Here is a 72,089-nt window from a genome sequence, read left to right as displayed (position 1 = left end):
CCAAAGTAATGGCGCCCCCGGCCCCGTGTGCAAAAGTAATGGCGCCCCCGGCCCCGTGTGCAAAAGTAATGGCGCCCCCGGCCCCGTGTGCAAAAGTAATGGCGCCCCCGGCCCCGTGTGCAAAAGTAATGGCGCCCCCGGCCCCGTGTGCAAAAGTAAGCGCGCCCTTGGCCCCGTGTGCAAAAGTAAGCGCGCCCCCGGCCCCGTGTGCAAAAGTAAGCGCGCCCTCGGCCCCGTGTGCAAAAGTGCGCGCCCCCGGCCCCGTGTGCAAAAGTAAGCGCGCCCTCGGCCCCGTGTGCAAAAGTAATGGCGCCCTTGGCCCCGTGTGCAAAAGTAAGCGCGCCCCCGGCCCCGTGTGCAAAAGTAAGCGCGCCCCCGGTCCCGTGTGCAAAAGTAAGTGCGCCCCGGTCCCGGGTGTGCAAAAGTAAGTGCTCCCCTGGTGTGTGAAGTGCTGCTGTAAAGCTTGCAGCGCTGTTCAAGCACCATGTATTTCCTTCAGGAAATGCCCATCTAGTTATGGTGCTTGAACCTCCTAGGTTCAAGCAACATATTGTAATCCGATTTCTTATATTTTATTATTATTATTCTTCTTCTTCTCCGCGTTTTCCGCAATTAATGCGGCCCGAACCGCTCGGCGCAGAGACCCCGTTCAGGCGGCGTTTCGAAGGCCTCGGTGGGGACAGGTGTGCTATGACTTTTATAGTCGATCCGATATGTAGATTTTATTTAAATCGCATTTAAAAAAAAAAATTTCCCATAGGAAATAATGGCGAACTTTCCATTACCCCGAACTTGACCTTCCAAAGATGGCAGCTATGCAAATGTACGGTGTCCATTTTAGGACATGATCATTTATCAAAGTCAAACATCAGAATAAAGTGACTATGACACCCTCTCGTCCCGTGTGTGAAAAGTAAGTGCCCCCCCGGCCCCGTGTGTGAAAAGTAAGTGCCCCCCGGCCCCGTGTGTGAAAAGTAAGTGCCCCCCCAGCCCCGTGTGTGAAAAGTAAGTGCCCCCCCGGACCCGTGTGTGAAAAGTAAGTGCCCCCCGGCCCCGTGTGTGAAAAGTAAGTGCCCCCCAGGCCCCGTGTGTCAAAAGTAAGTGCCCCCCCGGCCCCGTGTGTCAAAAGTAAGTGCCCCCCCGGCCCCGTGTGTCAAAAGTAAGTGCCCCCCCGGCCCCGTGTGCAAAAGTAAGTGCGCCCCCGGCCCCGTGTGCAAAAGTAAGTGCGCCCCCGTGTGCAAAAGTAAGTGCGCCCCGTGTGCAAAAGTAAGTGCGCCCCCGTGTGCAAAAGTAAGTGCGCCCCCGTGTGCAAAAGTAAGTGCGCCCCCGTGTGCAAAAGTAAGTGCGCCCCCGTGTGCAAAAGTAAGTGCGCCCCCGTGTGCAAAAGTAAGTGCGCCCCCGGCCCCGTATGCAAAAGTAAGTGTGCCCCCGGCCCCGTGTGCAAAAGTAAGTGCGCCCCCGGCCCCGTGTGCAAAAGTAAGTGCGCCCCCGGCCCCGTGTGCAAAAGTAAGTGCGCCCCCGGCCCCGTGTGCAAAAGTAAGTGCGCCCCCGGCCCCGTGTGCAAAAGTAAGAGCGCCCCCGGCCCCGTGTGCAAAAGTAAGTGCGCCCCCGGCCCCGTGTGCAAAAGTAAGTGCGCCCCCGACCCCGTGTGCAAAAGTAAGTGCGCCCCCGGCCCCGTGTGCAAAAGTAAGTGCGCCCCCGGCCCCGTGTGCAAAAGTAAGTGCGCCCCCGGCCCCGTGTGCAAAAGTAAGTGCGCCCCCGGCCCCGTGTGCAAAAGTAAGTGCGCCCCCGGCCCCGTGTGCAAAAGTAAGTGCGCCCCCGGCCCCGTGTGCAAAAGTAAGTGCGCCCCCGGCCCCGTGTGCAAAAGTAAATGCGCCCCCGGCCCCGTGTGCAAAAGTAAATGCGCCCCCGGCCCCGTGTGCAAAAGTAAGTGCGCCCCGGTCCCGGGTGTGCAAAAGTAAGTGCGCCCCTGTCCCGGGTGTGGAAAAGTAAGTGCTCCCCTGGTCCCGTGTGTGAATAGTGCTGCTGTAAAGCTGGTAGCGCTGTTCAAGCACCATGTATTTCCTTCAGGAAATGCCCATCTAGTTATTATTATTCTTCTTCTTCTCCGCGTTTTCCGCAATTAATGCGGCCCGAACCGCTCGGCGCAGAGACCCCGTTCAGGCGGCGTTTCGAAGCCCTCGGTGGGGACAGGTGTGCTATGACTTTTATAGTCGATCCGATATGTAGATTTTATTTAAATCGCATTTTAAAAAAAAAATTTCCCATAGGAAATAATGGCGAACTTTCCATTACCCCAAACTTGACCTTCCAAAGATGGCAGCTATGCAAATGTACGGTATCCATTTTAGGACATGATCATTTATCACACGGCCCCGTGTGCAAAAGTAAGTGCGCCCCCGGCCCCGTGTGCAAAAGTAAGTGCGCCCCCGGCCCCGTGTGCAAAAGTAAGTGCGCCCCCGGCCCCGTGTGCAAAAGTAAGTGCACCCCCGGCCCCGTGTGCAAAAGTAAGTGCGCCCCCGGCCCCGTGTGCAAAAGCAAGTGCGCCCCCGGCCCCGTGTGCAAAAGTAAGTGTGCCCCCGGCCCCGTGTGCAAAAGTTAGTGCGCCCCCGGCCCCGTGTACAAAAGTAAGTGCGCCCCCGGCCCCGTGTGCAAAAGTAAGTGCGCCCCCGGCCCCGTGTGCAAAAGTAAGTGCGCCCCCGGCCCCGTGTGCAAAAGTAAGTGCGCCCCCGGCCTCGTGTGCAAAAGTAAGTGCGCCCCCGGCCCCGTGTGCAAAAGTAAGTGCGCCCCCGGCCCCGTGTGCAAAAGTAAGTGCGCCCCGGCCACCTGTGCAAAAGTAAGTGCGCCCCCGGACCCGTGTGCAAAAGTAAGTGCGCCCCCGGCCCCGTGTGCAAAAGTAAGTGCGCCCTCGGCCCCGTGTGCAAAAGTAAGTGCGCCCCCGGCCCCATGTGCAAAAGTAAGTGCGCCCCCGGCCCCGTGTGCAAAAATAAGTGCGCCCCCGGCCCCGTGTGTGAAAAGTAAGTGCCCCCTTGGCCCCGTGTGTGAAAAGTAAGTGCCCCCCGGCCCTGTGTGTGAAAAGTAAGTGCCCCCCGGCCCCGTGTGTGAAAAGTAAGTGACCTACAACTCTGACCTGTATATAGGAGTCTGTATATAGGGGGATGTCTGTATATAGGAGTGGTGTCTGTATTTAGAGGGATGTCTGTATATAGGAGTGGTGTCTGTATATAGAGGGATGTCTGTATATAGGAGTGGTGTCTGTATACAGGTGGGATGTCTGTATATAGGAGTGGTGTCTGTATATAGAGGGATGTCTGTATATAGGAGTGGTGTCTGTATATAGAGGGATGTCTGTATGTAGGAGTGGTGTCTGTATACAGAGGGATGTCTGTATATAGGAGTGGTGTCTGTATACAGAGGGATGTCTGTATATAGGAGTGGTGTCTGTATATAGAGGGATGTCTGCATATAGGAGTGGTGTCTGTATATAGGGGGATGTCTGTATATAGGAGTGGTGTCTGTATATAGAGGGATGTCTGTATATAGGAGTGGTGTCTGTATACAGGGGGATGTCTGTATATAGGAGTGGTGTCTGTATATAGAGGGATGTCTGTATATAGGAGTGGTGTCTGTATATAGAGGGATGTCTGTATGTAGGAGTGGTGTCTGTATACAGAGGGATGTCTGTATATAGGAGTGGTGTCTGTATATAGGGGGATGTCTGTATATAGGAGTGGTGTCTGTATATAGAGGGATGTCTGTATATAGGAGTGGTGTCTGTATATAGCGGGATGTCTGTATGTAGGAGTGGTGTCTGTATACAGAGGGATGTCTGTATATAGGAGTGGTGTCTGTATATAGGGGGATGTCTGTATATAGGAGTGGTGTCTGTATATAGGGGGATATCTGTATATAGGAGTGGTGTCTGTATATAGAGGGATGTCTGTATATAGGAGTGGTGTCTGTATATAGAGGGATGTCTGTATATAGGAGTGGTGTCTGTATATAGAGGGATGTCTGTATATAGGAGTGGTGTCTGTATATAGAGGGATGTCTGTATACAGGAGTTGTGTCTGTATACAGAGGGATGTCTGTATATAGGAGTGGTGTCTGTATATAGAGGGATGTCTGTATATAGGAGTGGTGTCTGTATATAGAGGGATGTTTGTATATAGGAGTGGTGTCTGTATATAGAGGGATGTCTGTATGTAGGAGTGGTGTCTGTATACAGAGGGATGTCTGTATATAGGAGTGGTGTCTGTATATAGGGGGATGTCTGTATATAGGAGTGGTGTCTGTATATAGAGGGATGTCTGTATATAGGAGTGGTGTCTGTATATAGAGGGATGTCTGTATGTAGGAGTGGTGTCTGTATACAGAGGGATGTCTGTATATAGGAGTGGTGTCTGTATATAGGGGGATATCTGTATATAGGAGTGGTGTCTGTATATAGAGGGATGTCTGTATATAGGAGTGGTGTCTGTATATAGAGTGATGTCTGTATATAGGAGTGGTGTCTGTATATAGAGTGATGTCTGTATATAGGAGTGGTGTCTGTATATAGAGGGATGTCTGTATATAGGAGTGGTGTCTGTATATAGAGGGATGTGTGTATATAGAAGTGGTGTCTGTATATAGAGGGATGTCTGTATATAGGAGTGGTGTCTGTATATAGGGGAATGTCTGTATATAGGAGAGATGTCTGTATATAGAGGGATGTCTGTATATAGGAGTGGTGTCTGTATATAGAGGGATGTCTGTATATAGGAGTGGTGTCTGTATATAGGGGATGTCTGTATATAGGAGAGATGTCTGTATATAGAGGGATGTCTGTATATAGGAGTGGTGTCTGTATATAGAGGGATGTCTGTATATAGGAGTGGTGTCTGTATATAGGGGGATGTCTGTATATAGGAGTGGTGTCTGTATATAGAGGGATGTCTGTATATAGGAGTGGTGTCTGTATATAGGGGGATGTCTGTATATAGGAGTGGTGTCTGTATATAGAGGGATGTCTGTATATAGGAGAGATGTCTGTATATAGAGGGATGTCTGTATATAGGAGTGGTGTCTGTATATAGAGGGATGTCTGTATATAGGAGAGATGTCTGTATATAGGAGTGGTGTCTGTATATAGAGGGATGTCTGTATATAGGAGTGGTGTCTGTATATAGGGGGATGTCTGTATATAGGAGTGGTGTCTGTATATAGAGGGATGTCTTTATATAGAAGTGGTGTCTGTATATAGGGGGATGTCTGTATATTGTAGTGCTGTGTGTATATAGGGGTATGTCTGTATAAAGGAGTGGTATCTGTATATAGAGGGATCTCTGTATATGGTAGTGGTGTCTGTATATAGAGGGATGTCTGTATGTAGGAGTTGTGTCTGTATATAAGAGGATGTGGCCAAAGTGGCTACCAAGGATTCCTGCATGCCAAAATGGCTACCAAGGGGCCAATGTTGCTAACAAGGGCCCCCGCACATCAAAGTGGCTACCAAGGGGCCAAATTGGATACCCAGGGGCAGGGTCCTGCATGCCAGACTTGCTCCTGAGGTTCATTGGCAGCTGGCAGCGCTGTTCAAGCACCATGTATTTCCTTCAGGAAATGCCCATCTAGTTATTATGGTGCTTGAACCTCCTAGGTTCAAGCAACATATTGTAATCCGATTTCTTATATTTTATTATTCTTCTTCTTCTCCGCGTTTTCTGCAATTAATGCGGCCCGAACCGCTCGGCGCAGAGACCCCGTTCAGGCGGCGTTTCGAAGGCCTCGGTGGGGACAGGTGTGCTATGACTTTTATAGTCGATCCGATATGTAGATTTTATTTAAATCGCATTTTAAAAAAAAAATTTCCCATAGGAAATAATGGTGAACTTTCCATTACCCCGAACTTGACCTTCCAAAGATGGCAGCTATGCAAATGTACGGTGTCCATTTTAGGACATGATCATTTATCAAAGTCAAACATCAGAATAAAGTGACTATGACACCCTCCCGTCCCGTGTGTGAAAAGTAAGTGCCCCCCGGCCCCGTGTGTGAAAAGTAAGTGCCCCCCGGCCCCGTGTGTGAAAAGTAAGTGCCCCCCCGGCCCCGTGTGTGAAAAGTAAGTGCCCCCCTGGCCCCGTGTGTGAAAAGTAAGTGCCCCCCCGGCCCCGTGTGTGAAAAGTAAGTGCCCCCCGGCCCCGTGTGTGAAAAGTAAGTGCCCCCCGGCCCCGTGTGTGAAAAGTAAGTGCCCCCCGGCCCCGTGTGTGAAAAGTAAGTGCCCCCCCCGGCCCCGTGTGTGAAAAGTAAGTGCCCACCCGGCCCCGTGTGTGAAAAGTAAGTGCCCTCCCGGCCCCGTGTGCAAAAGTAAGTGCGCCCCCGGCCCCGTGTGCAAAAGTAAGTGCGCCCCTGGCCCCGTGTGCAAAAGTAAGTGCGCCCCCGGCCCCGTGTGCAAAAGTAAGTGCGCCCCCGGCCCCGTGTGCAAAAGTAAGTGCGCCCCCGGCCCTGTGTGCAAAAGTAAGTGCGCCCCCGGCCCCGTGTGCAAAAGTAAGTGCGCCCCCGGCCCCGTGTGCAAAAGTAAGTGCGCCCCCGGCCCCGTGTGTGAAAAGTAAGTGCGCCCCCGGCCCCGTGTGTGAAAAGTAAGTGCCCCCCCGGCCCCGTGTGTGAAAAGTAAGTGCCCCCCGGCCCCGTGTGTGAAAAGTAAATGCCCCCGGCCCTGTGTGTGAAAAGTAAGTGCCCCCCGGCCCCGTGTGTGAAAAGTAAGTGCCCCCCGGCCCCGTGTGTGAAAAGTAAGTGCCCCCCGGCCCCGTGTGTGAAAAGTAAGTGCCCCCCGGCCCCGTGTGTGAAAAGTAAGCGACCCACAATTCTGACCTGTATATAGGAGTCTGTATATAGGGGAATGTCTGTATATAAGAGTGGTGTCTGTATATAGGGGGATGTCTGTATATAGGAGTGGTGTCTGTATATAGGGGATCGTCTGTATATAGGAGTGGTGTCTGTATAAAGAGGGATGTCTGTATATAGGAGTGGTGTCTGTATATAGAGGGATGTCTGTATATAGGAGTGATGTCTGTATATAGGGGGATGAATGTATATAGGAGTGGTGTCTGTATATAGAGGGATGTCTGTATATAAGAGTGGTGTCTATATATAGAGGGATGTCTGTATATAGGAGTGGTGTCTGTATATAGAGGGATGTCTGTATATAGGAGTGGTGTCTGTATATAGAGGGATGTCTGTATATAAGAGTGGTGTCTGTATATAGGGGGATGTCTGTATATAGGAGTGGTGTCTGTACATAGAGGGATATCTGTATAAAGGAGAGATGTCTGTATGTAGAGGGATGTCTGTATATAGGAGTGGTGTCTGTATATAGAGGGATGTCTGTATATAGGAGAGATGTCTGTATATAGAGGGATGTCTGTATATAGGAGTGGTGTCTGTACATAGAGGGATGTCTGTATATAGGAGTGGTGTCTGTATATAGAGGGATGTCTGCATATAGTAGTGGTGTCTGTATACAGAGGGATGTCTGTATATAGGAGTGGTGTCTGTATATAGAGGGATGTCTGTATATAAGAGTGGTATCTGTATATAGGGGGATGTCTGTATATAGGAGTGGTGTCTGTATATAGAGGGATGTCTGTATATAGGAGTGGTGTCTGTATATAGAGGGATGTCTGTATATAGGAGTGGTGTCTGTATACAGAGGGATGTCTGTATATAGTAATGGTGTCTGTATATAGGCAGATGTCTGTATATAGGAGTGGTGTCTGTATATAGAGGGATGTCTGTATATAGGATTGGTGTCTGTATATAGAGGGATGTCTGTATATAGGAGTGGTGTCTGTATATAGGGGGATGTCTGTATATAGGAGTGGTGTCTGTATATAGAGGGATGTCTGTATATAGGAGTGGTGTCTGTATACAGAGGGATGTCTGTATATAGGAGTGGTGTCTGTATACAGAGGGATGTCTGAATATAGGAGTGGTGTCTGTATATAGGGGGATGTCTGTATATAGGAGTTTTGTCTGTATATAGGGGGATGTCTGTATATAGGATTGGTGTCTGTATATAGAGGGATGTCTGTATATAGGAGAGATTTCTGTATATACAGGGATGTCTGTATATAGGAGTGGTGTCTGTATATAGAGGGATGTCTGTATATAGGAGTGGTGTCTGTATATAGAGAGATGTCTGTATATAGGAGTGGTGTCTGTATATAGAGAGATGTCTGTATATAGCAGTGGTGTCTGTATACAGAGGGATGTCTGTATAGAGGAGTGGTGTCTGTATACAGAGGGATGTCTGTATATAGGAGTGGTGTCTGTATATAGGGGGATGTCTGTATATAGGAGTGGTGTCTGTATATAGGGGGATGTCTGTATATAGGAGTGGTGTCTGTATATAGGGGGATGTCTGTATATAGGAGTGTTGTCTGTATATAGAGGGATGTCTGTATATAGGAGAGGTGTCTGTATATAGAGGGATGTCTGTATATAGGAGTGGTGTCTGTATATAGGGGGATGTCTGTATATAGGAGTGGTGTCTGTATATAGAGGGATGTCTGTATATAGGAGTGGTGTCTGTATATAGAGGGATGTCTGTATATAGAAGTGGTGTCTGTATACAGAGGGATGTCTGTATATAGGAGTGGTGTCTGTATATAGAGGGATGTCTGTATATAGGAGTGGTGTCTGTATATAGAGGGATGTCTGTATATAGGAGTGGTGTCTGTATAAAGAGGGTTGTCTGTATATAGGAGTGGTGTCTGTACATAGAGGGATGTCTGTGTATAGGATTGGTGTCTGTATACAGAGGGATGTCTGTATATAGGAGTGGTGTCTGTACATAGAGGGATGTCTGTGTATAGGAGTGGTGTCTGTATATAGGGGGATGTCTGTATATAGGAGTGGTGTCTGTATACAGAGGGATGTCTGTATATAGGAGTGGTGTCTGTACATAGAGGGATGTCTGTGTATAGGATTGGTGTCTGTATACAGAGGGATGTCTGTATATAGGAGTGGTGCCTGTACATAGAGGGATGTCTGTATAGGAGTGGTGTCTGTATATAGGGGGATGTCTGTATATAGGAGTGGTGTCTGTATACAGAGGGATGTCTGTATATAGGAGTGGTGTCTGTATATAGGGGGATGTCTGTATATAAGAGTGGTGTCTGTATATAGTGGGATGTCTGTATATAGCAGTGGTGTCTGTATACAGAGGGATGTCTGTATATAGGAGTGGTGTCTGTATATAGAGGGATGTCTGTATATAGGAGAGATGTCTGTATATAGAGGGATGTCTGTATATAGGAGTGGTGTCTGTATATAGAGGGATGTCTGTATATAGTAGTGGTGTCTGTATACAGAGGGATGACTGTATATAGGAGTGGTGTCTGTATACAGAGGGATGTCTATATATAGGAGAGGTGTCTGTATATAGGGGGATGTCTGTATATAGGAGTGTTGTCTGTATATAGGGGGATGTCTGTATATAGGAGTGGTGTCTGTATATAGAGGGATGTCTGTATATAGGAGAGATGTCTGTATATACAGGGATGTCTGTATATAGGAGTGGTGTCTGTTTATAGAGGGATGTCTGTATATAGGAGTGTTGTCTGTATATAGAGGGATGTCTGTATATAGGAGTGGTGTCTGTATACAGAGGGATGTCTGTATATAGGAGTGGTGTCTGTATATAGAGGGATGTCTGTTTATAGGAGTGGTGTCTGTATATAGAGGGATGTCTGTATATAGGAGTGGTGTCTGTATACAGAGGGATGTCTGTATATAGGAGTGGTGTCTGTATATAGAGGGATGTCTGTATATAGGAGTGGTGTCTGTATATAGGGGGATGTCTGTATATAGGAGTGGTGTCTGTATATAGAGAAATGTCTGTATATAGGAGTGGTGTCTGTATATAGAGGGATGTCTGTATATAGGAGTGGTGTCTGTATACAGAGGGATGTCTGTATATAGGAGTGGTGTATGTATATAGGGGATGTCTGTATATAGGGGGATGTCTGTATATAGGAGTGGTGTCTGTATATAGGGGGATGTCTGTATATAGGAGTGGTGTCTGTATATAGAGGGATGTCTCTATATAGGAGAGATGTCTGTATATACAGGGATGTCTGTATATAGGAGTGGTGTCTGTATATAGAGGGATGTCTGTATATAGGAGTGGTGTCTGTATATAGAGGATGTCTGTATATAGGAGTGGTGTCTGTATATAGAGGGATGTCTGTATATAGGAGTGGTGTCTGTATACAGAGGGATGTCTGTATATAGGAGTGGTGTCTGTATACAGAGGGATGTCTGTATATAGGAGTGGTGTCTGTATATAGAGGAATGTCCGTATATAGGAGAGATGTCTGTATATAGGGGGATGTCTGTATATAGGAGTGGTGTCTGTATATAGGAGAGGTGCCTGCATATACGAGTGGTGTCTGTATATAGGAGTGGTGTCTGTATATAGAGGGATGTCTGTATACAGAAGTGGTGTCGGTATATAGGGGGATGTCTGTATATAGGAGGGGTGTCTGTATATAGGGGGATGTCTGTATATAGGAGAGATGTCTGTATAAGGGAGAGATGTCTGTATATAGAGGGATGTCTGTATATAGGAGAGATGTCTGTATATAGGAGTGGTGTCTGTATATAGGGGATGTCTGTATATAGTGGGATGTCTGTATATAGGAGTGGTGTCTGTATATAGAAGGATGTCTGTATATTGTAGTGGTGTCTGTATATAGGGGTATGTCTGTATATAGGAGTGGTGTCTGTATATAGAGGGATGTCTGTATATAGGAGTGGTGTCTGTATATAGAGGGATGTCTGTATATGGTAGTGGTGTCTGTATATAGAGGGATGTCAGTATGTAGGAGTTGTGTCTGTATATAGGCGTGTTGTCTGTATATAGGAGTGATGTCTGTATATAAGAGGATGTGGCCAAAGTGGCTACCGAGAGGCTGTGTGCTCCAAAGTGGCTACCTAGGATTCCTGCATGCCAAAATGGCTACCAAGGGGCCAAAGCTGCTAACAAGGGGCCCAGCACATCAAAGTGGCTACCAAGGGGCCAAAGTGGATACCCAGGGGCAGAGCCCTGCATGCCAGAATGCTCCTGAGGTTCATTGGCAGCTGGCAGCGCTTTTCAAGCACCATGTATTTCCTTCAGGAAATGCCCATCTAGTTATTATTCTTCTTCTTCTCCGCGTTTTCCGCAATTAATGCGGCCCGAACCGCTCGGCGCAGAGACCCCGTTCAGGCGGCGTTTCGAAGCCCTCGGTGGGGACAGGTGTGCTATGACTTTTATAGTCGATCCGATATGTAGATTTTATTTAAATCGCATTTTAAAAAAAAAATTTCCCATAGGAAATAATGGCGAACTTTCCATTACCCCAAACTTGACCTTCCAAAGATGGCAGCTATGCAAATGTACGGTATCCATTTTAGGGCATGATCATTTATCACACGGCCCCGTGTGCAAAAGTAAGTGCGCCCCCGGCCCCGTGTGCAAAAGTAAGTGCGCCCCCGGCCCCGTGTGCAAAAGTAAGTGCGCCCCGGGTGCAAAAGTAAGTGCGTCCCCGGCCCCGTGTGCAAAAGTAAGTGCGCCCCCGGCCCCGTGTGCAAAAGTAAGTGCGCCCCCGGCCCCGTGTGCAAAAGTAAGTGCGCCCCCGTCCCCGTGTGCAAAAGTAAGTGCGCCCCCGGCCCCGTGTGCAAAAGTAAGTGCGCCCCCGGCCCCGTGTGCAAAAGTAAGTGCGCCCCCGGCCCCGTGTGCAAAAGTAAGTGCGCCCCCGGCCCCGTGTGCAAAAGTAAGTGCGCCCCCGGCCCCGTGTGCAAAAGTAAGTGCGCCCCCGGCCCCGTGTGCAAAAGTAAGTGCGCCCCCGGCCTCGTGTGCAAAAGTAAGTGCGCCCCCGGCCCCGTGTGCAAAAGTAAGTGCGCCCCCGGCCCCGTGTGCAAAAGTAAGTGCGCCCCCGGCCCCGTGTGCAAAAGTAAGTGCGCCCCCGGCCACCTGTGCAAAAGTAAGTGCGCCCCCGGACCCGTGTGCAAAATTAAGTGCGCCCCCGGCCCCGTGTGCAAAAGTAAGTGCGCCCCCGGCCCCGTGTGCAAAAGTAAATGCGCCCCCGGCCCCGTGTGCAAAAGTAAGTGCGCCCCCGGCCCCGTGTGCAAAAGTAAGTGCGCCCCCGACCCCGTGTGTGAAAAGTAAGTGCCCCCTTGGCCCCGTGTGTGAAAAGTAAGTGCCCCCCGGCCCTGTGTGTGAAAAGTAAGTGCCCCCCGACCCCGTGTGTGAAAAATAAGTGCCCCCCCGGCCCCGTGTGTGAAAAGTAAGTGACCTACAACTCTGACCTGTATATAGGAGTCTGTATATAGGGGGATGTCTGTATATAGGAGTGGTGTCTGTATTTAGAGGGATGTCTGTATATAGGAGTGGTGTCTGTATATAGGGGGATGTCTGTATATAGGAGTGGTGTCTGTATATAGGGGACTGTCTGTATATAGGAGTGGTGTCTGTATATAGAGGGATGTCTGTATATAGGAGTGGTGTCTGTATATAGAGGGATGTCTGTATATAGGAGTGATGTCTGTATATAGGGGGATGTCTGTATATAGGAGTGGTGTCTGTATATAGAGGGATGTCTGTATATAAGAGTGGTGTCTGTATATAGAGGGATGTCTGTATATAGGAGTGGTGTCTGTATATAGAGGGATGTCTGTATATAGGAGTGGTGTCTGTATATAGAGGGATGTCTGTATATAAGAGTGGTGTCTGTATATAGGGGGATGTCTGCATATAGGAGTGGTGTCTGTATATAGAGGGATATCTGTATAAAGGAGAGATGTCTGTATATAGAGGGATGTCTGTATATAGGAGTGGTGTCTGTATATAGAGGGATGTCTGTATATAGGAGTGGTGTCTGTATACAGAGGGATGTCTGTATATAGGAGTGGTGTCTGTATACAGAGGGATGTCTGTATATAGGAGTGGTGTCTGTATATAGAGGGATGTCTGCATATAGGAGTGGTGTCTGTATATAGGGGGATGTCTGTATATAGGAGTGGTGTCTGTATATAGGGGGATGTCTGTATATAGGAGTGGTGTCTGTATATAGGGGGATGTCTGTATATAGGAGTAGTGTCTGTATATAGGGGGATGTCTGTATATAGGAGTGGTGTCTGTATATAGGGGGATATCTGTATATAGGAGTGGTGTCTGTATATAGAGGGATGTCTCTATATAGGAGAGATGTCTGTATATACAGGGATGTCTGTATATAGGAGTGGTGTCTGTATATAGAGGGATGTCTGTATATTGGAGTGGTGTCTGTATATAGAGGGATGTCTCTATATAGGAGTGGTGTCTGTATACAGAGGGATGTCTGTATATAGGAGTGGTGTCTGTATATAGAGGGATGTCTGTATATAGGAGTGGTGTCTGTATATAGGGGGATGTCTGTATATAGGAGTGGTGTCTGTATATAGGGGGATATCTGTATATAGGAGTGGTGTCTGTATATAGAGGGATGTCTGTATATAGGAGTGGTGTCTGTATATAGAGGGATGTCTGTATATAGGAGTGGTGTCTGTATATAGAGGGATGTCTGTATATAGGAGTGGTGTCTGTATACAGGTGGGGTGTCTGTATATAGGAGTGGTGTCTGTATATAGAGGGATGTCTGTATATAGGAGTGGTGTCTGTATATAGAGGGATGTCTGTATGTAGGAGTGGTGTCTGTATACAGAGGGATGTCTGTATATAGGAGTGGTGTCTGTATACAGAGGGATGTCTGTATATAGGAGTGGTGTCTGTATATAGAGGGATGTCTGCATATAGGAGTGGTGAATGTATATAGGGGGATGTCTGTATATAGGAGTGGTGTCTGTATATAGGGGGATGTCTGTATATAGGAGTGGTGTCTGTATATAGGGGGATGTCTGTATATAGGAGTAGTGTCTGTATATAGGGGGATGTCTGTATATAGGAGTGGTGTCTGTATATAGAGGGATGTCTCTATATAGGAGAGATGTCTTTATATACAGGGATGTCTGTATATAGGAGTGGTGTCTGTATATAGAGGGATATCTGTATATTGGAGTGGTGTCTGTATATAGAGGGATGTCTGTATATAGGAGTGGTGTCTGTATATAGGGGGATGTCTGTATATAGGAGTGGTGTCTGTATATAGGGGGATATCTGTATATAGGAGTGGTGTCTGTATATAGAGGGATGTCTGTATATAGGAGTGGTGTCTGTATATAGAGGGATGTCTGTATATAGGAGTGGTGTCTGTATATAGAGGGATGTCTGTATATAGGAGTGGTGTCTGTATACAGGGGGATGTCTGTATATAGGAGTGGTGTCTGTATATAGAGGGATGTCTGTATATAGGAGTGGTGTCTGTATATAGAGGGATGTCTGTATGTAGGAGTGGTGTCTGTATACAGAGGGATGTCTGTATATAGGAGTGGTGTCTGTATATAGGGGGATGTCTGTATATAGGAGTGGTGTCTGTATATAGAGGGATGTCTGTATGTAGGAGTGGTGTCTGTATATAGAGGGATGTCTGTATGTAGTTGTGGTGTCTGTATACAGAGGGATGTCTGTATATAGGAGTGGTGTCTGTATATAGGGGGATGTCTGTATATAGGAGTGGTGTCTGTATATAGGGGGATATCTGTATATAGGAGTGGTGTCTGTATATAGAGGGATGTCTGTATATAGGAGTGGTGTCTGTATATAGAGGGATGTCTGTATATAGGAGTGGTGTCTGTATATAGAGGGATGTCTGTATATAGGAGTGGTGTCTGTATATAGAGGGATGTCTGTATATAGGAGTGGTGTCTGTATATAGAGGGATGTCTGTATATAGGAGTGGTGTCTGTATATAGGGGGATGTCTGTATATAGGAGTGGTGTCTGTATATAGAGGGATGTCTGTATATAGGAGAGATGTCTGTATATAGAGGGATGTCTGTATATAGGAGTGGTGTCTGTATATAGAGGGATGTCTGTATATAGGAGTGGTGTCTGTATATAGAGGGATGTATGTATATAGGAGTGGTGTCTCTATATAGGGGGATGTCTGAATATAGGAGATATGTCTGTATATAGAGTGATGTCTGTATATAGGAGTGGTGTCTGTATATAGAGGGATGTCTGTATATAGGAGTGGTGTCTGTATATAGAGGGATGTCTGTATATAGAAGTGGTGTCTGTATACAGAGGAATGTCTGTATATAGGAGTGGTGTCTGTATATAGGGGGATGTCTGTATATAGGAGTGGTGTCTGTATATAGAGGGATGTCTGTATATAGGAGTGGTGTCTGTATATAGAGGGATGTCTGTATGTAGGAGTGGTGTCTGTATACAGAGGGATGTCTGTATATAGGAGTGGTGTCTGTATATAGGGGGATGTCTGTATATAGGAGTGGTGTCTGTATATAGGGGGATATCTGTATATAGGAGTGGTGTCTGTATATAGAGGGATGTCTGTATATAGGAGTGGTGTCTGTATATAGAGGGATGTCTGTATATAGGAGTGGTGTCTGTATATAGAGGGATGTCTGTATATAGGAGTGGTGTCTGTATATAGAGGGATGTCTGTATATAGGAGTGGTGTCTGTATATAGGGGAATGTCTGTATATAGGAGAGATGTCTGTATATAGAGGGATGTCTGTATATAGGAGTGGTGTCTGTATATAGAGGGATGTCTTTATATAGGAGTGGTGTCTGTATATAGGGGGATGTCTGTATATAGGAGAGATGTCTGTATATAGAGGGATGTCTGTATATAGGAGTGGTGTCTGTATATAGAGGGATGTCTGTATATAGGAGTGGTGTCTGTATATAGGGGGATGTCTGTATATAGGAGTGGTGTCTGTATATAGAGGGATGTCTGTATATAGGAGTGGTGTCTGTATATAGGGGGATGTCTGTATATAGGAGTGGTGTCTGTATATAGAGGGATGTCTGTATATAGGAGAGATGTCTGTATATAGAGGGATGTCTGTATATAGGAGTGGTGTCTGTATATAGAGGGATGTCTGTATATAGGAGAGATGTCTGTATATAGAGGGATGTCTGTATATAGGAGTGGTGTCTGTATATAGGGGGATGTCTGTATATAGGAGTGGTGTCTGTATATAGAGGGATGTCTGTATATAGAAGAGGTGCCTGCATATAGGAGTGGTGTCTGTATATAGGAGTGGTGTCTGTATACAGAGGGATGTCTTTATATAGAAGTGGTGTCTGTATATAGGGGGATGTCTGTATATTGTAGTGCTGTGTGTATATAGGGGTATGTCTGTATAAAGGAGTGGTATCTGTATATAGAGGGATCTCTGTATATGGTAGTGGTGTCTGTATATAGAGGGATGTCTGTATGTAGGAGTTGTGTCTGTATATAAGAGGATGTGGCCAAAGTGGCTACCAAGGATTCCTGCATGCCAAAATGGCTACCAAGGGGCCAATGTTGCTAACAAGGGCCCCCGCACATCAAAGTGGCTACCAAGGGGCCAAATTGGATACCCAGGGGCAGGGTCCTGCATGCCAGACTTGCTCCTGAGGTTCATTGGCAGCTGGCAGCGCTGTTCAAGCACCATGTATTTCCTTCAGGAAATGCCCATCTAGTTATTATTATTATTATTCTCCGCGTTTTCCGCAATTAATGCGGCCCGAACCGCTCGGCGCAGAGACCCCGTTCAGGCGGCGTTTCGAAGGCCTCGGTGGGGACAGGTGTGCTATGACTTTTATAGTCGATCCGATATGTAGATTTTATTTAAATCGCATTTTAAAAAAAAATATTCCCATAGGAAATAATGGTGAACTTTCCATTACCCCCAACTTGACCTTCCAAAGATGGCAGCTATGCAAATGTACGGTGTCCATTTTAGGACATGATCATTTATCAAAGTCAAACATCAGAATAAAGTGACTATGACACCCTCTCGTCCCGTGTGCAAAAGTAAGTGCGCCCCCGGCCCCGTGTGTGAAAAGTAAGTGCCCCCCCGGCCCCGTGTGTGAAAAGTAAGTGCGCCCCCGGCCCCGTGTGTGAAAAGTAAGTGCGCCCCCGTCCCCGTGTGCAAAAGTAAGTGCGCCCCCGTCCCCGTGTGCAAAAGTAAGTGCGCCCCCGTCCCCGTGTGCAAAAGTAAGTGCGCCCCCGGCCCCGTGTGCAAAAGTAAGTGCGCCCCCGGCCCCGTGTGCAAAAGTAAGTGCGCCCCCGGCCCCGTGTGCAAAAGTAAGTGCGCCCCCGGCCCCGTGTGCAAAAGTAAGTGCGCCCCCGGCCCCGTGTGCAAAAGTAAGTGCGCCCCCGGCCCCGTGTGCAAAAGTAAGTGCGCCCCCGGCCCCGTGTGCAACAGTAAGTGCGCCCCCGGCCCCGTGTGCAAAAGTAAGTGCGCCCCCGGCCCCGTGTGCAAAAGTAAGTGCGCCCCCGGCCCCGTGTGCAAAAGTAAGTGCGCCCCCGGCCCCGTGTGCAAAAGTAAGTGCGCCCCCGGCCCCGTGTGCAAAAGTAAGTGCGCCCCCGGCCCCGTGTGCAACAGTAAGTGCGCCCCCGGCCCCGTGTGCAAAAGTAAGTGCGCCCCCGGCCCCGTGTGCAAAAGTAAGTGCGCCCCCGGCCCCGTGTGCAAAAGTAAGTGCGCCCCCGGCCCCGTGTGCAAAAGTAAGTGCGCCCCCGGCCCCGTGTGCAAAAGTAAGTGCGCCCCCGGCCCCGTGTGCAAAAGTAAGTGCGCCCCCGGCCCCGTGTGCAAAAGTAAGTGCGCCCCCGGCCCCGTGTGCAAAAGTAAGTGCGCCCCCGGCCCCGTGTGCAAAAGTAAGTGCGCCCCCGGCCCCGTGTGCAAAAGTAAGTGCGCCCCGGCCCCGTGTGCAAAAGTAAGTGCGCGCCGGCCCCGTGTGCAAAAGTAAGTGCGCCCCCGGCCCCGTGTGCAAAAGTAAGTGCGCCCTCGGCCCCGTGTGCAAAAGTAAGTGCGCCCCCGGCCCCGTGTGCAAAAGTAAGTGCGCCCCCGGCCCCGTGTGCAAAAGTAAGTTCGCCCCCGACCCCGTGTGCAAAAGTAAGTGCGCCCCCGGCCCCGTGTGCAAAAGTAAGTGCGCCCCCGGCCCCGTGTGCAAAAGTAAGTGCGCCCCCGGCCCCGTGTGCAAAAGTAAGTGCGCCCCCGGCCCCGTGTGCAAAAGTAAGTGCGCCCCCGGCCCCGTGTGCAAAAGTAAGTGCGCCCCCGGCCCCGTGTGCAAAAGTAAGTGCGCCCCCGGCCCCGTGTGCAAAAGTAAGTGCGCCCCCGGCCCCGTGTGCAAAAGTAAGTGCGCCCCCGGCCCCGTGTGCAAAAGTAAGTGCCCCCCCGGCCCCGTGTGCAAAAGTAAGTGCGCCCCCGGCCCCGTGTGCAAAAGTAAGTGCGCCCCCGGCCCCGTGTGCAAAAGTAAGTGCGCCCTCGGCCCCGTGTGCAAAAGTAAGTGCTCCCCTGGTCCCTTGTGTGAAAAGTGCTGCTGTAAAGCTGGCAGCGCTGTTCAAGCACCATGTATTTCCTTCAGGAAATGCCCATCGAGTTTATTATGGTGCTTGAACCTCCTAGGTTCAAGCAACATATTGTAATCCGATTTCTTATATTTTTATAGTGCTTTGGAACAAAGCACTATACTGTTATTCCATCGTGGTAAACTTCTTCTTATTATTATTATAGTGCTTTGGAACAAAGCACTATACTGTTATTCCACCGTGGATAACTTCTTCTTATTCTTATTATTCAGTCCGCACGTAATGCGGCCCGAACCGCTAAACTCACAGACTCCAGTGAGGTGTCATTTCGAAGCCAGCGTCCCCAAGAGGTGTGCTAAGTATTTTTCGTGCCGATCGGATTTGTAGTTTTTGCGCAATTTGTGTTTGAAAAAAGTCTTTCAATGCGTTTCAATAGAGAAATTTCCCCATACGTTTATAATGGGCTGGTTTCTGAGGCAATTTCTAAAAATAACTGCCACCTGGCTGATTAGCTCATTGATATGCGCAGTCAGACACAGTTACTATGCCAACGCCTATGAACTCTACATCAGCCCACCAGGTCACAAGTTTTGTCAGATAATATCAGCTCTTAAAGTGACAGTACAGCACAATTCCAAACCACTATCTGTAGTCTTATGATTATTAGACTGTGGCCCGATTCTAACTCATCGGGTATTCTAGAATATGCATGTCCACAAAGTATATTGCACAGCCACGCAGTATACAGTGCCGAGCCGCGCAGTATACAGCGCAGAGCCGCGCAGTACACAGCGCAGAGCCGCACAGTACACAGCGCAGAGCCGTGCAGTACACAGCACAGAGCCGCGCAGTATAAAGCGCAGAGCCGTGCAGTACACAGCGCAGAGCCGCGCAGTACACAGCGCAGAGCCGTGCAGTACACAGCGCAGAGCCGCGCAGTATAAAGCGCAGAGCCGTGCAGTACACAGCGCAGAGCCGCGCAGTACACAGCGCAGAGCCGCGCAGTACACAGCGCAGAGCCGCGCAGTACACAGCGCAGAGCCGCGCAGTACAAAGCGCAGAGCCGCGCAGTATAAAGCGCAGAGCCGCGCAGTACACAGCGCAGAGCCGCGCAGTACACAGCGCAGAGCCTGCAGTACACAGCGCAGAGCCGCGCAGTACACAGCGCAGAGCCGCGCAGTATAAAGCGCAGAGCCGTGCAGTACACAGCGCAGAGCCGCGCAGTACACAGCGCAGAGCCGCGCAGTATAAAGCGCAGAGCCGCGCAGTACACAGCGCAGAGCCGTGCAGTACACAGCGCAGAGCCGCGCAGTATAAAGCGCAGAGCCGCGCAGTACACAGCGCAGAGCCGCGCAGTACACAACGCAGAGCCGCGCAGTACACAGCGCAGAGCCACGCAGTACACAGCGCAGAGCCGCGCAGTATACAGCGCAGAGCCATGCAGTACACAGCGCAAAGCCGCGCAGTATAAAGCGCAGAGCCGCGCAGTACACAGCGCAGAGCCGCGCAGTACACAGTGCAGAGCCGCGCAGTACACAGCGCAGAGCCGCGCAGTATACAGCGCAGAGCCGCGCAGTACACAGCGCAGAGCCGCGCAGTACAAAGCGCAGAGCCGCGCAGTAGAAAGCGCAGAGCCGCGCAGTACACAGCGCAGAGCCGCGCAGTACACAGCGCAGAGCCGTGCAGTACACAGCGCAGAGCCGCGCAGTACACAGCGCAGAGCCGCGCAGTACACAGCGCAGAGCCGTGCAGTACACAGCGCAGAGCCGCGCAGTACACAGCGCAGAGCCGCGCAGTATAAAGCGCTGAGCCGTGCAGTACACAGCGCAGAGCCGCGCAGTACACAGCGCAGAGCCGCGCAGTATAAAGCGCAGAGCCGTGCAGTACACAGCGCAGAGCCATGCAGTACACAGCGCAAAGCCACGCAGTACACAGCGCAGAGCCGCGCAGTATAAAGCGCAGAGCCGCACAGTACACAGCGCAGAGCCGCGCAGTACACAGCGCAGAGCCACGCAGTACACAGCACAGAGCCGCGCAGTACACAGCGCAGAGCTGCGCAGTATAAAGCGGAAAGCCGCGCAGTACACAGCGCAGAGCCGCGCAGTACAGAGCGCAGAGCCGCACAGTGTAAAGCGCAGAGCCGCGCAGTACACAGCGCAGAGCCGCGCAGTACACAGCGCAGAGCCGCACAGTACACAGTGCAGAGCCGCGCAGTACACAGCGCAGAGCCGCACAGTACACAGTGCAGAGCCGCGCAGTACACAGCACAGAGCCGCGCAGTACACAGCGCAGAGCCACGCAGTACACAGCGCAGAGCCGCGCAGTATAAAGCGCAGAGCCGCGCAGTACACAGTGCAGAGCCGCACAGTACACAGTGCAGAGCCGCGCAGTACACAGCACAGAGCCGCGCAGTACACAGCACAGAGCCATGCAGTACACAGCGCAAATCCACGCAGTACACAGCGCAGAGCCGCGCAGTATAAAGCGCAGAGCCGCGCAGTACACAGCGCAGAGCCACGCAGTACACAGCGCAGAGCCACGCAGTACACAGCGCAGAGCCGCGCAGTACACAGCGCAGAGCCATGCAGTACACAGCGCAAAGCCGCGCAGTATAAAGCGCAGAGCCGCGCAGTACACAGCGCAGAGCCGCGCAGTACACAGCGCAGAGCCGCGCAGTACACAGCGCAGAGCCGCGCAGTACACAGCGCAGAGCCGCGCAGTATAAAGCGGAAAGCCGCGCAGTACACAGCGCAGAGCCGCGCAGTACAGAGCGCAGAGCCGCACAGTATAAAGCGCAGAGCCGCGCAGTACACAGCGCAGAGCCACGCAGTACACAGCGCAGAGCCGCACAGTACACAGTGCAGAGCCGCGCAGTACACAGCACAGAGCCGCGCAGTACACAGCGCAGAGCCACCCAGTATACAGCGCAGAGCCGCGCAGTATACAGCGCAGAGCCGCGCAGTACACAGCGTAGAGCCACGCAGTATGCAGCGCAGAGCCGCGCAGTATACAGCGCAGAGCCCCGCAGTATACAGTGCAGAGCCCCGCAGTATACAGCGCAGAGCCGTGCAGTACACAGTGCAGAGCCGCGCAGTACACAGCGCAGAGCCGCGCAGTATACAGCGCAGACACGCGCAGTACACAGCACGGACACGCGCAGTACACAGCGCAGAGCCGCGCAGTACACAGCGCAGAGCCGCGTAGTATACAGCGAAGAGCCACGCAGTATATAGCGCAGAGCCGCGCAGTACAAAGCGCAGAGCCGCGCAGTATACAGCGCAGAGCCGCGCAGTATACAGCGCAGAACGCGCAGTACACAGTGCAGAGCCGCGCAGTACACAGTGCAGAGCCGCGCAGTACACAGCGCAGAGCCGCGCAGTACACAGCGCAGAGCCGCGCAGTACACAGCGCAGAGCCACGCAGTATACAGCGCAGAGCCGCGTAGTATACAGCGCAGAGCCGCGTAGTATACAGCGCAGAGCCGCGTAGTATACAGCGCAGAGCCACGCAGTATACAGCGCAGAGCCACGCAGTAAACAGCGCAGAGCCACGTAGTTATACTGCCCAGTCACGTAGTATATTGTCCAGTCACATAGTATACTGCATATCCCTGTTAAAAAAAAAAAGAATTAAAATAAAAAAGTTACATACTCACCTCCTGGAGCGGCCGGTATCTGATGGTTGTTGCACCTCCTAGAGCGGCCGGTACACGATGCTTGTTGCACCTGGAGTGGCCGGTACCCGATGCTTGTTGCGCGCTCCGGTCCCAAGAGTGCATTGCGGTCTCACGAGATGATGACGTAGCGGTGTTGTGAGACAGAAAGACGGAAGTGCCCTTAGACAATTATATAGTAGATTACCCCGCTCACCAATTCGGAACCCGAGAGGCCCGGCCCACCAAATCGGACCCCGAGGGGCCCGGCCCACCAAATCGGACCCAGAGTGACCCCGCCCCCTAAATCGGACCCAGAGTGACCCCGCCCACCAAATCGGACCCAGAGTGGCTCCGCCCACCAAATCGGACCCAGAGTGACCCCTTCCACCAAATCAGACCCAGAGTGACCCCTTCCACCAAATCGGACCCAGAGTGACCCCTTCCACCAAATCGGGCCCAGAGTGACCCCGCCCACCAAATCGGACCCAGAGTGACCCCACCCACCAAATCGGACCCTGAGGTGCCCAGCCCACCAAATCAGACCCTGAGGTGCCCAGCCCACCAAATCGGACTGAGTGACCCCACCCACCAAATTGGTCCCTAAGGTGCCCCGCCCACCAAATCGGACCCAGAGTGGCTCCGCCCACCTAATCGGACCCAGAGTGGCCGCGCCCACAGAATCGGACCAAAAGTGACCCCGCCCACCGAATCGGACCTAGATTTACCCCGCCCACAAAATCAGACCCAGATTGACCCAACCCACCAAATCGGACCGCCTGAGGGACACCCAAGTGTCAAAGTCTTGCAGGGGCAGCCCGGGCACCATTCCAAAGCACTATCTGTAGTTCCTTCAGGAAATACCCATCTAGTTATAGTGCTTTGGAACAAAGCACTATACTGTTATTCCACCGTGGTAAACTTCTTCTTATTCTTATTATTCAGTCCGCACGTAATGCGGCCCAAACCGCTAAACTCACAGACTCCAGTGAGGTGTCATTTCGAAGCCAGCGTCCCCAAGAGGTGTGCTAAGTATTTTTCGTGCCGATCGGATTTGTAGTTTTTGCGCAATTTGTGTTTGAAAAAAGTCTTTCAATGCGTTTCAATGGAGAAATTTTCCTATACGTTTATAATGGGCTGGTTTCTGAGGCAATTTCTAAAAATAACTGCCACCTGGCTGATTAGCTCATTGATATGCGCAGTCAGACACAGTTACTATGCCAACGCCTATGAAATCTACATCAGCTCACCAGGTCACAAGTTTTGTCAGATAATATCAGCTCTTAAAGTGACAGTACAGCACAATTCCAAACCACTATCTGTAGTCTTATAATTATTAGATGGTGGCCCGATTCTAACTCATCGGGTATTCTAGAATATGCATGTCCACGTAGTATATTGCACAGCCACGCAGTATACAGTGCAGAGCCGCGCAGTATAAAGCGCAGAGCCGCGCAGTACACAGCGCAGAGCCGCGCAGTACACAGCGCAGAGCCGCGCAGTACACAGCGCAGAGCCGCGCAGTACACAGCGCAGAGCCGTGCAGTACACAGCGCAGAGCCGCGCAGTATAAAGCGCAGAGCCGCGCAGTACAAAGCGCAGAGTCGCGCAGTATAAAGCGCAGAGCCGCGCGTACACAGCGCAGAGCCGCGCAGTACACAGCGCAGAGCCGCTCAGTACACAGCGCAGAGCCGCGCAGTACACAGCGCAGAGCCGTGCAGTACACAGCGCAGAGCCGTGCAGTACACAGCGCAGAGCCGCGCAGTATAAAGCGCAGAGCCGTGCAGTACACAGCGCAGAGCCGCGCAGTACACAGCGCAGAGCCGTGCAGTACACAGCGCAGAGCCGCGCACTATAAAGCGCAGAGCCGTGCAGTACACAGCGCAGAGCCGCGCAGTACACAGCGCAGAGCCGCGCAGTACACAGCGCAGAGCCGCGCAGTACACAGCGCAGAGCCGCGCAGTATAAAGCTCAGAGCCGCGCAGTACACAGCGCAGAGCCGCGCAGTACACAGCGCAGAGCCGTGCAGTACACAGCGCACAGCCGCGCAGTATAAAGCGCAGAGCCGTGCAGTACACAGCGCAGAGCCGCGCAGTACACAGCGCAGAGCCGCGCAGTACACAGCGCAGAGCCGCGCAGTACAGAGCGCAGAGCCGCACAGTATAAAGCGCAGAGCCGCGCAGTACACAGCGCAGAGCCGCGCAGTACACAGCGCAGAGCCGCGCAGTACACAGCGCAGAGCCGCGCAGTACACAGAGCAGAGCCGCGCAGTACACAGCGCAGAGCCGTGCAGTACATAGCGCAGAGCCGTGCAGTATACAGCGCAGAGCGGTGCAGTACACAGCGCAGAGCCGCGCAGTACACAGCGCAGAGCCGCGCAGTACACAGCGCAGAGCCGCACAGTATAAAGAGCAGAGCCGCGCAGTACACAGCGCAGAGCCGCGCAGTACACAGCGCAGAGCGGCGCAGTACACAGCGCAGAGCCATGCAGTACACAGCGCAAAGCCGCGCAGTATAAAGCGCAGAGCCGCGCAGTACACAGCGCAGTGCCGCGCAGTACACAGCGCAGAGCCGTGCAGTACACAGCGCAGAGCCGCGCAGTACACAGCGCAGAGCCGAGCAGTACACAGCGCAGAGCCGCGCAGTAGACAGCGCAGAGCCGTGCAGTACAGAGCGCAGAGCCGCACAGTATAAAGCGCAGAGCCGCGCAGTATACCGCGCAGAGCCGCGCAGTACACAGCGCAGAGCCGTGCAGTACACAGCGCAGAGCCGCGCAGTATAAAGCGCAGAGCCGTGCAGTACACAGCGCAGAGCCACGCAGTACACAGCGCAGAGCCGCGCAGTACACAGCGCAAAGCCACGCAGTATAAAGCGCAGAGCCGCGCAGTACACAGCGCAGAGCCGCGCAGTACACAGCGCAGAGCCGCGCTGTACACAGCGCAGAGCCGCGCAGTACACAGCGCAGAGCCGCGCAGTACACAGCGCAGAGCCGAGCAGTACACAGCGCAGAGCCGCGCAGTACACAGCGCAGAGCCGCGCAGTACACAGCGCAGAGCCGCGCAGTACACAGCGCAGAGCCGCGCAGTATACAGCGCAGAGCCGCGCAGTACACAGCGCAGAGCCGCGCAGTACAGAGCGCAGAGCCGCACAGTATAAAGCGCAGAGCCGCGCAGTACACAGCGCAGAGCCGCGCAGTACACAGCGCAGAGCCGCGCAGTACACAGTGCAGAGCCGCACAGTACACAGCACAGAGCCGCGCAGTACACAGCGCAGAGCCACCCAGTATATAGCGCAGAGCCGCGCAGTACGCAGCGTAGAGCCAAGCAGTATGCAGCGCAGAGCCGCGCAGTATACAGCGCTGAGCCGCGTAGTATAAAGCGCAGAGCCCCGCAGTATACAGTGCAGAGCCCCGCAGTATACAGTGCAGAGCCGTGCAGTACACAGTGCAGAGCCGCGCAGTACACAGCGCAGAGCCGCGCAGTATACAGCGCAGACACGCGCAGTACACAGCACGGACACGCGCAGTACACAGCGCAGAGCCACGCAGTACACAGCGCAGAGCCGCGTAGTATACAGCGAAGAGCCACGCAGTATATAGCGCAGAGCCGCGCAGTACAAAGCGCAGAGCTGCACAGTATACAGCGCAGAGCCGCGCAGTATACAGCGCAGAGCCGCGCAGTATACAGCGCAGAACGCGCAGTACACAGTGCAGAGCCGCGCAGTACACAGCGCAGAGCCGTGCAGTACACAGCGCAGAGCCGCGCAGTACACAGCGCAGAGCCGCGCAGTACACAGCGCAGAGCCACGCAGTACACAGCGCAGAGCCACGCAGTATACAGCGCAGAGCCGCGTAGTATACAGCGCAGAGCCGCGTAGTATACAGCGCAGAGCCACGCAGTATACAGCGCAGAGCCACGCAGTATACAGCGCAGAGCCACGTAGTTATACTGCCCAGTCACGTAGTATATTGTCCAGTCACATAGTATACTGCATATCCCTGTTAAAAAAAAAAAAGAATTAAAATAAAAAAGTTACATACTCACCTCCTGGAGCGGCCGGTATCTGATGGTTGTTGCACCTCCTAGAGCGGCCGGTACACGATGCTTGTTGCACATGGAGTGGCCGGTACCCGATGCTTGTTGCGCGCTCCAGTCCCAAGAGTGCATTGCGGTCTCACGAGATGATGACGTAGCGGTGTTGTGAGACAGAAAGACGGAAGTGCCCTTAGACAATTAGATAGTAGATTACCCCGCTCACCAATTCGGAACCCGAGAGGCCCGGCCCACCAAATCGGACCCCGAGGGGCCCGGCCCACCAAATCGGACCCAGAGTGACCCCGCCCCCTAAATCAGACCCAGAGTGACCCCGCCCACCAAATCGGACCCAGAGTGGCTCCGCCCACCAAATCGGACCCAGAGTGACCCCTTCCACCAAATCAGACCCAGAGTGACCCCTTCCACCAAATCGGACCCAGAGTGGCCCCTTCCACCAAATCGGGCCCAGAGTGACCCCGCCCACCAAATCGGACCCAGAGTGACCCCACCCACCAAATCGGACCCTGAGGTGCCCAGCCCACCAAATCAGACCCTGAGGTGCCCAGCCCACCAAATCGGACCGAGTGACCCCACCCACCAAATTGGTCCCTAAGGTGCCCCGCCCACCAAATCGGACCCAGAGTGGCTCCGCCCAGCGAATCGGACCCAGAGTGGCCGCGCCCACAGAATCGGACCAAAAGTGACCCCGCCCACCGAATCGGACCTAGATTTACCCCGCCCACAATATCAGACCCAGATTGACCCAACCCACCAAATCGGACCGCCTGAGGGGCACCCAAGTGTCAAAGTCTTGCAGGGGCAGCCCGGGCACCATTCCAAAGCACTATCTGTAGTTCCTTCAGGAAATACCCATCTAGTTATTATTATTATTCAGTCCGTGCGTAATGCGGCCCGAACCGCTTCACTCACAGACTCCAGTGAGGTGTCATTTCGAAGCCAGCGTCCCCAAGAGGTGTGCTAAGTATTTTTCGTGTCGATCGGATTTGTAGTTTTGGCGCAATTTGCGTTTGAAAATGTTTTTTCCCCTCATTGTAATGCATTTCAATAGGGAAATTCTCCCATAGGTTATAATGGCCGGGTTTCTGAGGCAATTTGAAATGTACCTGCCACCTGGCTGATTAGCTCATTGATATGTGCAGTCAGGCCCAGTTACTATGCCAACGCCTGCGAACTGTATATGACCCCAGCACAGTTTTGCCAGATAATATCAGCTCTTAAAGTGATAGCACAGCACAATTTCAAAGCACTATCTGTAGTCTTATTATAATTATTGCCCCACTCACCAAATCGGACCCAGAGTGGCGCCGCCCGCCAAATCGGACCCAGAGTGGCGCCGCCCGCCAAATCGGACCCAGGGTGGCGCCGCCCGCCAAATCGGACCCAGGGTGGCGCCGACCGCCAACTCGGACCCAGGGTGGCGCCGCCCGCCAACTCGGACCCAGGGTGGCGCCGCCCGCCAACTCGGACCCAGGGTGGCGCCGCCCGCCAACTCGGACCCAGGGTGGCGCCGCCCGCCAACTCGGACCCAGGGTGGCGCCGCCCGCCAACTCGGACCCAGAGTGGCGCCGCCCGCCAAATCTGACCCAGAGTGGCGCCGCCCGCCAAATCTGACCCAGAGTGGCGCCGCCCGCCAAATCGGACCCGGAGTGGCGCCGCCCGCCAAATCGGACCCGGAGTGGCGCCGCCCGCCAAATCGGACCCGGAGTGGCGCCGCCCGCCAAATCGGACCCTGAGTGGCGCCGCCCGCCAAATCGGACCCAGAGTGGCGCCGCCCGCCAAATCGGACCCAGAGTGGCGCCGCCCGCCAAATCGGACCCAGAGTGGCGCCGCCCGCCAAATCGGACCCAGAGTGGCGCCGCCCGCCAAATCGGACCCAGAGTGGCGCCGCCCGTCAAATCGGACCCAGAGTGGCGCCGCCCGCCAAATCGGACCCAGAGTGGCGCCGCCCGCCAAACCGGACCCAGAGTGGCGCCGCCCGCCAAACCGGACCCAGAGTGGCGCCGCCCGCCAAATCGGACCCAGAGTGACCCGGGCCACCAAATCGGACCCAGAGTGACCCGGCCCACCAAATCGGACCCAGAGTGACCCGGCCCACCAAATCGGACCCAGAGTGACCCGGGCCACCAAATCGGACCCAGAATGACCCGGCCCACCAAATCGGACCCAGAGTGACCCGGGCCACCAAATCGGACCCAGAGTGACCCGGGCCACCAAATCAAACCCAGAGTGACCCGGGCCACCAAATCGGACCCAGAGTGACCCGGGCCACCAAATCGGACCCAGAGTGACCCGGCCCACCAAATCTGACCCAGAGTGACCCGGCCCACCAAATCGGACCCAGAGTGACCCGGGCCACCAAATCGGACCCAGAGTGACCCGGGCCACCAAATCGGACCCAGAGTGACCCGGCCCACCAAATCGGACCCAGAGTGACCCGGGCCACCAAATCGGACCCAGAGTGACCCGGGCCACCAAATCGGACCCAGAGTGACCCGGGCCACCAAATCGGACCCAGAGTGACCCGGGCCACCAAATCGGACCCAGAGTGACCCGGCCCACCAAATCGGACCCAGAGTGACCCGGGCCACCAAATCGGACCCAGAGTGACCCGGGCCACCAAATCGGACCCAGAGTGACCCGGGCCACCAAATCGGACCCAGAGTGACCCGGCCCACCAAATCGGACCCAGAGTGACCCGGCCCACCAAATCGGACCCAGAGTGACCTGGCCCACCAAATCGGACCCAGAGTGACCCGGCCCACCAAATCGGACCCAGAGTGGCCTCAACCCTGAGGGGCTACAACTACCAAACCAGCGCCTGAGGGGCACCCAAGTGTGAAAGTCTTGCAGGGGCAGCCCGGGCACCATTCCAAAGCACTATCTGTAGTTCCTTCAGGAAATACCCATCTAGTCTTATTATTATTATTATTCTCCGCGTTTTCCGCAATTAATGCGGCCCGAACCGCTCGGCGCAGAGACCCCGTTCAGGCGGCGTTTCGAAGGCCTCGGTGGGGAAAGGTGTGCTATGACTTTTATAGTCGATCCGATATGTAGATTTTATTTAAATCGCATTTTTTTAAAAAAATTTCCCATAGGAAATAATGGCGAACTTTCCATTACCCCCAACTTGACCTTCCAAAGATGGCAGCTATGCAAATGTACGGTGTCCATTTTAGGACATGATCATTTATCAAAGTCAAACATCAGAATAAAGTGACTATGACACCTTCTCGTCCCGTGTGTGAAAAGTAAGTGCCCCCCCGGCCCCGTGTGTGAAAAGTAAGTGCCCCCCCGGCCCCGTGTGTGAAAAGTAAGTGCCCCACGGCCCCGTGTGTGAAAAGTAAGTGCCCCTCCGGCCCCGTGTGTGAAAAGTAAGTGCCCCCTGGCCCCGTGTGTGAAAAGTAAGTGCGCCCCCGGCCCCGTGTGCAAAAGTAAGTGCGCACCCGGCCCCGTGTGCAAAAGTAATTGCGCCCCCGACCCCGTGTGCAAAAGTAAGTGCGCCCCCGGTCCCGTGTGCAAAAGTAAGTGCGCCCCCGGCCCCGTGTGCAAAAGTAAGTGCGCCCCCGGCCCCGTGTGCAAAAGTAAGTGCGCCCCCGACCCCGTGTGCAAAAGTAAGTGCGCCCCCGGCCCCGTGTGCAAAAGTAAGTGCGCCCCAGGCCCCGTGTGCAAAAGTAAGTGTGACCCCGGCCCCGTGTGCAAAAGTAAGTGGGCCTCCGGCCCCGTGTGCAAAAGTAAGTGCGCCCCCGGCCCCGTGTGCAACAGTAAGTGCGCCCCCGGCCCCGTGTGCAAAAGTAAGTGCGCCCCCGGCCCCGTGTGCAAAAGTAAGTGCGCCCCCGGCCCCGTGTGCAAAAGTAAGTGCGCCCCCGGCCCCGTGTGCAAAAGTAAGTGCGCCCCCGGCCCCGTGTGCAAAAGTAAGTGTGCCCCCGGCCCCGTGTGCAAAAGTAAGTGCGCCCCCGGCCCCGTGTGCAAAAGTAGGTGCGCCCCCGGCCCCGTGTGCAAAAGTAAGTGCACCCCCATGGCCCCGTGTGTGAAAAGTAAGTGCCCCCCGGCCCCGTGTGTGAAAAGTAAGTGCCCCCAGGCCCCGTGTGTGAAAAGTAAGTGCCCCCCGGCCCCGTGTGTGAAAGGTAAGTGCGCCCCCGGCCCCGTGTGCAAAAGTAAGTGCGCCCCCGGCCCCATGTGCAAAAGTAAGTGTGCCCCCACGGCCCCGTGTGCAAAAGTAAGTGCGCCCCCACGGCCCCGTGTGCAAAAGTAAGTGCACCCCCGGCCCCGTGTGTGAAAAGTAAGTGCCCCCCGGCCCCATGTGTGAAAAGTAAGTGCCCCCCGGCCCCGTGTGTGAAAAGTAAGTGCCCTCCCGGCCCCGTGTGTGAAAAGTAAGTTCCCCCCGGCCCCGTGTGTGAAAAGTAAGTGCCCCCCGGCCCCGTGTGTGAAAAGTAAGTGCCCCCCGGCCCCGTTTGTGAAAAGTAAGTGCCAACCCGGCCCCATGTGTGAAAAGTAAGTGCCCCCCGGCCCCGTGTGTGAAAAGTAAGTGACCCAGAACTCTGACCTGTATATAGGAGTGGTGTCTGTATTTAGAGGGATGTCTGTATATAGGAGTGGTGTCTGTATATAGGGGATGTCTGTATATAGGAGTGGTGTCTGTATATAGAGGGATGTCTGTATATAGGAGTGGTGTTTGTATATAGAGGGATGTCTGTACATAGGAGAGATGTCTGCATATAGGGGGATGTCTGTATATAGGAGTGGTGTATGTATATAGGGAGATGTCTGTATATAGGAGTGGTGTCTCTATATAGGGGGATGTCTGAATATAGGAGAGATGTCTGTATATAGAGGGATGTCTGTATATAGAAGTGGTGTCTGTATATAGGGGGATGTCTGTATATAGGAGTGGTGTCTGTATATAGAGGGATTTCTGTATATAGGAGTGGTGTCTGTATATAGGGGATGTCTGTATATAGGAGTGGTGTCTCAATATAGGGGGATGTCTGAATATAGGAGAGATGTCTGTATATAGAGGGATATCTGTATATAGGAGTGGTGTCTGTATATAGGGGGATGTCTGAATATAGGAGAGATGTCTGTATATAGAGGGATGTCTGTATATAGGAGTGGTGTCTGTATATAGTGGGATGTCTGTATATAGGAGTGGTGTCTGTATATAGGGGGATGTCTGTATATAGGAGTGGTGTCTGTATATAGGGGGATGTCTGAATATAGGAGATATGTCTGTATATAGCGGGATGTCTGTATATAGGAGTGGTGTCTGTATATAGGGGGATGTCTGAATATAGGAGTGGTGTCTGTATATAGGGGGATGTCTGTATATAGGGGGATGTCTGTATATAGGAGTGGTGTCTGTATATAGAGGGATGTCTGTATATAGGAGTGGTGTCTGTATATAGAGGGATGTCTGTATATAAGAGTGGTGTCTGTATATAGAGGGATGTCTGTATATAGGAGTGGTGTCTGTATATAGAAGGATGTCTGTATATAGGAGTGGTGTCTGTATATAGGGGGATGTCTGTATATAGGAGTGGTGTCTGTATATAGAGGGATGTCTGTATATAGGAGTGGTGTCTGTATATAGAGGGATGTCTGTATATAGGAGTGGTGTCTGTATATAGAGGGATGTCTGTATATAGGAGTGGTGTCTGTATATAGAGGGATGTCTGTATATAGGAGTGGTGTCTGTATATAGGAGTGGTGTCTGTATATAGAGGGATGTCTGTATATAGGAGTGGTGTTTGTATATAGAGGGATGTCTGTACATAGGAGTGGTGTCTGTATATAGATGGATGTCTGTAAATAGGAGTGGTGTCTGTATACAGAGGGATGTATGTATATAGGAGTGGTGTCTGTATATAGGGGGATGTCTGTATATAGGAGTGGTGTCTGTATATAGGGGATGTCTGTATATAGGAGTGGTGTCTGTATATAGGGGGATGTCTGTATATAGGAGTGATGTCTGTATATGGGGGATGTCTGTATATAGGAGTGGTGTCTCTATATAGGGGGATGTCTGTATATAGGAGTGGTGTCTGTATATAGTGGGATGTCTGTATATTGGAGTGGTGTCTTTATATAGAGGGATGTCTGTATATAGGAGTGGTGTCTGTATATAGTGGGATGTCTGTATATAGGAGTGGTGTCTGTATATAGGGGGATGTCTGTATATAGGAGTGGTGTCTGTATATAGGGGATGTCTGTATATAGGAGTGGTTTCTGTATATAGAGGGATGTCTGTATATAGGAGTGGTGTCTGTATATAGAGGGATGTCTGTATATAGGAGTGGTGTCTGTATATAGAGGGATGTCTGTATATAGGAGTGGTGTCTGTATATAGAGGGATGTCTGTATATAGGAGTGGTGTCTGTATATAGAGGTATGTCTGTATATAGGAGTGGTGTCTGTATATAGAGGGATGTCTGTATATAGGAGAGATGTCTGTATATAGCGGGATGTCTTTATATAGGAGAGATGTCTGTATATAGGAGTGGTGTCTGTATATAGAGGGATGTCTGTATATAGGAGTGGTGTCTGTATATAGAGGGATGTCTGTATATAGGAGTGGTGTCTGTATATAGAAGTGGTGTCTGTATATAGGAGTGGTGTCTGTATATAGAGGGATGTCTGCATATAGGAGTGGTGTCTGTATATAGGGGGATTTCTGCATATAGGATTGGTGTCTGTATATAGAGGGATGTCTGTATATAGGAGTGGTGTCTGTATATAGGGGGATGTCAGTATATAGGCGTGGTGTCTGTATATAGGTGTGGTGTCTGTATATAGAGGGATGTCTGTATATAGGAGTGGTGTCTGTATATAGAGGGATGTCTGTATATAGGAGTGGTGTCTGTATATAGGGGGATGTCTGTATGTAGGGTGATGTCAGTATATAGGAGTGGTGTCTGTATATAGGGGGATGTCTGCATATAGGAGTGGTGTCTGTATATAGAGGGATGTCTGTATATAGAGGGATGTCTGTATATAGGAGTGGTGTCTGTATATAGGGGGATGTCAGTATATAGGAGTGGTGTCTGTATATAGGGGATGTCTGTATATAGGAGTGGTGTCTGTATATAGGGGGGATGTCTGTATATAGGGTGATGTCAGTATATAGGAGTGGTGTCTGTATATAGGGGGATGTTTGTATATAGGAGTGGTGTCTGTATATAGGGGGATGTCTGCATATAGGAGTGGTGTCTGTATATAGAGGGATGTCTGTATATAGGAGTGGTGTCTGTATATAGAGGGATGTCTGTATATAGGAGTGGTGTCTGTATATAGAGGGATGTCTGTATATAGGAGTGGTGTCTGTATATAGGGGGATGTCTGTATATAGGAGAGATGTCTGTATATAGTGGGATGTCTGTATATCGATGTGGTGTCTGTATATAGAGGGATTTCTGTATATAGGAGTGGTGTCTGTATATAGAGGGATGTCTGTATATAGGAGTGGTGTCTGTATATAGAGAGATGTCTGTACATAGGCGTGGTGTCTGTATATAGAGGGATGTCTGTATATAGGAGTGGTATCTGTATATAGAGGGATGTCTGTATATAGAAGTGGTGTCTGTATATAGGGGTATGTCTGTATATAGGAGTGGTGTCTGTATATAGGGGGATGTCAGTATATAGGAGTGGTGTCTGTATATAGGGGGATGTCAGTATATAGGAGTGGTGTCTGTATATAGGGGGATGTCTGTATATAGGAGTGGTGTCTGTATATAGGGGGATGTCTGTATATAGGAGTGGTGTCTCTATATAGGGGGATGTCTGTATATAGGAGTAATGTCTGTATATAGAGGGATGTCTGTATATAGGAGAGATGTCTGTATATAGGGGTATGTCTGTATATAGGGGGATGTCACTATATAGGAGTGGTGTCTGTATATAGGGGGATGTCTGCATATAGGAGAGATGTCTGTATATAGGAGTGGTGTCTGTATATAGAGGGATGTCTGTATATAGGAGTGGTGTCTGTATATAGAGGGATGTCTGTATATAGGAGTGGTGTCTGTATATAGAGGGATGTCAGTATATAGGAGTGATTTCTGTATATAGGGGGATGTCTGTATATAGGAGAGATGTCTGTATACAGGGGGATGTCTTTATATAGGAGTGGTGTCTGTATATAGAGGGATGTCTGTATATAGGAGTGGTGTCTGTATATAGAGGGATGTCTGTATATAGAGGGATGTCTGTATATAGGAGTGGTGTCTGTATACAGAGGAATGTCTGTATATAGGAGTGGTGTTTGTATATAGGGGGATGTGGCCAAAGTGGCTACCGATAAGCTGTGTGTACCAAGGATTCCTGCATGCCAAAATGGTTACCAAGGGGTCAAAGTTGCTAACAAGGGATTTACTAGTCCACTAATTGTACAATTTTATTGAGTAAATAGGGACCACTGCACTGCTATAAGAAATGTATGTGACAAGGTTCCCTGATTTATATAACAAATGTTAGTGGCCTGAATAATGAAAATTGCCTCAGAGTAAAACCATTTTGGTTGTCCATAGCAACCAGAAGTCAGCTTTCATATTTGAAACTGCTGAGGTAAAATGAAAGCTAACCTCTGATTGGTTGTCGGGGCAACTAAAGCTGTCTGTCAGGCAGTTTCACTGTGTGAGGCCTGTTCTTCCTAATCTGCTAGTCACCTCCTAATTTCTGTGTTTGGTGAACAACATAAAGCAGAATTTCTGAAGGAATTTCCACTGAGGTAAATCTGCCCCATAATCTGCCCCTAAGGGTTTATTCACACGTGAGAGAGGAGCAGTTAACAAATCGCTGCCATTTTTTTCTCACAGCATATTTTGCCATACAGTATTATGTAAGGGCTGGGAGCCAAAAAATAGGGCATGTCATTGTTTCTTTCCCGCAGCCCTCAAATACAGTATTTCACCTATGTTATTAATTTCCATGGGGGGGACTATGCCTTGCTTATTCCAGCAGATTTGCTACAGGTTTTGTGGCAATGAGTTCTTTTAACATAGGAGATTCCTTGGCGCGAATATTGCTGGACATTTTAGCTCTACAAATCACAACCTATTATTTTCAATGGCCGTATTCACATGGCCACATGACATCACATGGCCACATGTGAATATGTCCATTGATAACAGTGGGTCATGATTTTTAGCGAGAAAATTGTCCGTAATTCTCATGCCAAAAAAAAAAAATCGCCCCTGTGAAACGGCCCTAATGCTGTGGATTTGCTGCATGTCGGCAACAATTTTGCAGTCTGCAGTAAATTTGGGAAAACATCCATAGGTCTCAGGCATGCAGCAGAGTTTGATCATTGATTTTTCAACGATGTTTGGAGGTGAAAACCAGGAGTGAAACTCAAAGACAAAATTTATACTGGAAAGATTTGTACCAATTTTGTATTTTGCACCTAATCCTGATGCTTTTCTAGGGCTTTTCATGGCCCCTTTATAAACGTCTATGTTAAAACCACCTGCAAAAATGCCCAGCCAGATGTTTTTGCAAGCGATTTTCAAGGCTCCCATTGGTTATAATGGGCAATTTCCCAGCACTAACGCGCTTAAACTGGCTTAAGCACATTAGTGACTGTGATACTCAGTCGACTTTTTGCTTGCAACCTTCATTTGACTTTTTTTTAAACCTACAACATATGGAAGCATATACCAAGTAGTAAAAAGTCTCTACTTTTATTAACAAAAAATAAACATACAAGTTTTATAAAAACTCTTGAAACAAGTATAGTCTTAGCGGGTAGATACAAAAATGGACCTGAAAATACAGGATTATCATAAGAAAATGAGCCGAATTTCAAAATAAGGATGATGATAACATGTAGCGATATTTACAGTATGTATACCAGAATTATATTACAGTTTATATTTAAATATAGTATATACTTTCTTTGCAAGAAAAAAACCAGGAGTGGGTGATAAATGCAGAAGTGGTGCATATGTTTCTGTTATACTTTTCCTCTAATTGTTCCACTCCTGGTTTTGGCTTAAGGTACCGTCACACTAGGCGATATCGCCAGCGATCCGTGACGTTGCAGCGTCCTAGATAGCGATATCGCTGTATTTGACACGCAGCAGCGATCTGGATCCCGCTGTGAAATTGCTGGTCGCTGCTGGAAGGTCTGCACTTTATTTGGTCGCTAGGTCGCCATGTATCGCCGTGTTTGACAGCAAAAGCGACGATACCAGCGATATTTTACACTGGTAACCAGGGTAAACATCGGGTAACTAAGCGCAGGGCCGCGCTTAGTAACCCGATGTTTACCCTGGTTACCAGCGTAAAATGTAAAAAAAACAAACAGTACATACTCACATGTGTCCCCCAGCGTCTGCTTCCTGACACTCTGAGCGCCGGTCCCAAAAGTGAAAGTGAAAGCACAGCGGTGACGTCACCGCTCTGCTGTTAGGGCCGGAGCTCAGTCAGTGTCAGGAAGCAGACGCTGGGGGACGCGCAGGTGAGTATGTACTGTTTGTTTTTTTTACTTTTACGCTGGTAACCAGGGTAAACATCGGGTTACTAAGCGCGGCCCTGCGCTTAGCAACCCGATGTTTACCCTGGTTACCCGGGGACCTCGGCATCGCTGGTCGCTGGAGAGCGGTCTGTGTGACAGCTCTCCAGCGACCACACAGCGACGCTGCAGCGATCAGCATCGCTGTCGCTATCGCTGCAGCGTCGCTTAGTGTGACGGTACCCTTACAAATACTGATGAAAAATCCTGACCAAATCCTGATGCAATCCTGAACGTGGACACATACCCTAAGGGTGGTGTAATCCTTAGGTGATGTGTGCAGAGTGGAACTGAATTACCATGAGGTCGCACCCATGTTGGCTGAAAAAAATTTTTGGGAAAGTTTTTTCTAGAAATTAGACAATAATTAGATTATAATATTTAAGCGCATCTAACCTAATTCCTGGGTGAATATAAAAAGAAAGAATGTAACTAAATCCCTACCAATTAGCTAATATAAAAGGGATAAAAAAAGAAAAAAAGTGAAAAGGGGAGACAAAATAAAACACGTGCACAGGGATAAAATTATTAGGAATTACAAGTGATATGTGACAACATCATCTGTTAACCTCATTGGAGATTTATTATTAACAGGAAAATGAAATCTCTGTGCAGTGAAAAAAACTAATGCATACACATCATACATACAAATGTGCATATATGCACTTACATACATACCCATAATATACAAGTGATAGAAGTGCATTGTCTAAAGTGCATTAGCACCCTATTATACCTTAGAATAAGAATAAGATATGTTAAAATAAGTGCAATTTTTTATCTAAGATGTAAATGTCGAGTATACATTTTATGTAAAACGAAACATCCCCTCAGAGCGGAGTATTGGAATCACTATTTCTTCTTCCAGTTTCCTGACGTTCGAGTTCTGTCCTCCCATATTAGTCATCATGTCCTCACCATCCCACTGCTGAATCACAACCACTGCCACACTAAGTAAGAATACTGAATACTTGTATCTATGAATATAAGGAAAAACAAGGTTGCTTGCAACCTTCATTTGACTTTGTAACTTTTGACACCAGTCACATGATTTGACAGGTGTCGCACTGCCCATTGAAATCAATGGAGAAAGGGGAAAAAAATTGCCAGTGGACGCACAACCCCTGGCATGTTTTTGGCATTTTTTTTTCTTTCCCATTCACTTTAATGGGTAGTGTGAACGCGACTCTTGCACCAAGATAAGACATGACCACAATTTATTTCTCTCGCTGCTTTCGTGCTGAGAAAGTTTGTCAGTGTGCATGGGCACATTGAAATCAAGGGGATGCACCTGCAGCACGATTTTGTCATGCGATAGTTGCATAAAAAAGAGCCAGTGTAAAAAGGCCCTAACGCTGATGGATAAGTATGCAATTACGGTAACATGCTCTTTTCTATCCCATAGACTTTTATGAGGCTATGATTGTGTTTTTTGAGTGCTTTTTAATCACTACATGCAAGTAAAAAATAAGTGAGTTTATCGTTGGAAAAAAGTGCTTGTCTAAATAACCCCTAAGGTCTTATTCAGACAAGCACTTTCCAGGTGATATTGCCCTGTGCGTAAAAAAAAGTACCAACATCTGCGCTTTTTTAAGTACCAGTCAAAGTCACCCAGAAAAGCACTTTTCCTGGGCACTTTCTAGAGAGCTATTATCGACCGGCTGTCACTGCAGGGTGACAGTCAACCCCTAAGGCTATGTGCACACGATGCGGATTTTGCTGCGGGTCCGCAGCAGTTTCCCATGAGTTTACAGTACAATGTAAACTTAGGGGAAACCGAAAACGCTGTGCACATGCTGCGGAAAAAAACGTGCGGAAACGCCGCGGTTTACATTTCGCAGCATGTCACTTCTTCGTGTGGATTCCGCAGCGGTTTTACACCTGCCCCACTATAGAAAGCCGCAGGTGTAAAACTGCAGTAGAATCCACACAAAAACCGCGGTAAATCAGCGATAAATCCGCAGGAAAAAAAGCAGTGCTTTTGCCCTGCAGATTTATCAAATCCGCTGTGGAAAAATCCGCAGTGGACCATTCTACGTGTGCACATAGCCTAACAGTTAATTGCGGAATATCTCAATGTCACCACCTGTCACATACCGGATAGAAAATTGTTAATACTCACCCACCCTGTCCTTACTGCTGGCCACGGCAGCTTCCTTTTGGTGCAAAAGGACTTGCGTGACGTCAGTGTTCCATGTGACCAGTGGATCGTCCCATGAACTAGTCACATGGGTTGCTGATGTCAGGCAGGTACTTTTGCACTACAAAGAAAACACCATGGCCAGCAGCAGCAGGACAGGTGAATATTAACCCTTTACTGTCTGGTGTGTCACAAACTGGACCATGCTGTGAAAATCGCCTGCAAAAAAAAACCTAGGCAGGTGTTTTTGTAGGCAATTTTGCACTCTGCAAAGGAGATAATGGGTGATTTGTCAACGCTAAATGCTGGATAATAGCTCATGTTGCTATAATTTAAGCACTTTAAAAAAAACGAACCTTTAATGCATGCTTTTCTGGCACATAGAGTTCTATGTAGCAATGCTAATGTTTTTCAAGCACATTTTCAGCACTATATGTGATTAAAAAAGGTGCGAGTTTAAAAAATTTCACGTTTAGTGCCGGAAAAATGCTCCTGTGAATAAGGCCTAAGTCTATTATTTGACAGTATTTATGGTTGTGTTATCCTGTATTTGAATACATCTTTATAAAGAAATGTATTATTACTGTTGCAGAATGCCACGTAAAGGGAAACGGTCTGAAGCTCAAAAAAAACGTTGGAAAGGGATACATTTATCTGAATATAAAATATGTCAACTGCCATTAGTTCACAGCTCATTCGAGAAGAAGCAAATAGAAGATGTGTATGTATCTGCTAGTTTACCAAAAGAAGATATCAACAATTTTACTTGTGTACAAGCTTCTCACAGTCAGGCCGATGAGAGATATCCTGAAACTTCTAGGAACAAACAATGTACTTTGAATGCATTGACATTTCTCATTGTTCTTCATGAGTAGTGTTGAGCATTCCGATGCTGCAAGTATCGGGTATCGGCCGATACTTGCTGTATCGGAATTTCCGATACCGAGATCCGATATTTTTGTAATATCGGATATCGGTATCGAAACAACATTAATGTAAAAAGGTGTAAAAGAAAGAATTAAAATAAAAAAAATCGCTATACTCACCTCTCCGACGCAGCCGGGACCTCAGCGAAGGAACCGGCAGCGTTGTTTGTTTAAAATTCGCGCTTTTACTTGCTTACGTGAATTCCCGGCTTCTGATTGGTCAGGGCGGCCATGTTGCCGGGACGCGGACCAATCACAGCAAGCCGTGACGAAATTACGTCACGGCTTGCTGTGATTGGTCCGCGTCCCGGCAACATGGCCGCCATTAACCAATCACAAGCCGTGACGTCACGGGAGGCTGGACACGCGCTTATTTTGAAAAGCGCGCGTGTCCAGCCTCCCGTGACGTCACGGCTTGTGATTGGTCACGGCGCCATATTGCCGGGATGCGGACCAATCACAGCAAGCCGTGACGAAATTACGTCACGGCTTGCTGTGATTGGTCCGCGTCCCAGGAACATGGCCGCCATTAACCAATCACAAGCCATGACGTCACGGGAGGCTGGACACGCGCTTATTTTGAAAAGCGCGCGTGTCCAGCCTCCCGTGACGTCACGGCTTGTGATTGGTCACGGCGCCATATTGCCGGGATGCGGACCAATCACAGCAAGCCGTGACGAAATTACGTCACGGCTTGCTGTGATTGGTCCGCGTCCCAGGAACATGGCCGCCATTAACCAATCACAAGCCGTGACGTCACGGGAGGCTGGACACGCGCTTATTTTGAAAAGCGCGCGTGTCCAGCCTCCCGTGACGTCACGGCTTGTGATTGGTCACGGCGCCATATTGCCGGGATGCGGACCAATCACAGCAAGCCGTGACGAAATTACGTCACGGCTTGCTGTGATTGGTCCGCGTCCCAGGAACATGGCCGCCATTAACCAATCACAAGCCGTGACGTCACGGGAGGCTGGACACGCGCTTATTTTGAAAAGCGCGCGTGTCCAGCCTCCCGTGACGTCACGGCTTGTGATTGGTCACGGCGCCATATTGCCGGGACGCGGACCAATCACAGCAAGCCGTGACGTAATTTCGTCACGGCTTGCTGTGATTGGTCCGAGTCCCGGCAACATGGCCGCCCTGACCAATCAGAAGCCGGGAATTCACGTAAGCAAGTAAAAGCGCGAATTTTAAAGAAACAACGCTGCCGCTTACAATCGCCGAGGTCCCGGCTGCGTCGGACAGGTGAGTATAGCGATATTTTTTATTTTAATTCTTTATTTTACACATTTATATGGTTCCCAGGGCCTGAAGGAGAGTTTCCTCTCCTTCAGACCCTGGGAACCATCAGGAATACCGTCCGATACCTGAGTCCCATTGACTTGTATTGGTATCGGGTATCGGTATCGGATTGGATCCGATATTTTGCCGGTATCGGCCGATACTTTCCGATACCGATACTTTCAAGTATCGGACGGTATCGCTCAACACTATTCATGAGCGTTTACAGCTTAAGAGTAAAGACCTAGATTACATTTTGAAAAAGGGCAACTTCTTGTACACTAGCATAAAGAAAACGCTAATTGCTGAAGGGAAGTTTGTCCATGACTATTTAAGTTTTGATGATCTTCCAAACACTGTCTTAATCAATAAGGATACATACAGTGTTAATAAACGTCCCTCACTTTATGGATATTTGAGGGCTCCTGCACCTGATGGTGCTACCGACCTCTTGACACTTTCTGAAAGACTGCAGTGTTTGACATCAGAGGTTAAATATGCATTACTCTTAATGCGCAGTTTAACTATTGCTGTGTTCCGGGATAACTCAGGGTGTTATGGTTTCTTTGACTCTCATTGCAGGTCTCCTGAAGGGTTGTCCTGTGATGACTGTTTAGGTACTGCTGTGATGCTGACTTTTGAACATCTAAGTGATATGATTGACAGACTTCTATTGTTTCATGCATTAATAGAAACATCTGATGACTGCCTATATGAGTTTATGCCAGTTTTCTTTATGCACATAACGGACAGTCAGCAGCCAAACTGTTCTTCTATGTCTGCTGTGAGTCAAGAGAACATGCCATTCACTGAATATAGTATTTTAAAATCAAATATGTCAATCGGGATAAAACGTAACAAATGTAGGAGACGCAGAATAGCAATGACAAAAGCAGAAAAGAAAATGTTACAAAAAGAGGCTACTAAGCTTAGAAAGCAGAGATCTTATGATAAAAACAAGACAAACAAGTTAAATTACCAAAGAGACAAGTATTTAAATTGTTCTCAACATAGGATTAAAAAAAAACTATATAACAAAGACCGCTATTCCCGTAATGCTGACTATAGATTGAGAAAAATATCATATGTAAAATTGCGTTACTCCCATGATGCTGACTATAGATTGAGAAAAAAATCATATATACACTTGCGTTATTCCCGTGATGGTGACTACAGATTGAGACAAAAATCATATGTACACTCACGTTATTCCCGTGATGCTGACTACAGATTGAGACAAAAATCATATGTACACTCGCGTTATTCCTGTGATGCTGACTACAGATTGAGACAAAAATCATATGTACACTCGCGTTATTCCTGTGATGCTGACTACAGATTGAGACAAAAATCATATGTACACTCGCGTTATTCCTGTGATGCTGACTACAGATTGAGACAAAAATCATATGTATACTCACGTTATTTCTGTGATTCCAACTACAGATTACGACAGATGAGATACATAAAACAACGTTATCTCAATGACACTGAATTTCAATCAAAATGGAAAGTCTATGTGCAATCACATTATACATCTGACCTTAAATACCAACAGAAAAAGAGACAAAAATACAGTCAAAAAACGTATTTTAAAATGCTTCACAAAATACAATGTGCTTTACACATACAATGCAAATATAAGCAGTTAAATCTTCTTCAGATTCAAAGACAATGCAAAGCAGTTCAGTCCCATTTAGCTGACACAGATAATGCTGTCATTCAACAAGCTATTAACGCATTTCAGACGGAAATACAGTCTGGACCTACTCACATCTGCACAAGCTGTCACTAGTTGAGCGACTTTCATTTTTTTAAGATCGATTCTGGTTTTGTGAAACCCGATTTTGTCCAGAGTCGAGTCGAGTGCAGTCGGCCGATTATCGCTAAAAGTCGGGGATCGACCGAAACACGAAACCCAATGCAAGTCAATGGGGAAGCATAGTCGGCAGTGAGTGGAGGCCAGGAAAACACCTACAGTGCCCATTTTAATGCCAAAAACATCCATTCTTGTTTCTGAAGCTTGCCAATCTTAATTAACTTTATAATAATAGTTGGGCATAGGGAATTGGGGGTCATTTGGCAAAAGTTGTGGGGGGAGTAGGGCTGGCTCAAGTTTTTTGTGGGCCCAGGAAATGCGGACTACGTCACGGCGGTGTTGCAGGGAAAGGTAAGTATTTCAACGTTGCAAGTGCTGTGATCCTGAGCAAGCAGGGGGGGGCCCACTCGTTCGCACTGGCACTGGCACAGGGCCCCTCAAAGTACGGCGGTGTGTTTGCATGGCGGGGGCGCCTCCCACCAGCAGCGACACTTTTGCGTACTCTGAGGGGCCCTGTGCCAGTGACGTCGCCAACGAGTATGCCCCCCCACCTGATGAAGGAACCTGCACTTTCATCTGCACCTTCCTCTTTGTCCCTGTGTAAGGTGGTATAACATGCGGGAAGGGGAACCTTACTTTCAGCAGGGTCAGATTCTGGCTGTGTAGAGTACAAGGGGAATGTAGTGGTCTAGGTCATTGTACCAGCAGACTCATCTAGCAGTGGCTGGGCAATGGGCAGGATGAGGAGGAAACAGATATAGGGCCAAAGAATAAAGTAGGCTAAATGCAGTTCAAAATTGGTAACAGGACTAAACAGGCGGCATTGCTTTGTTCAGTGGAGTAGCAAACCCAAGAGCAGCAGACACTGTTTCAAGGGCCTAACCACACTAGTAGGCCAAATGCAGTTTAATATCTGATAGTATAGGGCGAAAGCCAGAATGTGGAAGCTCAGCTTTGTTCAGTTGAGGACAACACCAGGGAGGGGCAGACACCTTTAGTAGGCCGGAACAGCCAATTGCATTTTTAAAAATGGTAATTTGGAACAGAAGGTTGAAGCACAGCTTTATTCAGTTGAGGACAACACCAGGCAGGGGCAGATAGACACCTTTAGTAGGCCGGAACAGCCAATTGCATTTTTAAAAATGGTAATTTGGAACAGAAGGTTGAAGCTCAGCTTTATTCAGTTGAGGACAACACCAGGCAGGGGCAGACCCCTTTAGTAGGCCGGAACAGCCAATTGCAATTTTAAAAATGGTAATTTGGAACAGAAGGTTGAAGCTCAGCTTTATTCAGTTGAGGACAACACCAGGCAGGGGCAGACCCCTTTAGTAGGCCGGAACAGCCAATTGCATTTTTAAAAATGGTAATTTGGAACAGAAGGTTGAAGCTCAGCTTTATTCAGTTGAGGACAACACCAGGCAGGGGCAGACCCCTTTAGTAGGCCGGAACAGCCAATTGCATTTTTAAAAATGGTAATTTGGAACAGAAGGTTGAAGCTCAGCTTTATTCAGTTGAGGACAACACCAGGCAGGGGCAGACCCCTTTAGTAGGCCGGAACAGCCAATTGCATTTTTAAAAATGGTAATTTGGAACAGAAGGTTGAAGCACAGCTTTATTCAGTTGAGGACAACACCAGGCAGGGGCAGACCCCTTTAGTAGGCCGGAACAGCCAATTGCATTTTTAAAAATGGTAATTTGGAACAGAAGGTTGAAGCTCAGCTTTATTCAGTTGAGGACAACACCAGGCAGGGGCAGACCCCTTTAGTAGGCCGGAACAGCCAATTGCATTTTTAAAAATGGTAATTTGGAACAGAAGGTTGAAGCACAGCTTTATTCAGTTGAGGACAACACCAGGCAGGGGCAGACCCCTTTAGTAGGCCGGAACAGCCAATTGCATTTTTAAAAATGGTAATTTGGAACAGAAGGTTGAAGCTCAGCTTTATTCAGTTGAGGACAACACCAGGCAGGGGCAGACCCCTTTAGTAGGCCGGAACAGCCAATTGCATTTTTAAAAATGGTAATTTGGAACAGAAGGTTGAAGCTCAGCTTTATTCAGTTGAGGACAACACCAGGCAGGGGCAGACCCCTTTAGTAGGCCGGAACAGCCAATTGCATTTTTAAAAATGGTAATTTGGAACAGAAGGTTGAAGCACAGCTTTATTCAGTTGAGGACAACACCAGGCAGGGGCAGACAGATACCTTTAGTAGGCCGGAACAGCCAATTGCATTTTTAAAATGGTAATTTGGAACAGAAGGTTGAAGCACAGCTTTATTCAGTTGAGGACAACACCAGGCAGGGGCAGACCCCTTTAGTAGGCCGGAACAGCCAATTGCATTTTTAAAAATGGTAATTTGGAACAGAAGGTTGAAGCTCAGCTTTATTCAGTTGAGGACAACACCAGGCAGGGGCAGACAGACAGACACCTTTAGTAGGCCGGAACAGCCAATTGCATTTTTAAAAATGGTAATTTGGAACAGAAGGTTGAAGCACAGCTTTATTCAGTTGAGGACAACACCAGGCAGGGGCAGACAGACACCTTTAGTAGGCCGGAACAGCCAATTGCATTTTTAAATGGTAATTTGGAACAGAAGGTTGAAGCACAGCTTTATTCAGTTGAGGACAACACCAGGCAGGGGCAGACAGACACCTTTAGTAGGCCGGAACAGCCAATTGCATTTTTAAAATGGTAATTTGGAACAGAAGGTTGAAGCACAGCTTTATTCAGTTGAGGACAACACCAGGCAGGGGCAGACAGACACCTTTAGTAGGCCGGAACAGCCAATTGCATTTTTAAAATGGTAATTTGGAACAGAAGGTTGAAGCTCAGCTTTATTCAGTTGAGGACAACACCAGGCAGGGGCAGACCCCTTTAGTAGGCCGGAACAGCCAATTGCATTTTTAAAAATGGTAATTTGGAACAGAAGGTTGAAGCTCAGCTTTATTCAGTTGAGGACAACACCAGGCAGGGGCAGACCCCTTTAGTAGGCCGGAACAGCCAATTGCATTTTTAAAAATGGTAATTTGGAACAGAAGGTTGAAGCTCAGCTTTATTCAGTTGAGGACAACACCAGGCAGGGGCAGACAGACAGACACCTTTAGTAGGCCGGAACAGCCAATTGCATTTTTAAAAATGGTAATTTGGAACAGAAGGTTGAAGCCCAGCTTTATTCAGTTGAGGACAACACCAGGCAGGGGCAGACAGACACCTTTAGTAGGCCGGAACAGCCAATTGCATTTTTAAAATGGTAATTTGGAACAGAAGGTTGAAGCACAGCTTTATTCAGTTGAGGACAACACCAGGCAGGGGCAGACAGACACCTTTAGTAGGCCGGAACAGCCAATTGCATTTTTAAAATGGTAATTTGGAACAGAAGGTTGAAGCACAGCTTTATTCAGTTGAGGACAACACCAGGCAGGGGCAGACCCCTTTAGTAGGCCGGAACAGCCAATTGCATTTTTAAAAATGGTAATTTGGTACAGAAGGTTGAAGCTCAGCTTTATTCAGTTGAGGACAACACCAGGCAGGGGCAGACCCCTTTAGTAGGCCGGAACAGCCAATTGCATTTTTAAAAATGGTAATTTGGAACAGAAGGTTGAAGCTCAGCTTTATTCAGTTGAGGACAACACCAGGCAGGGGCAGACAGACAGACACCTTTAGTAGGCCGGAACAGCCAATTGCATTTTTAAAATGGTAATTTGGAACAGAAGGTTGAAGCACAGCTTTATTCAGTAGAGGACAACACCAGGCAGGGGCCGACAGACACCTTTAGTAGGCCGGAACAGCCAATTGCATTTTTAAAATGGTAATTTGGAACAGAAGGTTGAAGCTCAGCTTTATTCAGTTGAGGACAACACCAGGCAGGGGCAGACCCCTTTAGTAGGCCGGAACAGCCAATTGCATTTTTAAAAATGGTAATTTGGAACAGAAGGTTGAAGCTCAGCTTTATTCAGTTGAGGACAACACCAGGCAGGGGCAGACCCCTTTAGTAGGCCGGAACAGCCAATTGCATTTTTAAAAATGGTAATTTGGAACAGAAGGTTGAAGCACAGCTTTATTCAGTTGAGGACAACACCAGGCAGGGGCGGAACAGCCAATTGCATTTTTAAAAATGGTAATTTGGAACAGAAGGTTGAAGCTCAGCTTTATTCAGTTGAGGACAACACCAGGCAGGGGCAGACCCCTTTAGTAGGCCGGAACAGCCAATTGCATTTTTAAAAATGGTAATTTGGAACAGAAGGTTGAAGCTCAGCTTTATTCAGTTGAGGACAACACCAGGCAGGGGCAGACCCCTTTAGTAGGCCGGAACAGCCAATTGCATTTTTAAAAATGGTAATTTGGAACAGAAGGTTGAAGCACAGCTTTATTCAGTTGAGGACAACACCAGGCAGGGGCGGAACAGCCAATTGCATTTTTAAAAATGGTAATTTGGAACAGAAGGTTGAAGCTCAGCTTTATTCAGTTGAGGACAACACCAGGCAGGGGCAGACCCCTTTAGTAGGCCGGAACAGCCAATTGCATTTTTAAAAATGGTAATTTGGAACAGAAGGTTGAAGCACAGCTTTATTCAGTTGAGGACAACACCAGGCAGGGGCAGACAGACACCTTTAGTAGGCCGGAACAGCCAATTGCATTTTTAAAATGGTAATTTGGAACAGAAGGTTGAAGCTCAGCTTTATTCAGTTGAGGACAACACCAGGCAGGGGCAGACCCCTTTAGTAGGCCGGAACAGCCAATTGCATTTTTAAAAATGGTAATTTGGAACAGAAGGTTGAAGCTCAGCTTTATTCAGTTGAGGACAACACCAGGCAGGGGCAGACCCCTTTAGTAGGCCGGAACAGCCAATTGCATTTTTAAAAATGGTAATTTGGAACAGAAGGTTGAAGCTCAGCTTTATTCAGTTGAGGACAACACCAGGCAGGGGCAGACCCCTTTAGTAGGCCGGAACAGCCAATTGCATTTTTAAAAATGGTAATTTGGAACAGAAGGTTGAAGCTCAGCTTTATTCAGTTGAGGACACTAACAGGCAGGGGCAGACCCCTTTAGTAGGCCGGAACAGCCAATTGCATTTTTAAAAATGGTAATTTGGAACAGAAGGTTGAAGCTCAGCTTTATTCAGTTGAGGACAACACCAGGCAGGGGCAGACAGACAGACACCTTTAGTAGGCCGGAACAGCCAATTGCATTTTTAAAAATGGTAATTTGGAACAGAAGGTTGAAGCACAGCTTTATTCAGTTGCAGCTTCTTGGCAATAATATAAAGAAGACGAGACATGACAACACTCGTCGTTGGATGCCATATCTTTGTTTTCACAGGAAAAAAAAAACTGTCAGTTAACTACTTGTAGGAGAAATTTTTTGTAGCTGGAGGCCACATTTTTTATTGTACCAGTTTTTTGTTGTATGTTTGGAACAGAAGGTTGAAGCACAGCTTTATTCAGTTGCAGCTTCTTGGCAATAATATAAAGAAGATGAGACAGGACAACACTCGTCGTTGGATGCCATATCTGTGTTTTCACAGAAAAAAAAACTGTCAGTTAAATACTTGTAGGAGAAAGTTTTTGTAGCTGGAGGCCACATTTTGTATTGTACCAGTTTTTTGTTGTATGTTTGGAACTGAAGGTTGAAGCTCAGCTTTATTCAGTTGAGGACACCTTGAATTAGGGACTGCAGACAGACTTTGCAGGCTGTCCCCTGTGTGGACCATGCATCCAATACATTAACCCATTGAGCCACAAAGGACACGTAACCTTCCGTGGCCAGGCCTACAGGTCCATGTGTCTGTTGTCAGGTATACCTTTGGACTGACAAATTGACAGAATGCAAGGACAATGTGGTCTTTAACATGCAGGTGGAGGGGTGGGATGGCTTTTCACGCAAAAGAATTGTCAACTGGGTAGCTCATAGCGTGGTATATCGTAGTTCATCCTGGCTTTATTAATATTAAATTAAATAAAAAAATAGGCTGTAGGCACTTTATAATTGGTTCCAGGGGTACACGGGCAGCAGTGGTCTGGTCAGTGGAGGCCTAGTGGAAGGAGGGAGCGCAGACAGGCTTCAAAGGCCTAACATAATAAAATGGGCTGGCTGTAGGCACTTTATAATTGGTTCCAGGGGTACACGGGCAGCAGTGGTCTGGTCAGTGGAGGCCTAGTGGAAGGAGGGAGCGCAGACAGGCTTCAAAGGCCTAACATAATAAAATGGGCTGGCTGTAGGCACTTTATAATTGGTTCCAGGGGTACACGGGCAGCAGTGGTCTGGTCAGTGGAGGCCTAGTGGAAGGAGGGAGCGCAGACAGGCTTCAAAGGCCTAACATAATAAAATGGGCTGGCTGTAGGCACTTTATAATTGGTTCCAGGGGTACACGGGCAGCAGTGGTCTGGTCAGTGGAGGACTAGTGGAAGGAGGGACCGCAGACAGGCTTCAAAGGCCTAACATAATAAAATGGGCTGGCTGTAGGCACTTTATAATTGGTTCCAGGGGTACACGGGCAGCAGTGGTCTGGTCAGTGGAGGCCTAGTGGAAGGAGGGACCGCAGACAGGCTTCAAAGGCCTAACATAATAAAATGGGCTGGCTGTAGGCACTTTATAATTGGTTCCAGGGGTACACGGGCAGCAGTGGTCTGGTCAGTGGAGGCCTAGTGGAAGGAGGGACCGCAGACAGGCTTCAAAGGCCTAACATAATAAAATGGGCTGGCTGTAGGCACTTTATAATTGGTTCCAGGGGTACACGGGCAGCAGTGGTCTGGTCAGTGGAGGACTAGTGGAAGGAGGGACCGCAGACAGGCTTCAAAGGCCTAACATAATAAAATGGGCTGGCTGTAGGCACTTTATAATTGGTTCCAGGGGTACACGGGCAGCAGTGGTCTGGTCAGTGGAGGCCTAGTGGAAGGAGGGACCGCAGACAGGCTTCAAAGGCCTAACATAATAAAATGGGCTGGCTGTAGGCACTTTATAATTGGTTCCAGGGGTACACGGGCAGCAGTGGTCTGGTCAGTGGAGGACTAGTGGAAGGAGGGACCGCAGACAGGCTTCAAAGGCCTAACATAATAAAATGGGCTGGCTGTAGGCACTTTATAATTGGTTCCAGGGGTACACGGGCAGCAGTGGTCTGGTCAGTGGAGGACTAGTGGAAGGAGGGACCGCAGACAGGCTTCAAAGGCCTAACATAAAAAATGGGCTGGCTGTAGGCACTTTATAATTGGTTCCAGGGGTACACGGGCAGCAGTGGTCTGGTCAGTGGAGGACTAGTGGAAGGAGGGACCGCAGACAGGCTTCAAAGGCCTAACATAATAAAATGGGCTGGCTGTAGGCACTTTATAATTGGTTCCAGGGGTACACGGGCAGCAGTGGTCTGGTCAGTGGAGGACTAGTGGAAGGAGGGACCGCAGACAGGCTTCAAAGGCCTAACATAATAAAATGGGCTGGCTGTAGGCACTTTATAATTGGTTCCAGGGGTACACGGGCAGCAGTGGTCTGGTCAGTGGAGGCCTAGTGGAAGGAGGGAGCGCAGACAGGCTTCAAAGGCCTAACATAATAAAATGGGCTGGCTGTAGGCACTTTATAATTGGTTCCAGGGGTACACGGGCAGCAGTGGTCTGGTCAGTGGAGGCCTAGTGGAAGGAGGGACCGCAGACAGGCTTCAAAGGCCTAACACAATAAAATGGGCTGGCTGTAGGCACTTTATAATTGGTTCCAGGGGTACACGGGCAGCAGTGGTCTGGTCAGTGGAGGCCTAGTGGAAGGAGGGAGCGCAGACAGGCTTCAAAGGCCTAACATAATAAAATGGGCTGGCTGTAGGCACTTTATAATTGGTTCCAGGGGTACACGGGCAGCAGTGGTCTGGTCAGTGGAGGACTAGTGGAAGGAGGGACCGCAGACAGGCTTCAAAGGCCTAACATAATAAAATGGGCTGGCTGTAGGCACTTTATAATTGGTTCCAGGGGTACACGGGCAGCAGTGGTCTGGTCAGTGGAGGCCTAGTGGAAGGAGGGACCGCAGACAGGCTTCGAAGGCCTAACATAAAAAAATGGGCTGGCTGTAGGCACTTTATTATTAGTTACAGGGGTACACGGGCAGCAGTGGTCTGGTCAACGGAGGCCGATTGTAATGAGTGTCTGCCAGTTAGTAGTCCAAAACAACAACTAAATGTGAATGTCTTGCATTAAAACAAAACAAAAACACTAAAGTGTGCAATCATTAGGTTCAGGGGTGGGATCCTCTGCGTTGTTTCAGACCTACTAATTTTGCGCAAAGTATTTACTGAGGTAAATAGAGGACACTGCCCCTGACTATGTTAAGTACCATCATACATGTCAACACAATGGTATTGTCAGTGGCAGGTATGGAAGGATGTCAGCGCATAGACTTTACATTGGTGGAAGTGTGAGAGATAACTGTGGAAGTGGTAGAGCAATGTTTGACCTGGGGGTGGGTGAACTCTCTTGTGGCCGGCGTTACAGGCCCAAGGCCCCTCATGTTACAACAGTGTGTCTGACGTTGGGTGCGCACCACCACCGCCAGAGACACTTTATTGTACTATGAGGAACCCAGTAGCAATGCCGTCGACCAAAAGCGAGTACACCCACCTCTTCAGACAAACAGCAGTCTCACGGTTGCTTGCACCAAGTCGCGATACCACGGCCCCGTGTGGGGAGTTTGGCCATTTAGGGAGGTGTAAACATGTCGTATGCTGGACAATCAGCTGCAGCAAATTAGACATTAGAAAAGTAATTCACAGTAGTCCACAGGCAAGATCTTTTCATAGGAAAGCTAGGTGTCGGCCGGGCAAGGTGGGGCAAAAGATTTCGAAATCCAGTTGTGGTTCATTTTAATGAATGTTAGATCGTCAACATTTTGGGTAGCCAGACGAGTCCTTTTTTCGGTTAATATTGAAACTGCAGCACTGAATACTCTTTCTGATAGGACACTTGCTGCCGGGCAAGCAAGCTCCTGCAATGCATATTCTGCCAATTCTGGCCAGGTGTCTAATTTTGATGCCCAGTAATCAAATGGGAATGACGGTTGAGGGAGAACATCGATAAGGGATGAAAAATAGTTAGTAACCATACTGGACAAATGTTGTCTCCTGTCACTTTCAATTGATGCAGCAGTACCTGTCCTGTCTGCGGTCATAGCAAAATCACTCCACAACCTTGTCAAAAAACCCCTCTGTCCAACGCCACTTCTGATGTGTGCACCCCTAACACTCCTAGTCTGCTGCCCCCTGGAACTCGTGTGAGAACGATCACGTGTGCTGTGTGCTGGGAATGCCTGAAGCAAACGGTCAACAAGAGTTGATTGTTTGGTTGCTAATATTAGTTCCAAGTTCTCATGTGGCATAATATTTTGCAATTTGCCTTTATAGCGTGGATCAAGGAGGCAGGCCAACCAGTAATCGTCATCGTTCATCATTTTCGTAATGCGTGTGTCCCTTTTTAGGATACGTAAGGCATAATCCGCCATGTGGGCCAAAGTTCCAGTTGTCAAATCTCCGGTTGTGATTGGGTGAGGGGCAGTTGCAGGCAAATCTACGTCACTTGTGTCCCTCAAAAAACCAGAACCCGGCCTTGACACGCAACCAATTTCCAGTGCCCCCGGGAAAGGTTCCGCATTAAAAATATACTCATCCCCATCATCCTCCTCGTCCTCCACCTCCTCTTCGCCCGCTACCTCGTCCTGTACACTGCCCTGACCAGACAATGGCTGACTGTCATCAAGGCTTTCCTCTTCCTCTGGTGCAGACGCCTGCTCCTTTATGTGCGTCAAACTTTGCATCAGCAGACGCATTAGGGGGATGCTCATGCTTATTACGGCGTTGTCTGCACTAACCAGCCGTGTGCATTCCTCAAAACACTGAAGGACTTGACACATGTCTTGTATCTTCGACCACTGCACACCTGACAACTCCATGTCTGCCATCCTACTGCCTGCCAGTGTATGTGTATCCTCCCACAAAAACATAACAGCCCGCCTCTGTTGGCACAGTCTCTGAAGCATGTGCAGTGTTGAGTTCCACCTTGTTGCAACGTCTATGATTAGGCGATGCTGGGGAAGGTTCAAAGACCGCTGATAGTTCTGCATACGGCTGGCGTGTACAGGCGAACGTCGGATATGTGAGCAAAGTCCACGCACTTTGAGGAGCAGGTCGGAGAACCCAGGATAAGTTTTCAATAAGCACTGCACCACCAGGTTTAAGGTGTGAGCCAGGCAAGGAATGTGTTTCAGTTGGGAAAGGGAGATGGCAGCCATGAAATTCCTTCCGTTATCACTAACTACCTTGCCTGCCTCAAGATCTACTGTGCCCAGCCACGACTGCGTTTCTTGTTGCAAGAACTCGGACAGAACTTCCGCGGTGTGTCTGTTGTCGCCCAAACACTTCATAGCCAATACAGCTTGCTGACGCTTGCCAGTAGCTGGCCCATAATGGGACAACTGGTGTGCAACAGTGTCATCTGCCGATGGAGTGGTTGGCCGACTGCGGTCTGTGGAAGAGCTGTAGCTTCTGCAGGAGGACGAGGAGGAGGAGGGGGTGCGAACGCCTACAGCCAACTGTTTCCTAGACCGTGGGCTAGGCACAACTGTCCCTAAATTGATGTCCCCTGTGGACCCTGCATCCACCACATTCACCCAGTGTGCCGTGATGGACACATAACGTCCCTGGCCATGCCTACTGGTCCATGCATCTGTAGTCAGGTGCACCTTTGTACTCACAGATTGCCTGAGTGCATGGACGATGCGCTGTTTAACATGCTGGTGCAGGGCTGGGATGGCTTTTCTGGAAAAAAAGTGTCGACTGGGTAGCTCGTATCGTGGTTCTGCGTACTCCATCAGGGCTTTGAAAGCTTCGCTTTCAACTAACCGGTAGGGCATCATCTCTAACGAGATTAGTCTAGCTATGTGGGCGTTAAAACCCTGTGTACGCGGATGCGAGGATAAGTACTTCCTTTTTCTAACCAGAGTCTCATGTAGTGTGAGCTGAACTGGAGAGATGGAGATCGTGGAACTTGCGGGTGTGCCGGTGGACATGGCAGACTGAGAGACGGTTGGAGACGGTATTGTTTCCGCCGGTGCCCTAGATGCAATATTTCCTCCTACAAAACTGGTGATTCCCTGACCCTGACTGCTCTTGGCTGTCAAAGAAACCTGCACAGATACTGCCGGTGGTGCGGAAAATGGTGGCCTTACAGTGACGGAAGGGATGTTGCGTTGATGACTAGCTTCATTGGCCGAGGGTGCTACAACCTTAAGGGACGTTTGGTAGTTAGTCCAGGCTTGAAAATGCATGGTGGTTAAGTGTCTATGCATGCAACTAGTATTGAGACTTTTCAGATTCTGACCTCTGCTTAAGCTAGTTGAACATTTTTGACAGATGACTTTGCGCTGATCAATTGGATGTTGTTTAAAAAAATGCCAGACTGCACTCTTCCTAGCATCGGATCCCTTTTCAGGGATTGCAGACTGAGCTTTAACCGGATGGCAACGCTGTGCTCCAACAGGTTTTGGCTTTGACACGCGTTTTGGGCCAGATAAGGGCCCGGCAGATGGAACCTGTTGCGATGTTGATGCCTGCTGCGGCCCCTCCTCCACCTCCGCTTCTGAACTACTGCTGCCTGCACCCTGTTCCCCCAATGGCTGCCAATCGGGGTCAACAACCGGGTCATCTATTACCTCCTCTTCGAGCTCGTGTGCAACTTCGTCTGTGTCACTGTGTCGGTCTGTGGTATAGCGTTCGTGGCGGGGCAACATAGTCTCATCAGGGTCTGATTGTGGATCTGTACCCTGAGATGGCAATGTGGTGGTCTGAGTCATAGGAGCAGCATAGTACTCTGGCTGTGGCTGTGCATCAGTGCACTCCATGTCAGAATCTACTTGTAATGGGCATGGCCTGTTAAGTGTTTCACTTTCTAAGCCAGGGACGGTATGTGTAAAGAGCTCCATGGAGTGACCCGTTGTGTCGCCTGCTGCATCCTTCTCTCTTGTTGTAGTTTTTGCTGAGGAGGACAAGGAAGCGACTTGTCCCTGACCGTGAACATCCACAAGCGACGCGCTGCTTTTACATTTACCACTTTCAGAAGAGGAGGCAAAAGAGCTAGAGGCTGAGTCTGCAATGTAAGCCAAAACTTGCTGTTGCTGCTCCGGCTTTAAAAGCGTTTTTCCTACTCCCAGAAAAGAGAGCGTTCGAGGCCTTGTGTAGCCAGACGACGAAACTGGCTCCACAGCTCCAGACTTAGGTGGAATATTTTTATCCCCACGACCACCTGATGCTCCACTACCACTACCATCATTACCAGCTGACAATGAACGCCCACGGCCACGACCTCTTGCACCAGACTTCCTCATTGTTTTAAAAAATTAACCAAAGTAACTTTATTTGTTGCTGTCAAACAACTTACACGGTGAGCTATAACTTCAGTATGATTTCTATATCCCTTAACAGGTTGGTGAGACCACAAGGAAAATCAGGCACAATGTTACACACTCTGTTTTCTGTGGCACAAAATCACAGAGATGACACACACGCAGGACTGTCACTCAAGCACTAATGTCAATATTATTCTCCCACCTAATTTTTTTTTTTTTTTTTTTTTTCTCAGGGAGACTTTAGAAACCAAATAAGATAAAATGTTTTTTTCAGGGACAATTTAGAAACCAAATACTAATAATAAAAAAAAAATATAGCCTTTCTATGGCCCACTGAATGAGAGAGAGAGAGGTGGCACACCCAGGAGTCAAGACTGACACACAAGCTGAAAGGGCAATATTACTCTCCCACTGTTTTTTTATGTATTTTTTTTTCTCTCAGGGAGACTTTAGAAACCAAATAAGATAAAATGTTTTTTTCAGGGACAATTTAGAAACCAAATACTAATAAAAAAAAAAAAAATATAGCCTTTCTATGGCCCACTGAATGAGAGAGAGAGGTGGCACACCCAGGAGTCAAGACTGGCACACAAGCTGAAAGGGCAATATTACTCTCCCACTGTTTTTTTATGTATTTTTTTTTTTTCTCAGGGAGACTTTAGAAACCAAATAAGATAAAATGTTTTTTTCAGGGACAATTTAGAAACCAAATACTAATAAAAAAAAAATATAGCCTTTCTATGGCCCACTGAATGAGAGAGAGAGGTGGCACACCCAGGAGTCAAGACTGGCACACAAGCTGAAAGGGCAATATTACTCTCCCACTGTTTTTTATGTTTTTTTTTTTTTTTCTCAGGGAGACTTTAGAAACCAAATAAGATAAAATGTTTTTTTCAGGGACAATTTAGAAACCAAATACTAATAAAAAAAAAAAAATATAGCCTTTCTATGGCCCACTGAATGAGAGAGAGAGAGGTGGCACACCCAGGAGTCAAGACTGGCACACAAGCTGAAAGGGCAATATTACTCTCCCACTGTTTTTTTATGTATTTTTTTTTTTCAGGGAGACTTTAGAAACCAAATAATATTAAAAAAACCAAAAAAATAAATAGCCTTTCTATGGCCCACTGAATGAGAGAGAGAGGTGGCACACCCAGGAGTCAAGACTGGCACACAAGCTGAAAGGGCAATATTACTCTCCCACTGTTTTTTTATGTTTTTTTTTTTTCAGGGAGACTTTAGAAACCAAATAATATTAAAAAAACCAAAAAAAATAAATAGCCTTTCTATGGCCCACTGAATGAGAGAGAGAGGTGGCACACCCAGGAGTCAAGACTGGCACACAAGCTGAAAGGGCAATATTACTCTCCCACTGTTTTTTTATGTTTTTTTTTTTTTCAGGGAGACTTTAGAAACCAAATAATAAGAAAAAAAAATAAAAAATAAATAGGCTTTCTATGGCCCACTGAATGAGAGATAGCACACACAGCAGTGGCACACAAGCCCTGACTGAGGCCAATATTTTTCTCCCACTGATTGATGTAGTGTTTTTGTGTTGAGGTAGATTTTAGAACACAAATCAAGGAAAAAAAAAAAAGGCTTTCTATGGCCCACTGAATGAGAGAGAGAGGTGGCACACCCAGGAGTCAAGACTGGCACACAAGCTGAAAGGGCAATATTACTCTCCCACTGTTTTTTTATGTATTTTTTTTTTTTTTTCAGGGAGACTTTAGAAACCAAATAATAATAAAAAAATAAATAAAAATAAATAGGCTTTCTATGGCCCACTGAATGAGAGATAGCACACACAGGAGTGGCACACAAGCCCTGACTGAGGCCAATATTTTTCTCCCACTGATTGATGTAGTGTTTTTGTGTTGAGGTAGAATTTAGAACACAAATCACGGAAAAAATAAATAGGCTTTCTATGGCCCACTCAGTGAGAGATGGCACACACAGGGATGGCACTGTAGCAGAAATGCCAATCTTAATCTCCCACAAAAAAAAAAAAAAAAAAAACAGGGACTGTCCTACAATTACTATCTCCCTGCAGTAATCTAAGCCAGGTATGGCAGGCAGCAATAGGAGTGGACTGATGCACAAATTAAATAAAAAGTGTGGACAAACAAAAAAGATAGCTGTGCAGAAAGGAAGGAACAAGAGGATATGTTCTTTGAAAAAAGCAGTTGGTTTCCACAGTGGCGTACACACAGCAATACAGCTATCAGGGAGCCTTCTAGGGCAGCCCAATGAGCTACAGCGCTGAGGAAAAAAAAAATAAAATAGCTTCCACTGTCCCTGCACACCGAAGGTGGTGTTGGACAGTGGAAATCGCTACAGCACAAGCGGTTTGGTGGTTAGTGGACCCTGCCTAACGCTCTCCCTGCTTCTGACGAAGCGGCAGCAACCTCTCCCTAAGCTCAGATCAGCAGCAGTAAGATGGCGGTCGGCGGGAACGCCCCTTTATAGCCCCTGTGACGCCGCAGACAGCAAGCCAATCACTGCAATGCCCTTCTCTAAGATGGTGGGGACCAGGACCTATGTCATCACGCTGCCCACACTCTGCGTTCACCTTCATTGGCTGAGAAATGGCGCTTTTTGCGTCATTGAAACGCGACTTTGGCGCGAAAGTCGCGTACCGCATGGCCGACAAGCACAGGGGTCGGATCGGGTTTCATGAGACGCCGACTTAGCCAAAAGTCGGCGACTTTTGAAAATGAACGACCCGTTTCGCTCAACCCTAGCTGTCACAGATCCCTGTTTCCCAATCAGGTGAAAGTCTGCAAACATGAAAGTTATAAAAAGAACCCAGTCATGGTATCAAATTGTCTCACAGGGAAATATGTTCATGTTTGCAGTGATGATTGTCAATGTGTTGGATTATGTGTAGTTCCTGAAAGGTTAATAGAATGGATTTGCCATAGCTGTCATGAAAACCTGATGACCAGAAACATTCCCTCCATTGCCGTTTTTAACAAGCTAGAATTGGCTCCAATTCCATCTGAGCTTATTAATTTAAATATACTTGAAAGACACCTGATAGCCCAATATATACCGTTCGCAAAAATTATTACTCTTCCTAAAGGACAGCAGAGAGCAATACATGGTTCTGTTGTGTGTGTTCCATCAGAGGTGGAGACAACAGTCAATTCTCTACCTAGGCCTAGTAGTCAGTGTCAGTTGATGAAAGTGAAATTGAAAAGACGAATGAATTATAAAGGACATTACCAGTTTCAAACAATAGATATGTGCAAAGTATTAACTGCACTGTCTAAACTGAAAGAAGTCCACTCTGAATATATGAACATAACCATTATAGATAATGCCTCTCACTTTGATCAGTTAGTTAATGACTTAACAAATGAACATGATGGGACAAATAATAACAACACATTTGATATTAGAGAGGATATTCAACAGGCAATTGATCTAATGGAAACAGACAAATGGAATGACATTGCAGTGAATGATGCAACAAACTGTGCCGCAGAGAAAGACAATTTACCTAGCAAGCAAATTCCTGAGTTCTCAGAGGAAACCAATGCTCAGGACTCACATGCTTTAGAACAGGAGGTTAATGAACAGAATGTTGCTTGCTACTTAGATACCTGCTTACAGCCGGCTGATTTCGCACAAGAACTTATAACATTTGGTGAGAGCATATTTTGTGTTGCTCCATCAGAAGGACACAAACCAGTGAGTTTTTTTAGGGTACCAAAACTAGAGGCTATGGCTTTTCCAGTTCAGTTCCCTACTGCTGCTAACACTTTAGATGAAATGCATAGATTGAGGAAAGTAAGTCCAAGCAGATACTTTAATGCACGGCTCCTTTCTGTAGACAATCGCTTTGCTATGGATTCAAATTATATTTTTTTTGCACAGTTTGTCACTGAAATGCATTTAGCAACATCCAGTATGTCTATTCAGCTCCGTAAAGGAAAAGCAATGACCAAAGATGGACATAAAATAACAGTTAGAATGCTGCAAGATAAGGCTGAAGTGGAAAGACTGGTAAAGAACAAAGATGCAACAAGATTTATGCAGCCTTTGAGAGGCACTCCAGCTTACTGGGAGAAAACCTTGAAAGACCTTTTTGCTATGCTTCGTCAGTTGGGCACTCCAACTTTCTTCTGTACATTTAGTGCTGCAGAAATGAGATGGCCAGAAGTAATTCAAATTATAAAGGCACAGCAAAATGAGCAAGTGAATTTTTCTGACATGGATTGGGCCTCAAAATGTGAGGTTTTACGTAGTAACCCTGTTACAACTATGCGTGTGTTTGAAAAACGAGTAGATGCATTACTGAGGCATCTGCTCTTGTCACCTGCGCAAATTATTGGAGAGGTCAATGACTACTTTTATAGAGTAGAATATCAAGCGAGAGGGTCTCCACATATACATCTTTTGGCTTGGTGTCAGAATGCACCTGTATTTGAAGAAGACTCTGATAAAACTGTATGCGAGTTTGTGGATAGATATGTAACATGTCAGCTACCTGATCCGAATGCAGAACCAGAACTTTACAAAATAGTAATGGATGTACAAACTCACAGTAAAAGACATTCAAAGTCATGTAAAAAAGGGAATAAACACTGTAGATTTGGATTTCCTAAGCCACCAGTAGAAAATACTTGTATAACAAGACCAGTTCCAGCACAGAACAGTGAAGAACAAGAAGCTGACTTAGACAGTGCTGATGAGTCTTTGATGTCTCCTGAAAATGCAAAAAAGAAACTTAAATTCCTTTGGGAATTATTACATGAAGATGAGGCATCATCTGCAAGTATCTCACAGCTACTTGCACAAGCCAAATTAAGCAGGAAGGAATACAAGAGCTGTGTCAATTCCTTATCGAGATCCAGTGTGGTAATGATGAAACGACATCCAAAGGATGTCTGGGTGAATGGTTATAATAAGCATTTGTTAAGAGCATGGAATGCAAATATGGATATTCAGTACATACTGAATCCATACTCCTGTATAATGTATATTTTATCATACATTTCAAAAGCTGAACATGAAATGAGCGATTACCTTAAAAGGATTGTGGCTGACACAAAGCAAACAAACATGACTGATCGGGATGAAATGAAACAGATCATGCAGGCTTACTCAAAAAACAGAGAGGTCAGTGTTCAAGAAGCTGTTGCTCGTGTATGCAGTCTGAAGCTTAAATCCTGTTCTCGTAGTGTTGTGTTTATACCCACTGATGATAATGCCTTAAAAATGAGTTTGCCCTTGAAGTCTTTAAATGACAAAAGTCCCGAATCCGAAAATGTGTGGATGACAGGATTAACAGAAAAATATAAAAACAGACCAGAAACATTAGACTTTGAAACAATGTGCATGGCTGAGTTTGTTTCCACTTACAGAATAGTGTACGGTAGGCAGAAAAAAGGTAATAATGTCCTGCTACTTCTAAATGGTTCTGGATTCATTCAGAAACGAACAAAAGGTAAACCTGCCATTATTAGATATGCTCGATTTTCAGAAAAAAATTGTTCTGAGAAATTTTATGTCACATTACTAAAATTATATCTACCATACCGCTCAGATACACAGCTCAAACCAAAACCCTTTATATCATACCAATCTTTCTATGCCTGTGGATCTGTAAACCTTCCTGGAAGTAATTGTATTCAAAGAGTCTTTGAAATCATCAAGAAGAATAGAGTACAGTATGAAAAAAACTCTGAGGTAATAGAAAAGGTCATTGAAGATCTGATAAAAAATGGACCGATGGAGGATGCTTGGACTACACTTGCCCCTGAGACTGAACTTATTCGACTAGAGTGTATTTCAGAACGTCAGGAAATAAACCCAGAGGAACTAAATGAACTAGATGATGTTCCTGAATACAGCAAAAGTTCCACAAACAAATGTAGCACACCAGCAAAATTTGAAGGCCCTGTTGTAGACCCTGTTATGTTAAGACAGATGTATCAGAATTTGAATCAAACTCAAGCATACATTTTCTACACAGTGCGTAACTGGTGTTTAAGACGTGTATGGGGACAAAATCCTGAACAGTTCTTTCTGTTTGTGACTGGTGGAGCTGGGACTGGTAAATCTCATGTCATTAAAAGTATTTACTTCGAGGCATCAAAGATACTTCGTAGACTTCCCAGGATTTCAGAGGAATGTGATATTTCCATGCCTACTGTCCTTCTCTCAGCCTTCACTGGTACAGCAGCCTTCAATATTGCAGGAAGAACTTTACACTCTATTTTGAAACTTCCAAGAAGCCTTAAACCTCCATATCAGGGACTAGGAAATTGTCTTGATGAAGTGAGAGCAACATTGTCAAATGCTGAAATAATTGTTATTGATGAGGTGTCCATGATCTTCAAGCCATTGTTTGCTTATATCAATTGGAGGCTACAAGACATTAAAGGTAGCAAAAAACCTTTTGGAGGCATGTCTGTTTTAGCAGTGGGAGACTTCTACCAGTTACCACCTCCAGGTAAAGCTAAACCTCTCTGTGTTTATGAAGAACATGTGCTTGATCTATGGCAAGACCTGTTTCAGATGGTTACCCTCACAGAAATCATGCGCCAAAAGGAGGATGTAGCATTTGCAGAACTCCTAAATAGAATTCGATTGAAAGACAAGGGAGAGGCATTATCTAAAGTGGACAGAGTTTTACTTTCTCAGGCTATAACTCAACTTGCAGATTGTCCAAAGGATGTCCTCCATGTGTTTGCCACAAATAAAGAGGTAGAACAGCATAACACAACCATCATATCTGCTTTACATTCTGATATAATTGACATTCAAGCACTTGACTATAAAAAAGATCTCAAAACAGGGCAGATGGAAAAACAGAAAATACCTTTTAAAGGTCATAAAGGGGATTTACCAGATAGGTTGCAAGTTGCTGAGGGTGCTCGTGTGATGCTCATTAGAAACATAGATGTGGAGGATGGACTCGTAAATGGTTCATTTGGAAAAATTGTTAAAATCATTTCCCAGCTTCAAAATGGTAATACAGTTGTAAGCATGCTAGGTGTTCAGTTCAACAATCCAAATGCTGGGCAAAGGAATTGCAACAGGACATGTACACCAGCAGGTAATGTAGTGTATATAGAAAGAGTAGAAGAACCCTTGACAAAAAAGGGAGTTGTTCGTCACCAGTTTCCCATTAAACTTGCTTTTGCCTGTACAGCACATAAGGTGCAAGGCATGACTACACCTTCTAGTAGTCTCACTACAGCGTATTTTTGAGCCAGGTATGGCATATGTTGCTCTTAGCAGAACTACATCACTTTCCGGACTACACATAATTCATTTCACTGAAGATAAAATATACTCAGATCAAGAAATCAAAAGGTCTTTGCTAAATATGAAAGAAGCAGAAGTCAATAATGCTATGCCCTTACTTAATTGTCTCCCATGGCCAAGTTATCCTTCTCTGAAAATAATTCATCATAATATAGAAGGACTGTCAGCCCACATTGATGATGTAAGAAGTCATCATGAAATGTGTTTAGCAGACATTTTATGTTTTACTGAATCTCATCTGTCTGGCCAATTTGTCCCTGAAAAAATACAGTTGCAAAACTATCACATATATAAACACAACAGACACGTTTCATACTCTACCTACTCTTATCTGTCCAACAAAAATGGTGGCGGAGTAGCCATCTATGTGAAACATGATATTCAAGTAAGCCAAATGCAGTATATACATGGCGTCACTGACCTGGAATTCCTGGTTTTGAAAGTTGCAACACCAATTCAAGCAATAATTTCAGTTATTTACAGGCCTCCCGACTACAATACTAATCTATTTTTACCACAGTTTTGTAGCCTGTTGAATTCGTTACACATCTTAGAACATGGTCCAGTTGTTATCTGTGGTGACTTTAATGAGGATCTATTGTCAGATAGGAAGAAGCCAATATATGAATTGCTGCAGTCTAGAGGTTACACACAGCTAATTACAGCAGCTACCACAGAGAAGAATACCCTTCTAGATCATTTCCACATTTCCAGGCAAGAGTGTTGTGCCACTTCGGGTGTTCTTCAGACATATTACAGTTATCACAATCCAGTTTATTGTATTTGAACTTAAAAGGGTATTACCTTCATTGCCGCGATTGAGTGCTAGTGTCAATGAATGGTATTCATTCATTCATGATACTGAAATGACTAATTTACAGTGGTGCAGTATCTCTCCAACTGACCGAGCACTTGTTCAGTGCCTGGTCTATCAGGGTACAGACACGTACAGCAGCTGCTCGGCCGAGTATCTGCAGACTGTTGATGTGTGTGAGAGTACCCTTAAGGACTAATCAGATCTTGTCACATCCTTTGACACCGCTCCCGACATTGGATATAGCGTGTACTGCATAAGAATTCTTCTCTTCCCACCAGGTGTGTTTTCTGTCCTGTGCTCCAACCCATGTATTGTTATGAACTCTGTATTTATGGATTTTATTGTAGCCCCCTTTATAAAAAAAGAATATATTATATAAAGAATATATGATAATATAAAAAAGAAAATAAGTATATATATATATATATATATATATATATATATATATATATATATATATATATATATATATATATATATGGTTTACATGTTGTTTCATTTTGGATGTTTATTCTTGATGTATTGTTAAGTCAACGGAGTGGATAAAATTATATGGGAAGGCACTAGTGCACACCAAAAGTCTGTGTGGCACCCTGCTTCCTGTTCCATTTCAATGGTTTTAATTTTTAAAATGTGAGAGTTTCTGATTTATTAAAAGCTGTCGTCACCACCACCCATTTAAAATTTACAAAGTTGTTTGTGTTTTTACTTCATATTGTCAAAGGGGCATGAAGCGTAAGAGCATCTGTTGTGTGTGGTGCAGTGCTAGCACAGGCTTCCTGTTCTCTGGCTTGGCATAAAACATTCTAATTCGCTTTCCTTAGATTTTAAAGCTATATGTAAGTAATCATACTGTACTATGTGTACACTTATACACTGCTTTATAAGGGCTAGTACACACAGTCCGATTTTTACATCCAAATTCGACCGATTATTTGTTCTGACTGTGTGTACTAGCCCTAAATGTGACTTCATTAGCTACATAAAAAGAGTTTGTTTCCATTATGGCCATCCCTATTAAAATCTGCGAAAAGCAGACAGACTTTACATTAGCAGAGTCTACCTGTGAGAACTTGCTGCTAGAGAGAATATTCGTTGCAATCAGAATTTCTAGTGAAATCAATAAATCAAACTGAGCAGCCACAATTTCTTACATACAGACTCTGCCTAGGACAGTCTGCCTGTTCTTCACAAGTGTCCGGACCCCGTTCATTTCATCATTGTGGGTCCCAGGGTCCCCTTGAAGCAAATGGTGGTGACATCACACAGGTCCTTTAGCCTGCACCCAATATTATATGATGGTGACATCACTACATCACTCCCATTGGCTGCATATACAACCCATCACAGGTTGTGCCATCGCTATACACAACATTCATATTCTAACTTTACTTTCTTACAGTCGACACCTGATACACTGCTGTAAAGCTGGCAGTGCTGTTCAAGCACCATGTATTTCCTTCAGGAAATACCCATCTAGTTATAGTGCTTTGGAACAAAGCACTATACTGTTATTCCATCGTGGATAACTTCTTCTTATTCTTATTATAGTGCTTTGGAACAAAGCACTATACTGTTATTCCATCGTGGACAACTTCTTCTTATTATTATTATAGTGCTTTGGAACAAAGCACTATACTGTTATTCCATCGTGGATAACTTCTTCTTATTCTTATTCTTATTATTATTCAGTCCGCACGTAATGTGGCCCGAACCGCTTCACTCACAGACTCCAGTGAGGTGTCATTTCGAAGCCAGCGTCCCCAAGAGGTGTGCTAAGTATTTTTCGTGTCGATCGGATTTGTAGTTTTGGCGCAATTTGCGTTTGAAAATGTTTTTTCCCCTCATTGTAATGCATTTCAATAGGGAAATTTTCCCATAGGTTATAATGGCCGGGTTTCTGAGGCAATTTGAAATGTACCTGCCACTTGCCACCTGGCTGATTAGCTCATTGATATGCTCAGTCAGGCCCAGTTACTATGCCAACGCCTGCGAACTGTACATGACCACACCAGCACAGTTTTGCCAGATAATATCAGCTCTTAAAGAGATAGCACAGCACAATTTCAAAGCACTATCTGTAGTCTTATTATAATTATTGCCCCGCTCACCAAATCGGACCCAGAGTGACCCGGGCCACCAAATCGGACCCAGAGTGACCCGGGCCACCAAATCGGACCCAGAGTGACCCGGGCCACCAAATCAGACCCAGAGTGACCCGGGCCACCAAATCGGACCCAGAGTGACCCGGGCCACCAAATCGGACCCAGAGTGACCCGGGCCACCAAATCGGACCCAGAGTGACCCGGGCCACCAAATCGGACCCAGAGTGACCCGGGCCGCCAAATCGGACCCAGAGTGACCCGGCCCACCAAATCGGACCCAGAGTGACCCGGCCCACCAAATCGGACCCAGAGTGACCCGGCCCACCAAATCGGACCCAGAGTGACCCAGGCCCCCAAATCGGACCCAGAGTGACCCGGGCCACCAAATCGGACCCAGAGTGACCCGGGCCACCAAATCAGACCCAGAGTGACCCGGGCCACCAAATCGGACCCAGAGTGACCCGGGCCACCAAATCGGACCCAGAGTGGCCTCAACCCTAAGGGGCTACAACTACCAAACCAGCGCCTGAGGGGCACCCAAGTGTGAAAGTCTTGCAGGGGCAGCCCGGGCACCATTCCAAAGCACTATCTGTAGTCTTATTATAATTATTGCCCCGCTCACCAAATCGGACCCAGAGTGACCCGGCCCACCAAATCGGACCCAGAGTGACCTGGGCCACCAAATCGGACCCAGAGTGACCCGGGCCACCAAATCGGACCCAGAGTGACCCGGGCCACCAAATCGGACCCAGAGTGACCCGGGCCACCAAATCGGACCCAGAGTGACCCGGGCCACCAAATCGGACCCAGAGTGACCCGGGCCACCAAATCGGACCCAGAGTGACCCGGCCCACCAAATCGGACCCAGAGTGACCCGGCCCACCAAATCGGACCCAGAGTGACCCGGCCCACCAAATCGGACCCAGAGTGACCCGGGCCCCCAAATCGGACCCAGAGTGACCCGGGCCACTAAATCGGACCCAGAGTGACCCGGGCCACCAAATCAGACCCAGAGTGACCCGGGCCACCAAATCGGACCCAGAGTGACCCGGGCCACCAAATCGGACCCAGAGTGGCCTCAACCCTAAGGGGCTACAACTACCAAACCAGCGCCTGAGGGGCACCCAAGTGTGAAAGTCTTGCAGGGGCAGCCCGGGCACCATTCCAAAGCACTATCTGTAGTTCCTTCAGGAAATACCCATCTAGTTATTATAGTGCTTTGGAACAAAGCACTATACTGTTATTCCACCGTGGTAAACTTCTTATTATAGTGCTTTGGAACAAAGCACTATACTGTTATTCCATCGTGGTAAACTTCTTATTATTATTATTCAGTCCGCACGTAATGCGGCCCGAACCGCTTCACTCACAGACTCCAGTGAGGTGTCATTTCGAAGCCAGCGTCCCCAAGAGGTGTGCTAAGTATTTTTCGTGTCGATCGGATTTGTAGTTTTGGCGCAATTTGCGTTTGAAAAAGTGTTTCAATGCATTTCAATAGGGAAATCTTCCCATACGTTTATAATGGGCCTGATTGCTGAGGCAATTTCTAAAAATAACTGCCACCTGGCTGATTAGCTCATTGATATGCACAGGCAGACACAGTTACTATGCCAACGCCTGTGAACTCTACCAAGACACAGTTTTGCCAGATAATATCAACTCTTAAAGTGACCCGCCCACAAAATCGGATCCCGAGGTGCGCAGCCCACCAAATCGGAGCCAGAGTGGCCCCGCCCACCAAATCGGACCCGAAGTGACTCCGCCCACCAAATCGGACCCAGAGTGGCGCCGCCCACCGAATCGGACCCAGAGTGGCGCCGCCCGCCGAATCGGACCCAGAGTGGCGCCGCCCGCCGAATCGGACCCAGAGTGGTGCCGCCCGCCAAATCGGACCCAGAGTGGCGCCGCCCGCCGAATCGGACCCAGAGCGGCGCCGCCCGCCGAATCGGACCCAGAGCGACGACGCCCGCCGAATCGGACCCAGAGTGGAGCCGCCCGCCGAATCGGACCCAGAGTGGCGCCGCCCGCCAAATCGGACCCAGAGTGGCGCCGCCCACTGAATCGGACCCGGAGTGGCGCCGCCCACCAAATCGGACCCGGAGTGGCGCCGCCCGCCAAATCGGACCCGGAGTGGCGCCGCCCGCCAAATCGGACCCAGAGTGGCGCCGCCCGCCAAATCGGACCCCTAGGTGCCCAGCCCGCCAAATCGGACCCCAAGGTGCCCAGCCCGCCAAATCGGACCCCAAGGTGCCCAGCCCGCCAAATCGGACCCCAAGGTGCCCAGCCCACCAAATCCTCCACCCTGTGGGGCACCCAAGTGTGAAAGTCTTGCAGGGGCAACCCGGGCACCATTCCAAAGCACTATCTGTAGTTCCTTCAGGAAATACCCATCTAGTTATAGTGCTTTGGAACAAAGCACTATACTGTTATTCCACCGTGGATAACTTCTTCTTCTTCTTCTTCTTCTTATTCTTATTATTATTCAGTCCGCACGTAATGCGGCCCGAACCGCTTCACTCACAGACTCCAGTGAGGTGTCATTTCGAAGCCAGCGTCCCCAAGAGGTGTGCTAAGTATTTTTCGTGTCGATCGGATTTGTAGTTTTGGCGCAATTTGCGTTTGAAAATGTTTTTTCCCTTCATTGTAATGCTTTTCAATAGGGAAATTTTCACATAGGTTATAAAGGCCGGGTTTCTGAGGCAATTTGAAATGTACCTGCCACCTGGCTGATTAGCTCATTGATATGCTCAGTCAGGCCCAGTTACTATGCCAACGCCTGCGAACTGTACATGACCCTAGCAGGACAGTTTTGGCAGATAATATCAGCTCTTAAAGTGATAGCACAGCACAATTTCAAAGCACTATCTATAGTCTTATTATAATTATTGCCCCGCTCACCAAATCGGACCCAGCCCGCCAAATCGGACCCAGAGTGGCGCCGCCCGCCAAATCGAACCCAGAGTGGCGCCGCCCGCCAAATCGGACCGAGAGTGGCGCCGCCCGCCAAATCGGACCCAGAGTGGCGCCGCCCGCTAAATCGGACCCAGGGTGGCGCCGCCCGCCAACTCGGACCCAGGGTGGCGCCGCCCGCCAACTCGGACCCAGGGTGGCGCCGTCCGCCAAATCGGACCCAGGGTGGCGCCGCCCGCCAAATCAGACCCAGGGTGGCGCCGCCCGCCAAATCGGACCCAGGGTGGCGCCGCCCGCCAAATCGGACCCAGGGTGGCGCCGCCCGCCAAATCGGACCCAGAGTGACCCGGCCCACCAAATCGGACCCAGAGTGACCCGGCCCACCAAATCGGACCCAGAGTGACCCGGCCCACCAAATCGGACCCAGAGTGACCCGGCCCACCAAATCGGACCCAGAGTGACCCGGCCCACCAAATCGGACCCAGAGTGACCCGGCCTACCAAATCGGACCCAGAGTGACCCGGCCCACCAAATCGGACCCAAAGTGACCCGGCCCACCAAATCGGACCCAGAGTGACCCGGCCCACCAAATCGGACCCAGAGTGACCCGGCCCAGCAAATCGGACCCAGAGTGACCCGGGCCACCAAATCGGACCCAGAGTGACCCGGGCCACCAAATCGGACCCAGAGTGACCCGGGCCACCAAATCGGACCCAGAGTGACCCGGGCCACCAAATCGGACCCAGAGTGACCCGGGCCACCAAATCGGACCCAGAGTGACCCGGGCCACCAAATCGGACCCCGAGTGGCGCCGCCCGCCAAATCGGACCCAGAGTGGCGCCGCCCGCCAAATCGGACCCAGAGTGGCGCCGCCCGCCAAATCGGACCCAGAGTGGCGCCGCCCGCCAAATAGGACCCAGACTGCGCGCCCGCCAACTCGGACCCAGAGTGGCGCCGCCCGCCAAATCGGACCCAGAGTGGCGCCGCCCGCCAACTCGGACCCAGAGTGACCCGGGCCACCAAATCGGACCCAGAGTGACCCGGGCCACCAAATCGGACCCAGAGTGACCCGGGCCACCAAATCGGACCCAGAGTGACCCTGGCCACCAAATCGGACCCAGAGTGACCCGGCCCACCAAATCGGACCCAGAGTGACCCGGGCCACCAAATCGGACCCAGAGTGACCCGGCCCACCAAGTCGGACCCAGAGTGACCCGGGCCACCAAATCGGACCCAGAGTGACCCGGCCCACCAAATCGGACCCAGAGTGACCCGGCCCACCAAATCGGACCCAGAGTGACCCGGGCCACCAAATCGGACCCAGAGTGACCCGGGCCACCAAATCGGACCCAGAGTGACCCGGGCCGCCAAATCGGACCCAGAGTGACCCGGGCCGCCAAATCGGATCCAGAGTGACCCGGGCCGCCAAATCGGACCCAGAGTGACCCGGGCCGCCAAATCGGACCCAGAGTGACCCGGGCCGCCAAATCGGACCCAGAGTGACCCGGGCCACCAAATCGGACCCAGAGTGACCCGGGCCACCAAATCGGACCCAGAGTGACCCGGCCCACCAAATCGGACCCAGAGTGACCCGGCCCACCAAATCGGACCCAGAGTGACGCGGCCCACCAAATCGGACCCAGAGTGACCCGGCCCACCAAATCGGACCCAGAGTGACCCGGCCCACCAAATCGGACCCAGAGTGACCCGGCCCACCAAATCGGACCCAGAGTGGCCCGGGCCACCAAATCGGATGCAGAGTGACCCGGGCCACCAAATCGGACCCAGAGTGACCCGGGCCACCAAATCGGACCCAGAGTAAACCGGGCCACCAAATCGGACCCAGAGTGACCCGGGCCACCAAATCGGACCCAGAGTGACCCGGGCCACCAAATCGGACCCAGAGTGACCCGGGCCACCAAATCGGACCCAGAGTGACCCGGGCCACCAAATGGGACCCAGAGTGACCCGGCCCACCAAATGGGACCCAGAGTGACCTGGCCCACCAAATGGGACCCAGAGTGACCCGGCCCACCAAATCGGACCCAGAGTGACCCGGCCCACCAAATCGGACCCAGAGTGGCCTCAACCCTGAGGGGCTACAACTACCAAACCAGCGCCTGAGGGGCACCCAAGTGTGAAAGTCTTGCAGGGGCAGCCCGGGCACCATTCCAAAGCACTATCTGTAGTTCCTTCAGGAAATACCCATCTAGTTATTATTATTCAGTCCGCACGTAATGCGTCCCGAACCGCTTCACTCACAGACTCCAGTGGGGTGTCATTTCGAAGCAAGCGTCCCCAAGAGGTGTGCTAAGTATTTTTCGTGTCGATCGGATTTGTAGTTTTGGCGCAATTTGCGTTTGAAAATGTTTTTTCCCCTCATTGTAATGCATTTCAATAGGGACATTTTCCCATAGGTTATAATGGCCGGGTTTCTGAGGCAATTTGAAATGTACCTGGCTTCACTCACAGACTCCAGTGAGGTGTCATTTCGAAGCCAGCGTCCCCAAGAGGTGTGCTAAGTATTTTTCGTGTCGATCGGATTTGTAGTTTTGGCGCAATTTGCGTTTGAAAATGTTTTTTCCCCTCATTGTAATGCATTTCAATAGGGAAATATTCCCATAGGTTATAATGGCCGGGTTTCTGAGGCAATTTGAAATGTACCTGCCACTTGCCACCTGGCTGATTAGCTCATTGATATGCGCAGTCAGGCCCAGTTACTATGCCAATGCCTGCGAACTGTACATGACCTCACCAGCACAGTTTTGTCAGATAATATCAGCTCTTAAAGTGATAGCACAGCACAATTTCAAAGCACTATCTGTAGTCTTATTATAATTATTGCCCCGCTCACCAAATCGGACCCAGAGTGGCGCCGCCCGCCAAATCGGACCCAGAGTGGCGCCGCCCGCCAAATCGGACCCAGAGTGGCGCCGCCCGCCAAATCGGACCCAGAGTGGCGCCGCCTGCCAAATCGGACCCAGAGTGGCGCCGCCGGCCAAATCGGACCCAGAGTGACCCGGGCCACCAAATCGGACCCAGAGTGACCCGGGCCACCAAATCGGACCCAGAGTGACCCGGGCCACCAAATCGGACCCAGGGTGACCCGGGCCACCAAATCGGACCCAGGGTGACCCGGGCCACCAAATCGGACCCAGAGTGACCCGGGCCACCAAATCGGACCCAGAGTGACCCGGCCCACCAAATCGGACCCAGAGTGACCCGGCCCACCAAATGGGACCCAGAGTGACCCGGCCCACCAAATCGGACCCAGAGTGACCCGGCCCACCAAATGGGACCCAGAGTGACCCGGCCCACCAAATCGGACCCAGAGTGACCCGGCCCACCAAATGGGACCCAGAGTGACCCGGGCCACCAAATCGGACCCAGAGTGACCTGGCCCACCAAATCGGACCCAGAGTGATCCGGGCCACCAAATCGGACCCAGAGTGACCCGGGCCACCAAATCGGACCCAGAGTGACCCGGCCCACCAAATCGGACCCAGAGTGGCCTCAACCCTGAGGGGCTACAACTACCAAACCAGCGCCTGAGGGGCATTCAAGTGTGAAAGTCTTGCAGGGGCAGCCCGGGCACCATTCCAAAGCACTATCTGTAGTTCCTTCAGGAAATACCCATCTAGTTATTATTATTATTCTTCTCCGCGTTTTCCGCAATTAATGTGGCCCAAACCGCTCGGCGCAGAGACCCCGTTCAGGCGGCGTTTCGAAGGCCTCGGTGGGGACAGGTGTGCTATGACTTTTATAGTCGATCCGATATGTAGATTTTA

At 48.8% G+C, this 72,089-nt stretch overlaps 1 long non-coding RNA gene across 1 annotated transcript; it reads left to right on the top strand.

The window, feature by feature from the left end:
- The first annotated feature begins 34,749 nt into the window (after window positions 1-34,749).
- Window positions 34,750-39,583, top strand: LOC143768924 (uncharacterized). Its single transcript, XR_013214121.1, has 3 exons — window positions 34,750-34,875; window positions 37,529-37,614; window positions 39,393-39,583. It is a non-coding gene; the product is annotated as an uncharacterized LOC143768924 (long non-coding RNA).
- The last annotated feature ends 32,506 nt before the right edge of the window (window positions 39,584-72,089 follow it).

Source organism: Ranitomeya variabilis, chromosome 4 (assembly GCF_051348905.1).
Source record: "Ranitomeya variabilis isolate aRanVar5 chromosome 4, aRanVar5.hap1, whole genome shotgun sequence".
In the NCBI taxonomy this organism is placed as follows: Eukaryota; Metazoa; Chordata; class Amphibia; order Anura; family Dendrobatidae; genus Ranitomeya; species Ranitomeya variabilis.
This window is presented reverse-complemented; position numbering and strand designations above follow the sequence as displayed.